At 36.5% G+C, this 58,687-nt stretch overlaps 1 protein-coding gene across 1 annotated transcript; it reads right to left on the reverse strand.

The window, feature by feature from the left end:
- Positions 1–1,929: 1,929 nt before the first annotated feature.
- LOC145242356 (uncharacterized) lies at positions 1,930–42,496 on the reverse strand. Its single transcript, XM_080105362.1, has 5 exons — positions 42,204–42,496; positions 26,840–26,919; positions 20,127–20,205; positions 4,244–4,314; positions 1,930–2,257 (listed from the first exon to the last, which is right to left on the reverse strand). Exons 2-5 carry the CDS (start codon positions 26,898–26,900, stop codon positions 2,094–2,096), a joined length of 375 nt encoding a protein of 124 aa, XP_079961488.1. The 5' UTR covers positions 26,901–26,919; positions 42,204–42,496; the 3' UTR covers positions 1,930–2,093.
- Positions 42,497–58,687: the final 16,191 nt, after the last annotated feature.

Below are 58,687 nucleotides of genomic sequence, written 5' to 3' on the forward strand. Positions count from 1 at the left end.
AAATCATATATAAGAACCAGATAAAAAATAATAAACGTAAACAGGGGGGGATGCACCATTATTGGTACAAAAAAATTCCAACACTATTAATCGATTCAAAGTTTTTCAATATCTTGACTAAATAATTTCCCTTGTATATATTATTTTAATTGGAATTCATTATTGAGATGAGTATTATTTATATTAATTTATTTATTACAGGCTATAATTCAACGTCTCTATCAACTGCTCCGAAGGGCTGAGGAAGTAGGGGCCCATGGTGCAGTTGATAAAGATGTTGAATCTCTACGGTTTCAGATGAGCATTGTCTGAAGATAGCAGTTTCAATCCTACCCAAAGCCGGCCAGAGACGTACTTGGCCCAAAACATGGTGAGACGACAACAACTACGGATAGCAGTGATTGCTGAGAATGCAGTTAGAGGATTCGAAGTTCCTATCCGTCGCGGTAACCACCTGACTAAGGCCAGAGGAATAGTTGTCCGAAACGTCGTAAAACAACCTCTAATAAAGATGAGAATAATAGTCCGCAATAAATAAATTAAATTTCCCTTGTGCAACAAAAATCCTAAAAAAATATTCAGCAACATTCTATGTTTTTCCTATTCCATTTTAAACCTATGTAAAATGTGTATTTTGTGAATATATGCCTTCTTAACTCATTATTTTGTTTGGTTTATTCTAGAACGTGTATTTTGTTTTTCTTTTTCTTTTTGATTATAAAACCCGTAAAACTTTTTCACTGAGAAAATTTCTCTGAATCCAGCTCATCCCCAAAATACTTATTCCATTACAAAACACCCTGAAAAAAACCCTGAAAAGCTGGTGATTGTCATCCTTAAAGATGATGATCACAGCGAATATGTTGTCACGTCTTGCAGGAAATGCTTGGCAAAGCCTTGTAATCATGAAATCACAAGCAAGTTGAGAATCAGGAGAACCAAGCATAAGTATTTTAAAAGATGGATGATAGGATGGAATTAATTTTACGTAATTAGATTTGAGTATAGATGGAGAAATTATTTCGCTTTAGAAATTCATTCAAACGATTGAGTCAATAACTTTAAAATTATACATTTAGTTGTCCTTAAAATTCAAAAGGTTGCCGACTGGTGATCTATTCCCTTCACTCCCTCTTATTTGAGAGTCGTCTATCTTGTTTTAATAACGCCACCTTTTTGTAAATTCATAATTTATGATGTCAGATAGGAATCTCTTAATGTAGTTCTCCTGTTGTACCTATTAACAATGCCTCCCCACGGGACAGAGTTAGACACCAGGGTCGTTTTTTAACGTGGATAAAAGGTACAAAAATAAAAAAAAATTGTCTCAGTCGTGAAGGACTGCTCTTCCACCGAAAGAGAACAAGAAATGGAAGTGCAGCATCTGAAGAACAGATACTGCACTTTGATCTTGACCAAAAAGGTAGGTGACATTGGAGATATCATACATTTGTTACGTCATAAAGAATCTTCCCAAAAATATACATATATACAGTACACAATATAGAATTGCCAAGACTGCTGCAAAGAATGCGGGATCCCTCTGCTGTGCTAGAAACTATTCACGCCTGAGAGTATCCTGTAACTTTACAAAATCACGATTCATATTATTGCCACATCTCGGCTGGTGCATTTACTCCCACTAGGTTCCAAAAAGAGTCTCAAATCTAATAAGTTCAGCATTATTGGCCAAACTCCAACGTCTGTCTCATCGCCGCAATGTTGCGCCCCTGCCTATATTTTACAAGTACTTCTTTAATGGAATGAGTTATAATGAACTCATAGCACTTGTGTCGTACTCGACGTGCAATACTCTCGCTTAACCCGACAGGCAGTAAAATCTCACTCCTTCACTTTTGAGGTTTCTAGATGCCGGAGAACCTTCTACTCTAATAAATAATAATATAATCATTATAAGAAACGCAATAATTCTCAATTATGAAATTTATTCCATGAAAAATTAAGAATAACATTTTTATTTTTAATTTCATAACTGGCTTCTCTTAGTTTGTTTGTTTGTTTGTTTGTTTGTTTTGTTTTGTTTTGTTTTTTTCGTTATGCCAGTTCTAGTGTTTTGCATAACATTATCTGATTTAAATGGTATGTTCAAGGTCTGTAACACCTGGACTGTGGTCATTCAAGAACCTTGTATTTTCTGAATCTGAGCGGTATTCTCCTTCTTGGTAGTCGATGACAGTTCTCCTATTTCGTCTTCTTGCACCAGGACGACGATAACTGAAGCGAGATATTCTCCCTTCTACAATTAAAAAGAAAAAAGTAATCTTCGTTAGGAAGTGTTTAAAACATAATGGGAAGCTACAGAATAAATAAAGATATTAAAATTGGGATAATTGGCAATTAGAGGGAAAGGTTAAGAGCAAGAGAGAGAGAGAGAGAGAGAGAGAGAGAGAGAGAGACACACACACAGAGACAGAGACAGAGAGGGAGAGAGAGACGAACACATAGCTATGGGATAATCTTTGTTGAAAGAATTAGGAATATGATATTAAGAAGATTGAGAGAAACGGTTCAAAATATGTACAAATAAAAATAATGGAGACTCCTATTAGAAGCAATATGAGACTGAGAAAGTCCAGGTAAATTAGGAGAGGCGGATAAAGACACGCTTAACGTTAATAATCTTATGAACTAATGAATATTCTTTGTTCTCCCGAACCAGGAAATATCCACGCATCTTGTTGGGGTAAAAAATATTAATGATTACCTCCTAAAACTTATGAATAAATAAACATTCTTACTGTTAATAATTATTCAAAAATATTTTTTAAAAAAATAATAAATAATAATCGATGCCGTTTTTGAATATTGAATAATTAAAAAATATATTTAGAAATCGAACAGGAATATTTTTTCTACGGAACGCCAATGACACAGTAAATCTGTTCGCACGTCACTGATAAAAATCGTAGCGTTACTCGTTGCTTTTGTCAGAACAAAATTATAATTTCTAAATCAAGTAACTGAAACAATTATGATTTAAGAGTTAATCAAATTTATTTGTGCACAGCATGTTTTACAATCTGTTTATATTAAATAAAAATGTGATTTCTGTTGCATACAAAAATTTTGTAATAAAAATAAGTTTCCCATAAAGTTAAATTAGTTAAGATTAAAAAAAAGGGGGGGGGAACAGCTTAGTTTTAGGAATTAAAAATTGATATTTCTTAGAATAAAGAGGAATTTAATGAAAAATAATTTAAAATTACTTTTTCCGGCTACAAATTGATATTGATTAAAGGAAATTCTGTCAGTTAACGGGTTCCATAACAAACCGAAATTTAATTGTTGTCTAGTTAAAATGGGACTTTTTTTCTGGATATAATAATCTATATGTCTTTTTCATAATATTTCAAGCCAAAGGTAAAACTTTTGCTGTTACATTTCACTTGAATAATGATTGAATAAAAACTTTTAAAAGATATAATATATATTTGTACTACATTTTATCCCTGTATTTTTTAAAATGTTTTATAAGACCTATTCTTCATATATCTGCGAGTGCGACTGCGACGCCATATTAACTTTTCGCTTTTTAAAAATGTTTTGGTCATTTTGTTACGTTCAAATCAAGTTTCGTGCGTTTTATTCGGTGTAAAATAAATGTTTGTATGCGATTTAAATCCTGATACTTCTTTTCAGTATAGAGTAAAAATTACGTTAAATTAATTTTATTTTACTATTTACTAGTTTTACTTGTATTTTTCATGGGTGTCGAAAATTAGTGTCATACCTACTCCATTGCCAAGTGCTTATCGCGACCAACAGCAATAGAGCGATGTATGTACCTGTTATCTTTTTGGGCTGTCGTGCAGTCGTGCACTCGTGCAGCTATCAAAGAAGCCGTGTGATATTCTCCAGTCGAACTTGTATATGGAGTATCTTTATCGTTGCGGGCTACGATGTTGACTCCGATAGATTTAATGGGGAGGATAACTGTTAGTCGACCGGAGGCATCCCCAAAACTGTTGCCTGACACATACGTGCAAAGAACTTTCTGATCTTCATTTTTTCAGTCCAACTTTTGACCGCTAAAATAAGCCCTCCATTGTTTTGTTTTAAAAGAGGTTTTGTTGTTTATTCCGTGCTGTTTCCGATTATCAATTTATTATTTTATATGAGTACAAACACGCATTCCCATAATATGTGTTTTGGGAATCGTCTGTTCTCGGCATAGTTATACAGCATGTTTATTGAGCATACAAAAAATATTAACTGTACTTACTGTATTTACAGTTTTGTCTTCGACCGAATCTACTGAAACATCTGGCTGTGCAAACACCGCAATATGATTCTCTAAAGAAAATAAAATAAATAACCGTCAAACGATTTCAATTCGAAGTGCAAAAGATACAGGGAAATACCAATCAAATTGAAGGCTGGCAGACAAAACAAAACAAAAAACAAAACAAACTCTATTTTGAATTGAAGGCTGCCAAAGCAATAAAAATGCAATTTCAAATTGAAGGTTGGCAGACAAAAAAAAAAAAAAAAAATGCCATTTCGAATTAAATTTTGATAGAAAAATGAAAATGCTATTTCGAATTGAAGACTGACAGAGTAACAATAATGATATTTCAAATTGAAGACTGGCAGAGCAATAATACTATTTTGAATTGAAGGCTGACAGAGCAACAAAAATGCTATTTTAAATTGAAGGCTGAAAAATCAACAACAAAAAAAGGTTTATTTCTCTTCCACTGCAAGAACTTAGATAACAAGGTTGGAAAGTGAGACTGAGATGTAAACACTCCTAAGAAGGGCACTCTGGCCTGCCTCGGCAACTCCGTCAGCATTTCTGGTAGGGCCGCCTCACGAAACCGTTCTCATAGAGAGAAGGTAAAGCCTGGGAGGGTGGATCTCCTATAATTGTACTGAACTAAACTCCCGCCACAAAATTAACATGGACAGGATCATTACAGAAATATTTAAATCTCTGTTGATTTGGGGGCCCAGGATTAAAAAATTTTAATTTAAGGCTGACCGACAAAAAAAAAAATTATATTTCAAATTGAGGGCTGACAAACCAACATTTTATTTCGATTTGAAGTATGATGAACCGTCCAAACTCGCGCCTGACATAGAAATGATCTTATTGAGATGGTTGGGTGCTTCATATTCTTTCAACTAAACATACCTTTTTCTCTAGTAAAGAAATCACGAAAAGTGAAACTAAATTTTCTATGATGCATAGTTTAAGAATTTTGTGTTAATATTTTCCTAAATCTGTTTTATATTTTGAGGGCTTTCCTCAAACCACTGTCATCATTGTTGAAAATAAATTAGTAGTATCCATACTCTAAAAACGCTGAACTATCACATCGGAATAGTTAAGAGTTAATCAAATTTCTTTGTGCGAGGCATGTTTTACAATTTCTTAATATTAAATAAAAATGTGACTTTTAGTCTTTTAAGTCAGTAAATATCTATCACGTGTAACTATGATTACATGTGATAGATAGTTATGCATGTATATAATTTGATAACAGACCGGTTTTTCACATTCTAATCGAACTCGAAAATCTTCGAAACTTATATCACCCCATATATATATATATATATATATATATATATATATATATATATATATATATATATATATATATATATATATATATCACACATCGACACAGTCCTGTTTCGTTGTATCACAACTCATCAGTGCCGCTAGACTAGCATCTCTCCCAAGCCAAGGATTAAACCTAGAACCGCCGTGTTGACAGTCGGCAGTATGTATGTATGACCACAATTTTAACTGTAAATTATAATTTACAAGAATATTTTGATTATATATATATATATATATATATATATATATATATATATATATATATATACACTCATGAGCAAAAAAAGTGGGGAAAACAAATTTTATACATTTTATTGCACTAAAAACTATATTGAACAATGCACAATTGAACAAGGAAACTTAAAGGAGACTAATAACACAGAACAAAGATGGAATCGCATTCCCTTTTGATTTCTTGAAAAGATCAATTCTTTTAGACATGCTCTCAACCAAAATGAAACACTCCGAAGAGGAGATGCTATTCCATTCGCTTTGCACAGCTTCCCACAGTTTGTCATTATTCGATAAAGTTCTTCCAGCCAATGCACGAGATATTATGGACCAAATATTCTCGATTGGGTTTAAATCGGGGCTTTGACCTGGCCAAAATATCACATTAATTGAATTATCAGAAAACCATTTTCTTGTGACTTTAGCAGTGTGTGCAGGGGCATTATCATGTTGAAAAATAATGTTCTGGGATATTCTCAGCTTCTGGATACTTGGAAACAATCCTGCTTCTAATATTCGAATGCATTCCTTTGCATTTATTGATTTCTCACATCTAATAAGTTCCCTAACTCCTGCTGCAGTAAACGTTCCCCATACCATTATCCCTGCATTCCCGAATTTAACTGTCGTTTTTATGCAACTTGACGAAAATCTTTCTCTAGTTCTTCGACTGCACCGTTCGGGAGAATCGGGAGCATCGTTAACAAAACAAAATCTTGATTAATCTAACCAGAAAACATTCCTGAACCAGTCTGCATCTTTCTTGCCATAACATGAGAAAAATCTCTTTCTATCATTGATGTTCTTTTTAGATAAAAATGTCTTCTTTGTACACCTTTTAGAAGAAAATCATTTCTTTCATTCATCTAGATATTGTATACCTAGAAAGAGAATTTTCAGCCCTTGTTGTAATTATTTGCTATGGTCAACATAAGTTTTATTTCAATCCTTCAAAATAGTTAATTTAAGCCTGTGGTCGTCCTTCAAAGTCAATGCTCTAGGGCGACCAGATCCAGATTTCCTTTTTACCAAGCGTTCGACTTTGAAACTTTCGACCAATTCGTTTCACTACAGAAAGAGATGTCTTTACATTTTCTTGTCTTAATCAAAAGCTGCTTGTAAATCATTTTCAACTGCCTTAACTCTGCAATTCGGTTTTTTATATCCTCGCCAAGATGCGGTCTTTCATGCTTTTAGGATGAATTTTTCCACATATATGCTATAATAATAATGATCTGCAAAATAGAAAATTTCAGTTAAAATTAAGAAAAATCCATGGAAAAATATTGAAAAATCGATTTCTTCCTTCTTTCACCCTTGGCCCATTTTTTTTTTTTTTTTTGCTCATGAGTATATATATATATATATATATATATATATATATATATATATATATATATATATATATATATATATATATATATATATATATATATATAATTATTTTACCTACCGACATTAACATTTCATTTTTTTCACAATCATCAGTGAAGAAAGTAATGATAGCAAGGGATTCCGATCCAATTACAAAATCACCTTTGACTCCCTTAGCTAGAAAGTTATTCCTTGGCTAGCATCAATTCACACGAGAATTAAGAGAAATTAAACCCTTATAAATGTCAAATGCAGTAAAGCGTGTAAGGAACTCAGAGAGTGTTTTCATGACCGGAAGTCCTGAACGTTGCATATCTCTAGTTGACTGACATTTTGTTTTACTTCCCAGTAACTTTGTAGCAGACGAAAATTGCAACAAGCACAGTAACAGGGGCGAATTCTCATGGCTGGAGATTTTGAATTCACTTTATTCCTGGCTTATCCAATCGGAAGCTAGCTCTGAGTCGTGTGACCGAGTGTATAAAACGTGAAACCGGCAACAGGCCCTCACTCTTTCTTCCCGGCTCTTGCTGACAGCAGATCTCGCCCGGGCCCATTTGATCCTGGGCTAGCGTAAGTACATACAAACAACATGGCTATCTTCAACACATGTATCTACTGAACTCTTGTCTCTTTCTTTCTCATTAAACCGGCTTGTCTAATCTAAGTCTCAACATTAGAAACTCCTCCTCCTCCAACGACTACTATAGATACGAGCATGCATGAACATTGTTCTCATGCAACAAGCCTAATATTAATCTACGTTTTCACACAAGAACATTTTTAGCTACTAACTCGTTTCTTTCTTTTATTCTTACTAACGAAGATAACCAATAAAAGTGCTTTAAAAAAATTTAAAGAATTTAGAAAAAATTCTTGCCTTCATTATTAACTAAAACTTTAATAATCTTAATATGGCATAATTAAAAAATATTATTAATTACAAACACTAGTGTTTCATACTAATATTCACTAGTATGCAGCACAATCACATTGACACACCGGTTCTCGCCAGATCACCGAAGTCAAGCAACGTTGAGCCTGGCCAGTGCCAGATGGATGACAATTTGGGAAGGCGAGGTGCTGTGTGTACCCCGAGGTAAAATACCAGGTTGCGAAACTGGAGCCGTCTATCCTTTTCTCAAGGGCAGATGAGGCTCCGTGGTAGGCACTCTCTCTAGTGATGGCGTCATGATAAAAAATATCCTTGAAAGCCCTGGTGAAGCATCAAGTATTCAGCTACTGACAAGATTTGAATTACACTACAAACTCGTGTAGTGAGTTTAATCTCGGCTACGGCCGCACTGAAGTGTTTCATGCTTTCGCAATTATCAGTGTAAGAATTGATAAAACAGGAAAATTTGTTGATGAAAAAATGAAATAAATTACAACATTTATTAGTTCAATATTTCAAACAAGATTTCTTAATTATCTATCTAGAATATTGAGTTTTCTATTATCCCGATAGGTTCTATAAAAAAAATAATAGCTATCTTTGTAATTTTATATATATATATATATATATATATATATATATATATATATATATATATATATATATATATATATATATATATGGTATTATCCACTGGAGAGCCATGTACTTAACAGCTGTCCTGTTTTTAAATCTCCGAAACAGCTACATGGTAAGCAGCTGATGATCCCCGTTATCTAATTACAAAATTTTAGTTAAGGTTTTCTCCTTTCATCCTTATGTAGTTAAATTCTGTTTTAAAATTGAAAACTTTTGCGAAATCGGCTTATGCAAGTGCTAAGTCTATTTCTATTTAACAACTTTAGCTAATGCTTTTTTTTTTCTCGTCATTATATAAATGAATTCTCTTTTGTCATTATAAACGTTTTAGAAGTCGGATTATGTAGGTGCTAAGTCTGAGATAGGTTAAAGTTAATTTTTTTTTCCTTCCGGGAATTTAAACTGCATTCTTTATTTTTATTTTTGCATTTTTTATTCAAAGCGTCTTTAGACTATATATATATATATATATATATATATATATATATATATATATATATATATATATATATATATATATATATATACAGAAAGAGAGAAAGAGAGAAAGACAGAGAGACAGAGACAGAGACAGAGGCAGAGACAGACAGACGAACAGACAGGCAGACAGACAGATGGACGGACGGATCAACAAACAGACAGACAGACTGAATATAAAACTATATTTATTGCAATTAACCCATACAGGAGCGTTTTCATATTTCATACATTCCTACTTAGTGAAATTGTCTTTCTTCAATGGCGAGCACTGGTGGTCATTAATGTTCTGAGACCGTTACTTGCGTTTACTGGCGGCCACTGGCTTTCTCTGTAAATATCAGTCATTGTCGGTCACTATCGATCATGGACAACCATGATCGATAGTGACCGACGGTGGCGTGGCTTAAAAAAGTGGATGTTGGTAACAGGCACTGATGGTCACTGGCGGACATTGATTGTCACTGGTAGTCAGTTCTGTTTCGAAGCAGTTACTTGTATTTATTCGTGGGCACTAGTCATCTTTAAACTGTCACTGTCGGTTTCTTATGTTAACTGTCAATCACTGGCGCTCATGATTAGTATAAGACTCTATTAGATTGCTCAAAAATGAAATTTTCTGTTTTCATTTGCGAGCGATTTCAGGCGCTACTTGCTTTTACTGGCGGGCACTGACTTCTTCTGCAACATTGTCAATTTTGACTAGTGTGTGCCTCCATTGGACTGATATGATATGAAAGTCCTTGTCTTCAATTGTCGAAACCTATCATCTAGTGGCGAGTACTACTGGGCACTGGCAGTTATGACGGTGATTGACGGTCAGTGCTATTTTAAGATGGTTAATTTAATTTCTTGACAGGAGCGGACATTAGTGGGTACTAGCGGGCCCTAACAGAGAAATCGCCTGTTTTCAATTGTCGGCCAGTGGTGGACTGGTGGGCACTGTTGACTTCTGTCGGTTATGAAAGTGATTGTCGGTAATCAGTGTTCGTTACTCTTTTAAGATGGTTAGCATTACTTCGTAGCACCGGCGGGCATCATTGGGTACTGACGGATATTAGCACTGGTGGTTATTACTGTTTTGAGGCGGTTATTTGCAAGTATTGACGTTTATTCGCGATGACTGCTGAGCATTAGCTGACTAATGTGGGAACATGCCAACCGGATGCTAACGTCTCCAGCATAAGAGACAAAATAAAAAAAATCGTCACTTGCACATGGCTCCACGCATCGCTTCCGTTTGGAAAAAGAAAAATAAGAAACCATAAAAGAATTATCAACCAATTGCAGAGCTCCGCGCCGAAAATAAAGGCCTAAAATATCACAGCCGCTGGGAGTCGGTTTACGACTATAAAATGAGGGGACCAGAAAGAAAAGAAAGGAGATTCGCCCAGCTTCGTCAGTGAACGCACGGACATTCTTCCACCCGACCTAAAGAAATGAAGAAGAAAAAGAAAAGAAAGAGGAGATTCGCCCAGCTGCGTCAGTGAACGCACGGACATTCTCCCACCCGACCTAAAGAGATGAAGAAGAAAAAGAAATAAGGCACCAGTGAACTGAAACCGACGACGCTCTCAAGTTATGGGCCAAGACGCCTTCAATTCTAACAATGCCTGTTTCACACAAACCAAAGAAAAAGAAGGAGAAAAACACAGGAGGCGAAGACGCCGCGCTGCTAGTCGTTGATAAAAGTAGTCGCCGCTTTCAAGTTAAAAGCCTGGACACATATCACCGAAGTAGCACGACCGGCCACCCACTTACCACCCCCGTCGTCTGAAAAGGTAAGTACGCTTTGTTTAATTATACAAACCTACAAAAGTTCATTCCTTATCAATGCATACACACGCTGGACTACCATTCTCAATTTTCCTACAACATTTATTTCTCTTCTCACGCGCGAACAAACAATAGTGACCCGAACTTAAGATGAAAACACATTTCCTTTTCTTGCTACAACACCAGTCCTGCAACGAACATTGGTTACATACGCGCGGACATGTTATAACTAAAACGTTCATTTCTTTCAACAGCAAATAAACGACGTTTACCTTATCCCTTAATTGAGTCTTTGTTTCCTTCAATTCCCATTCGTTTCATCATTCTTTTGTAACGGGATTGGGGTATTTATATATCCTAGTCCCCTATACTAAACAACTGTTAGTCACTGGCGTTGTCGCCCAAAGCCGATCATGACATACTTCGTTTTTACTCCACGATCCCCACGTGGCCACAATTGATATGAATGGCCGAGAAGCTCCCTGCTAAAAGCTTTTGAAATGGAAGCGTTTCATCAAATCTGTTGTTGACGTCGCTGGAAAATTGGTTGCTTTATTCTACCGCTCCAGAAAGGAATCCTACTTACCACGCAACCACTACCTGTATTAGAGCCAAATACGTTCTAAAATACATGAAGCTGCTCATAGCACTCTATCTTGTTTTGACAGAGTTCAAAACTGGGTTCGAAACCTAGTAAGTGAAGCCTTTCTCTCTTTCTCTCAGAAAAGACGTTTCGAGCATCTATTCTATCGTTATATTCACAGCAAGTGCTCATCTAAACTTCAATTTATGACCCCCCCCCGTCAAACATTTGCAAGAAAGCAATCTATCTACAAACACTATTAACAATTTACCCCCATTATCTATATGTGTCTAAATCTAAACGCAAATTCCATGAGCGAAGCTTCTTTCTTAGACCTGTGATCTTAGACCACCTGTGACCTGCTCCACCTGATTGAATATGGTCGTCTTTAAGTTTAATGGAAAATGTTCTTGTTGAACCTTCCCTTTAAATAATCAAATTCTATTGAATTTCCACCACTAAGTTGTTGTCTTAGTGATCACCGTACATTCATTAATCCTTATCCTTGAGTGGCTTACGCACCATGCTATTTTTTGTACTTACGCACCATGCTATTTTTTGTACTTACATACCATGCTATTTTTTGTACTTAAGTAACATGCTATTTTTTGTACTTACGTACTGTGGTTAGAAGCAAGAAAGAGAAGTCTTACCGTGGGTGCTCAGCGAGTGAGTACAGGCGAAGAAAAGGAAGAACAAACATGGCGGCCAGCATTTTTATTTCGTCCGTTCTCGCATAATCTCGTGTGTGCGTGAAGATGGAACCTATAAAACGATGTTCATTTCTGGGTGCTGGGAGATGATTCCCGGCCAGCCAAGAGAGAAGAGACAGAGGACTGTAGCGATAATCTTTCTTGAACATTCCGTTTGTGTATTTGAGGTGAACCCCCCCCCCATTTTACGTCAAGCTATTTCGGCCATGGCCAATGCAGGTTTAAGTATTATGATTAAGCCTTTTAATGGCGACGGTGATGTGGTGGCGTGGCTTAAAAAAGTGGACCTTGTAGCAAGGATTCAGAAGCTGGATGATGTGGCCGCAGTAATACCACTGTTTCTGGAAGGGGACGCACTGGCCCTCTATTTGGAGCTCAGCGAGCGGGAACAGGGTGATGCAGACGCCATCAAGGGTCGACTGATCGAAGCTTTCGCAGAGGGGCCTTTCGAGGCCTTTAATAAGTTGAAAGAGAAGAGGTGGACTGGTGAATCTGTGGATGTCTATGCGAATGAGATAAGGAGATTGGTTGAGTTGTCGGGCATCAGAGGACATGCCACAAGTCACATAGTCAAGATGACTTTTGTTACCGGGTTCCCGGAAGAAATATCGAAAAGGTTGCAGCAGGTACCGGGGGTGGAGACGCTGGATGTGAGTGAGCTGCTTAGAACTGCGAAAATTTTAGTGAGCACCCAGCCCACGGAGCCTGGAGGAACGACAGCAACGGTACAGCAGGATGTGGGCAGGAATCTGCCAAACCCGAGGATCGCATGCTTCGAATGCGGGGGAACACACATGAGAAGAGACTGCAGGAAGTTCTTGCAACGGACAGTGTGTTACAAATGCAATCGAAGAGGCCATTTAGCGGTAAAATGCACAAGTTCGGGAAACTGGCGAGGGGAGGCCGACGTGCCAGCGGCCGCCCCGATTCGAGAATAGAGCCGCACCCGCAGCAGATGCCCAAACAGAAGATTGCAGTGGAAGGACGGGAAATTATGGCCCTGATTGACACTGGCTGCACCACTACCATGGTGCACACTACCCTGGTCGGAAGATGGAAAAGGAAGGGTGAAGTAGTGGCATTCGATGGGTCGCGAGTGAAGTGTCGAGGGAAGAAGACCGTCACTATTGATATTGCTGAACGTCGGATGAGGGTCCATGCAATTGTCACTGATCGCCTGGTGCCTGGCGTTCAAGCCATCATTGGAATGGATGTTATATGCCGCCTTGGAGGTGTTACCATCACATGTGACAATGTGAGGTTCGGACTAGCTGAGTGCGCGGTGACAGAGAACGCCCCCAGAGGGATCAAAAAGGCTGGGGAGGAAAGAAAATTGTCGATCAAAGATCAGGACTTCCGAGCCGAATTCGACGGAGAGCGGTGGACGGTGGAGTGGGCATGGAAACATCAAGCGCCATCGCTGACAAACAGGGTGGCGTGCTACACAAATTCGCTTAGAGGAGGGACGAGAAAGGAGTTTGAGCAGGAAGTCGACCGATGGATTGAGGAAGGGATACTGATGCCTTGGACGGATGATGTGGAGTCGGGCATTTTGCCGTTGATGGCCGTTCTGCAAACAACTAAAGGGAAACTAAGACCGGTCCTGGATTTCCGAGAGCTGAACGGCCATGTTAAGTGCCATACGGGAGGCGACACCGTAGATGTTTGCAGTGAGACCATTAGGGAATGGAGGCAGATGAATGGCGCATCTACATTGGTAGATCTAAAATCTGCCTATTTGCAACTCCATGTTGCCAAGAAGCTCTGGAAATATCAGTTAGTCAAGTACAAAAGCAAAACCTACTGCCTTACACGAGTAGGGTTCGGGTTAAATTCGGCACCCAAGATTATGTCAACAATCCTCAGGAAGATTCTGGAGACAATGGGAAAGGGAGATGGGGTAGTGAGCTCATACATAGACGACATTCTGGTGAATGAGACTGTGGTAACTGCCAAGGAGGTGGTAGCTCATTTGAAGAAGTTCGGGTTGGTCGCCAAAGAGCCGGAAAAATTAGATGGAGGGGCTGCTTTGGGCCTAAAACTGAAACGAGGTGCGTCAGGCGGCCTAGAGTTTCGCAGGGGAAACGAAATCCCACAACTGAAGCAGGAGCTCAACAGACGTGAACTTTTTTCCATATGCGGAAAGTTGATCGGACATTACCCCATTGCTAGCTGGCTTAGACCAGCATGCAGCTACATAAAGAGACACGCCGAAGGACAAGGATGGAATGATAAGGTGGGAGAAAGAACGGTCGCCATGATGGAAGAGCTCCTGAAAGAAGCAGAACGGCAAGACCCAGTCCGCGGAACCTGGAACATACCGCGAACATTGGATGGAGTCATGTGGTGCGATGCGAGCAGCATTGCAACAGGGGTCGTTTTGGAAATTGGAGGAGTAGTTGCAGAAGATGCAGCCTGGTTGAGGAAAAAAGAATGACGTCAGCCACATCAATGTGGCGGAATTAGACGCGACAATAAAAGGAGTCAATCTGGCCTTGAAATGGGGACTACGTGACATCTGCATCAAAACAGACTCCGCCACGGTGTTTGCTTGGCTAAAGTCTCTCATTTCAAGCGAAAAAAGGATAAAAACGAGAGGAGCTGCTGAGATGTTAGTGAAGCGCAGGCTTGGGGTGCTGGCTGAGCTGATGCAAGAGTTTTGTTTGAAGCTTCGCGTAGACATGGTGGCTTCTGAAAAGAACCGAGCAGATGCGCTCACGAGAGTGAAGAAGAGTTGGCTGTTGCCAAAGAAAGATGTTGTTGCTGCATCGAATCTAGATGATGTTGGTGTGCGAGAACTGCACAATTTGCACCATATGGGGGTAGAGAGGACTTGGTACTTAGTGAAAAAAGTCGACCCAAGGATCACCAAGGAGCAGGTGAGGCAAGTGGTCAGGACATGCGACAGATGTCAGTCGATTAATCCTGCTCCAAGCACGCATGAAGCTGGCCAATTGGAGGTGAGTGGGACCTGGGACAGACTGGCATGCGATGTCACCCATTACAGGGGTGGACTTTACCTTACCATGATTGACTGTGGGCCCGGGCGATTTGCCCTATGGAAGAAGCTACGTGGAGGAACAGGCAATGAAATAGCGGCAATCTTTGATGAGGTGTTTTTGGAGCGAGGCCCCGTGAAAGAGTTGTTAACCGACAACGGGACTGCGTTCAAGTCAGTAGCAGTGACAGAAGTACTGAAGAAATGGAAGATCCAACAATTTTTCAGAGCTGCCTACAGACCCAGTGGCAACAGGATCGTGGAGAGAAACCACCGCACCATAAAGGCAGTTGCGGAAAGAGGAGGCACCTCACCTGAGCAAGCCGTCTTCTGGTATAACATGTCGCCTAAACTGGGACAAGTACCAGAGACGGTCCCGCAACTGTCAATGTTTGCATATTCCTAGAGGCATCCCAGGGTGGAGCCGGCAAGCCGAGAAGTAGAGGCCACAGGGACAATTAAACTCGGGGACGAGGTATGGGTGAAGCCACCGGGGGCGCGCTGCACCACACAATGGAGTAGGGGTCGCGTGACTGGGAGGAACACTAGTAACAACATTGTGGTGGGAGGAGTCCCGAGGCACATTCTTGACGTCAGACAAGTTGAGGGCGAAGCAGTGGAGGGGAGTGTGCAGCCACAGGAAGAGGACGAGACACCTCAGAGGCCAAGTAGAGAGAGGCGACCGCCACAGTGGATGAGAGACTATGAAATGTGATCTTGAGATCAGGGAGGCATGTGGTTAGAAGCAAGAAAGAGAAGTCTTACCGTGGGTGCTCAGCGAGTGAGTACAGGCGAAGAAAAGGAAGAACAAACATGGCGGCCAGCATTTTTATTTCGTCCGTTCTCGCATAATCTCGTGTGTGCGTGAAGATGGAACCTATAAAACGATGTTCATTTCTGGGTGCTGGGAGATGATTCCCGGCCAGCCAAGAGAGAAGAGACAGAGGACTGTAGCGATAATCTTTCTTGAACATTCCGTTTGTGTATTTGAGGTGAGCCCCCATTTTAGGTCACGTACCATGCTATTTTTTCTGCTTACGTACCGTGCTATTTTTTGTACTTAAGTAACATGCTATTTTTTTGTACTTACGTAACATGCTATTTTTTTTGTACTTACGTAACATGCTATTTTTTGTGCTTACGTACCATGCTATTTTTTTTGTACTTACGTAACATGCTATTTTTTGTGCTTACGTACCATGCTATTTTTTTTGTACTTACCCTAACCCTGCTACTTTTTTAGCTGCGATGTTCAATTAAAATGTAACAGTATACTGTTTGTGCATAAAAATGTTTGGTAAAAGTACAGAATAATTACTAAATGTTGTAATCTGTCTACGTCTAGTGACGAGTCTGTGTACTCGGTGAAATTTACACCATCAATTAAGACACCAAAAGTTACCGCCCTTGTCAATAATTCCCCAGTAATTTTTGTGGTAGACACGGGTGCTAGTGTCAATATAATTGCTGGACACATATATGATGGTTTAAAACACAAACCACGTATAAACAAAACAACGACCCGGATATTTGCGTACAGATCTAAACATGCCATACCCATACCCATCCGAGGATTTATTAATGCGAGCATAAAATTTCGTAATAAATCCTGTAAGGCTAAGATATTTGTGGTCGGCAGCGACAATCCTTTAGTTGAACTGCAGAACCTCTTGCGCGGTCATTCTGCTGACGCACTGGGAATGATAACGTTTAACTTCACGTGCCATGTGACGGTTCCAATTCAAGATGAGTTCCCCACACTGTTTGATGGAAAGATGGGAAAAATTTCAGGAGTTACCATTAATCTCCACATTGACTCATCGGTCTTCCCCATAACTCAGCAACACCGCAGGATACCGTTCCATGTGAGAAAAGACGTGGAGACGGAGCTCAAACGTCTCAGAGAAATGGATTTGATTGAAGACGTCACTGGACCTACCCCTTAGGTTAGCCCAGTTGTGGTAGTTCCCAAGAAAAAATGGTAGCGTACGAATTTGCGTCGACGTGAGAAAGGCAAATGAAGCCATACAATGGATAAAACATCCAATACCAACCGTAGATGACCTAATAGCAGACTTAAATGGGTGTACAGTTTTCAGCAAACTAGACCTCTCCAATGCTGATCATCAACTAGAACTGGAAAAGTCCAGCAGATATATAACGACATTTGCCACACATGCAGGTTTATTTCGTTACAAGCGTCTAAGTTTTGGCGTGAATGCAGCCTCTGAACTATTTCAAAAAGCTATATCAGACCTCCTCAGAGACATCCCAGGACTGAAAAACCTATCAGACGACATAATAATTTATGCACGTGAACAGCCATCACATGACGTCAGCTTGAGGAACACCCTGAAACGTTTACAAGAAGTAGGATCCAAGCTGAACAAAGAAAAATGCCTTTTTTCTGTACGGAAACTGACAGACCCAAGGCACATGAGCCGCGAAGCCACACACTCCTCACCACTACCAGTTGCACCATGGACTGAAATCTCAGTCGATTTTGTAGGTCCGTTCCTATCAGGTGACTATGTGTTAGTCATAATCGACGATTACAGCCGATTCCCTGAAGTGGAGGTAATACCCTCAATATCTGTATGTACAGTCATTCCCCGTCTAAACATAATCTTTGCTAGACAAGGATATCCGACCGTTCTAAAATCCGATACCGGTCCGCCATTTCAAGGATAAGACTTTAGAGACTTAGTGACACAAGCAGGTTTCAAACATAGACGCATTACACCTCTATGGCCTGAGGCAAATGGTGAAGTAGAGCGTTTATGCGCACCCTAAAAAAATACGTTCTTGCAGCCACGGTGGAAGGCCACAACTGGAAGACCCAGTTACCACATTTCCTAAGGCAATATAGAGCCACCCCTCATATCACCACAAAAATATCTCTATTTGAAGCTTGTACGGGCCGAAAAATGAACATCGGCATACCAAATGGTATAGAAAGCTCAGTAACAGGACCGATGCATGAAAAAATAAAAGAAAATGACTCCAAAAGAAAGGAGAAGATGAAGGGGTACGCCGATAAAAAGACAAAAACAACAGCTCTCAGCCTGGGTGATAAGGTATTGATCAGACAGAAGAGGCAAAACAAACTGTCACCATCATACAATCCTAAACCATATACCGTTACAAAAATGAAGGGAAATATGATAACGGTTCAGAGAGGAAATCACCAAGTGACTAGAAACTCTTCTTTGCTAAAACGCATAACAGGGATGAAAACCCTAACTCCAATTCTGACTCTGAAGGTGAGTACAATCCACACACCCCAGAAGACCTGGAAATGCACAAAACACAAATAGCTGACCAAGTACCGAGACAAAATCCATTTTGGAAAAGACTGCCCCCAGCCAGACTCAAAGACTTCATAATGTAAGTTAAAAAAATAAATAAATAAAATAAAATAAATAATAAAAAGTAAAATAAGACAGGTCGTTCCACCAAGGTGGGGAGAGATGTGATGTCCACAAGTAAAGGGACATAACCCTAAGAGTTATCTACTTTTAGGCATGCGCGCTCTCTAATAAAAAGTAAGCTCGGCTGGCAGTTCTCTGATGACCGAGCCGTTGTTAACACCAATGTCTACGTTATCTTCCTTTCATGCTATTTGATTCCTGCCAAACGGGAGTCCCGAACATAATAGTGATCCTTAAACTTAAGCATCATTTTGCACGACATGAAATACCAGATCAGGTAGTTTCTGATAATGGACCCCAGTTCAGTTGCCAGGAATTTTTCAACCTTTGCAAGAAAATAGTGTTTTATACTCGCACCTGTCAGTCCTTACAATAGCAAGGCAAATAGAAAAGTTGAATCTGCGGTAAAGATGGCAAAGAAACTCTTCCGGAAAGCAATGGGTAATACGGCTGATCCATACCCAGCGATGCTGGATCACAGAAATACGCCAGCTAAAGGTCTGTTATCACCAGCACAGAAACCGATGTCCAGGAGAACAAAAACAGTTCTTCCAACCAGAGAGAATCTACTCCGACCAGAATTACCGAAAAATTTACACAAGATGATTAAGTGGGAGAGCAAGAAGCAAGAAGAATACTTCAATCACAAAGTAAAACCACTCCAACCTTTGCATCCTGGATTGTGCTACGGATGAAAGCACAAATAAAAAGTCAGAGGGAATAGAAGAAAGCCATTGCATGGCGGGGACTATGTCAAAGTTAATGGAGGCATGTATCGACGGAATAGAGTAGATTTGAAGAAAAAAAAAAAAAAAAAAAAAACAATAGAAGAAACCCCATTACCATCACCGGTCTAGCAGCCACACCAACTGCAGTGAGGTACCAGTGAATGTGGGACCAGATACAGAAGAGGCGTTTGACCCTCAGACATCTCAACAACAAAATGATGAAAGAGAAAGATCTAGCCCAACACTATCTCCATCAAAACCAAACTGGCTTGGTTAATCGTGAATTGAGTCCAAAGTAAAAAGGGTATAATAATCCCTGTAAGGCAAGAGGATAGTCAAGTTGAATGAATGCCGAGGTCACTATTTTAGTTTTGTGTGTTACTTTTTATTAGATCATTTTTTATTCTTTTGTTTTGGGGTTTTTTTTTTGGGGGGGGTTCAGAAAAGGGAAGATACTGTATGAGGAACTAATTATGGTTTATACCGCGTTGAACAGTGTCTCTGTAGTTTGCCCTGAATAAAAGAAGCAATGATCCCACACGTGTTTATTGTATTTTATCGACTACGATCAACATATAAATAATAATGAAACACCAGTTACCTCGGCTCTATCGCACGAGTCTAGTACTATTGCGCCAATTTCAAATTCAACAAAGCGTATCAGTTTGGATTGCTTCCTGTGCTTTCTACTTACACGCAAATTATATTGAGAACACCTTTACAAGGATGGAAATCACATTTCACAATCGGTACACCACGAGGACACGGTTTATCTGAAAGCAAATCAAATCAATATTATACAGTTGGATTAAAAGTTATTATAATAACTAAACAATATTGAATTACAAGTAAAACAGATAGCCAGGTTTCAAATAGTAACATATTCAAAAATTACGAAAAACGATAAAGTAGAAAAATAATTATTCATGAAAAACAGTTCTTATAAGGTTAAAAACAGTTCGATAAAAGTATATGCTGTGTCGGACATATTGAGTCACGTGACATAATCAAAAAAGGGAAGTAACAGTTGAAACAATTTATAGCAGACAGAATTTATTCAGAAAACAAAAATAAACATAACATATATACATAATTTGTGAATTTAAATAAAAAAAACTTTAAAAAACTGTTTTCAAAACTTATTGAAATGGCTTTTCGAAATTGACATCAGATAATCGAGAAATTGAAAACTTAATTACCTCCATCGATAAGTTCCCTCATTCAAACAGGTAGATTTTGAAACCAAATTGCTAGATTTTACAAATGTCTTTTTTCATGATTAAATATTTTTTTACCCTATCTTTTTTTCGTAACTTTTGGATATGTTACTATTTGAGACCTGGCAATTATGTAGGTACCATTTGTTTTACTTGAAATGCATTGTTTCGGTTATTTTAATATAGAAACATCTTAAAGTTCCTTTTTGTTAGAACCACTTAATGAACATTTTAGAAAATGATATATTATTGTGATTAATACATTTTTGTCACATATATGTTGTCATATTATTGTAGATAACTAATCATTAGAATAGTTTTGATAACTTGATAATTAACCCTTTTTATCGGTTTGCCCTACCTTTTATTTGCTGCGGGATTGACTCAAACAGAAAATAGTATAAAGGGACAACGTGTTCTAACTACTGCTAGCAGAGACGACATGGTAATTATAACTTCCTCCCTTTTTTTAATTTATACATTTCAGAAGTCTACTTTCCCATTAAAATGTTTTGTCTTGTCATTTTTTTTTAAAATATTATCTTTTTCTTCCTTTATAGGTGCTTGTACACGACAGTAGATTTTGAGACAACCGATTTTTTTTTACATAGGCATAACCACTTATCAAGGCCCAGAGACCACTCAAGGATAAGGGTTAAGAGTGTACAGTAGTCAATTGGACAATATAGTACTCGTTAGTAATGGAAATTCGGTAAATTTGTTAACTTAAGTGGAACGGATCATCACGAACTTGTTTACATTGGACTTGAAGACAACCATATTGTAGTCATCTAGAAAGCAGGAAAACGGAAGACAATTCTACAGGCATGCAGTTCTAAGAAAGAAGAATCTACGTTTAGGTTTAGGCACGGATAAAGAGTGGGAGGAATTATTGATAGTGTTTTCAGCTAGACGAATGTTTCTTGTGGAAGTTTTGCGAGAGTGGACCATAGATTGAAGCTCAGTCGAACACTTGCAATGAAAATAACGATAAAGGAGAGACAAACTCACAACATCTCTTCTGTGAGATAGGGGTTGCAGGGAAGCGAAAAGGACATCTCCTACGAGGATACGAATTCTATTTTGAACTCTATCAAGGCAGGGCAAATCTTTTCTAGCAGCTCTTGCCCAGATGTGGCAACAGTATTCCATCCTTGGACGTACCTGGCTTTTATATAGATAGAGAATTGTATCAGCAATGAGATATCTACTGGATCGATAGAAGGCTACCACCATTTTTTCGAACGACCTTGGCAACAGATTTGATGTATGTGTTTCCTTTAAGATCAGGAGTAAAGGTCAGGCCCAGAAGCTTGTCAAAACACGAGGCCTCCCCAAGACGAGAGCCATTCATTTCAATTGATGCCAGATGGGGATCAGAACGTTGATGATAAAAAGATAGAAGCTTGGTTTTAGATGCATTAAAAGTAACCAGAAACTCATTTCCCCATTTTACCACATGCTCAAAATCAGAGAAGAGAGAATCGGAGAGAACTTGGTCGATTACGGTCTTAGATAGTAGTGTCATCAGCATTAATGTCTACGAATGATGTAAGGATGTGATTTGGAAGATCATTAATGTAGATCAGGAAAAGAGTTGGGCCCAGGATGGACCCCTGGAGGACTCCAGCATTAATACTGTGAGCTTCTGATTTTTGTCCCATCAACTTATGACCCTATCAGAGAGAAATGATTTAATAATTGAGAAGACATTTCCAGCTATACCATAGCTGGAGATCTTATGAAGTAAAACTTAATGCCATACCCTATCAAAGGCCTTTGATATGCCAAGAGCAATTGCCCTAGAAAGGTGTCCCCCGTCGAGAGATTCGCTAATCCTATGATATATAACTTTAAGCACATCTGCTGTAGATCTAGCAGAACGGAAACCATATTGTGTGTCACTAAGAAGGTTATTTTTGCTGAGATGGATTATTACTTTTGTATTTAACACAAATTCCAGCAACTTACTCATGTCGCACAGGAGACTTATTGGCCTCTTCTTAGAGGGGGATGAGCGATCACCTGAATTCTTAAATACAAGGCATACTGATGAGATTTTCCAGGGTGATGGGAAGCAATTCTCCTTAAGACAACATTTAAACAGTTTTGTAAGTATGGGCAGTAGTTCTAGTTGAAGTTTTTTTAGTACTATAATTGGAATACCGTCAGGGCCTGTTGCTTTACTGGAATCAAGGTTTATTGATTAGCTTGGCAACATCACGTACAAATATTTATATATCGCATAGCGTGTTTTCTGATACAGGAGGAAATATTGGGGGTTGACGGCCTTGGTCGCAAAGGGTAGAATTAGCTGCAAAATTCTTGGCAAAGAGTTTGGCTTTCTGTTTGCTATTTGCCAAAACTGGTGGGAACCAAGCCGCTGCTCAGCTACTTTGGACTTGACGGACTGAGCATACAACTCTCTTGCATTCTTTATTACTTTCTTACAATGGTTGATGGCAGTCCTAAAAGCGGCTTTAGTCTCCATGCATCTATTACGTTGGAAGCAATGGAAAAAGTGATTTCTGTGCGCAATGGCAGAAGCGCATTCTGGAGAGAACTATGGCTGGCTGGCAGGTTTTTGCTGGAACTTTTCTGAGAGTATCAAACGATCTATACTTACAATTAACCATTCTGTCAGGTCTGATACTATAGAGGACACATCTTTTTTAAACATGGAATGCAGAGCTAGATCTGGTATAAGTATATGGAATCTATCCCAACCAGCCTTAGTGTATAGCTATACTGTACGATGGAGAGGTACATCTGAGGACTTATTAAATTTAATTTTTATCTTAATTGATACAATAGAGTAGTCGGAAGATCCAAGAGGAGACAGAACGGAAACTGAACATAGTTTGGGACAAGTTGTGAGAAAAAGGTCTAGGAGACTCGCATACTGGCCGTCAGTGTCAGGCACACGAGTGGGTTCGGGAACAATCTGAGTGAGGTCATAAGCAATGGAGAAATCATGACAGAACCTCTCCTCATCATCGGTCTTGTTTGAGTGGGTCAACCATTCCACATTGTGAACATTGAAGTCTCCACATACGTGAATATTAGCTGAAGGATACGCAGATAGGACGTTGTCAATTTTCTCATACATGCGTTGTTGTGGGGGCGATAGAGAGTAAATATAAATGCAGTAGTGTGAGCAAGTGCAACCGGGAAGCATATATAGGGTAAGTTAGGATCTTCTCTGGAGATGTACCTACTACATGGAAAGCTATCTTTAATATAGGCACATACTCCATGCCCGTGGGTCAGATTTGGAAGTTAAGTTAGAGTATCTTTTAATTACGAACTCATCTGGCGAAATAGTCTGCCCAATGCCAGTTTCGCTTAGAAATAATAGGTCTGGTTTAGTCTCTTGTAATTGGGTTTCAACCTCTGGAAGGTTAGAACGTAGACCCCTGATGTTGGAGAAGGAGACATGGTAATGTCTACGTTGGAAGTTGGAGATCCGGGTTTAATCGTGTATTTTTCTTGAAACTTGTCATGGTGGAGTTTTGGAATTTGTGGACTAGGTCGTCAGATTTGCTTAGAGCAGGACAGAGAGGGAAACTAAGAGAGAAAAAGAAACAAAGAAATTTTTGTAGAACATGATAAAGTTGAGTCGTAACAATTACCCACTAATATGGCATCGAGAGGCCCCACCAGAAGCTACTGCATGGTCCAGAATCCGTTCACCAAATGGCAATACAGCAGCCCCAGTACTTTGCACCTACTGATAGGACAGCCTCTTTAGTGGTTAATCCAAGGTTCGGGTCCCTGACTATCAGGCGGATAACGTCAGCCCAGATAAAACGTTTACCTCCAGCGCCCTTACTAGTGACATGACTACAAGGATAGACATAGAAACAGAAAATTTCCGACATCTCTGACGACTGTTCGCGCAAAATACTGCCAACCTAGAATACAGCCTTTTCTTCTCCTTTTGTCAGAAAAATCACTCATTAAAAAATGAGGATTGAAGGACAAATAAAGAGAAGCGAAAGTAACGGGAGCAGCTGATAACGCATCCACAATGCGTTCTCTACTCTCCATTAGAAAAATATTCTATTAAGTATTGTACTTAATAAAAGTCCAATTGGCGTGTTTAAGGGAAAGTATGGTGATAGATTCCCCTCTCAAGAACTGAAAATGAATACAATTGCCTAATGTATTTATGAAATCAACGAGGTAGGTACAATAAACATTTATGGACGAGAAGCGCTAATATTAAATAAAACAATCAGAAAATAAAATAAAATGAAATCCAAGTTGGACTATATTAAAAATATATTACATAAATATATATTTTTATGGACTATACTAAAAATATCTTGCAAAAATACCGTTTTTTATGGACTATATTAAAAATATTTTGCATAAATATATATTTTTATGGACTATACTAAAAATATCTTGCAAAAATACCGTTTTTTATGGACTATATTAAAAATATTTTACATAAATATATATTTTTATGGACTATACTAAAAATATCTTGCAAAAATACCGTTTTTTATGAACTATATTAAAAATATTTTGCATAAATATATATTTTTATGGGCTATACTAAAAATATCTTGCGAAAATACCGTTTTTTATGGACTATATTAAAAATATTTTGCATAAATATATATTTTTATGGACTATACTAAAATATCTTGCAAAAATACCGTTTCTATTTACTATATTAAAAAATATTGCATTAACATATTTTTCATTGATTGTCCTTTTTTATTCTGAACATTTACAAATCATCATCATCTTATGTTGAAAATGAGTGGAAGTCATTTAATAAAAATGTGGGGACACATACCTCATCACCGGAGCCTGCGACATGTCCTGTATTTCCTTAGTAAAGAAAACTTTCTTTCTTGGAGGGTTCGACTTAAAATTCTTTGTTTCAAGTAAACGGCAGTCACGTTTAATATGTCCATTTTTTCCACAGTGAAAACATTTAGGTCCCCGTTTGTTTACATGATGTTTTGATGTCATGGCTTTCAATTCCGTACTGTTAATTTCCCTCTCTTTAATTATGCTTTCTTCATGCAACAATCCTTCAGTCACTAACACCCATTTAGGAACGTCCTGACTTGCTTCAAGTGCTGTTACCAACATATTATAATCGTCTTGGAGAGTAGCCAGAAGGTGAACAACTCTATCCTCCTCGTCAATGGAATCGCATATGACAGCCAATTCGTCAAATAATTCCATCATAGTCTTTATGTGTTCATGGACAGAGTCGCCGTCTTTTAATCTAAGGGAGTATAATTTTCTTCTCAGCGCTAGTTTATTTGCCCATGTTTTCTTTTGAAATTGGTCTGCCAATTTCTTCCACACAACTGCAGGGTCGTCAGGGTCTCCAATTAAATACAGTAGTGAGGTTTCTACTGAGAGCACAATAGTCGCTAAAGCCCGGTCTCTTCTCGAAAAATATTTCACGTGGGATGCTGGCTCATTTCGTTTGTCCGGAACAATTTCTGTTTCATTAACTATATTCCATAGTCCATCCTTAATTAATGCCATTTTGCATTGGACCTTCCAGGTATTATAGTTTGAACCATTTAGTGGAACCAAATTGCTTAGTTTTGTTTCCATTGTTAAGTTAAATCTTAAAAGAAAAAAAGCAATACAAAACTTCGACGACAAGAAAAAAAAATCCAAGATGGCGAAATTTACCACACGTGTTTGCTTCACTATTATTTTCAAGACGTTATCACGTAGACTGGGCCCATAACCAATGTTGAAAATGAGTGGAAGTCATTTAATAAAAATGTGGGGACACATACCTCATCACCGGAGCCTGCGACATCCAGAAAGGTTTTAAAAATTACTATGAACACATTTTGTTTGACGAAATACTAAGACGCACACAATGTGTGTGTATTTTATTTACAACATGGAGAACTGAAGAGTTACAATAAAAGGAGAGAGAATCCCCACAGTAAAAGGGTTTTGAAAAGGGGCAGATAACCCTATAGCAATTGAATATATATCAACATGTTATACCTTTCTTTTTCATAATCTGATAAATCTTTTTTCCAATCTTTTCAAAGCACTTTTTAAGATCAACATAACTACATACAATAGAAATATGAGAAATATTAATAATATAATGTCGATAACATTAACCGATTGCTGACATTATTCATGATTATAAAAAGTGGATTTCGTAAGAAATAAAACTTGCACTTACTCGGAAAGTGACGTGCCGTGGCTAAAAGAAAGAGTGCGACAAGAATGGCCAGTTTAAGCATCGTGTTTCTTGAGGGTTTGCTGCAAGTTGAAAAGAAACAATAACAAATATTAAGGAAACAATTTTTTTTTAATCGAGGGGGGGGGGCTTAAGATATGCCATCACCAGTAAATAAGGATTATTAATCGAAACCGTTTTTAGATATGAAGAGACTTTTTCCCCGAGAATACAAACATAAACAAACGTAAAAAAAAAGAACATGAAAGAAGAAAAAAAAATTATTTGCTTCCCCACCTGAGCAAATTAGGCACAAGGACGTATTTTAATGTGGAGAGATTGGGGGGACAAGGGGGCCAGCTCTCCAGGGAGTAGGGAAACTGGATAGTGACAATTGGTAAGAACGGTTTCCCCTACATTGACCAATAACTGATTGCTACAAGAGCAATGGTCTTATATGTGGGGCTGCCCCCACATATGGTCTTGGATTGTAGCATCTGCCGGAACGGACAAACCCTCCTCAAAGGCCAAAATAAAAAAATGAAAGAAGGTCAACCAAGCAGATGACAAGGGCAAGTAACTCTGTTACGTTGTCGTATCATAAAATGAGCATTTGTTGTATTGTCTATTTATAAAGGATTGAGTGTTTAATTATCAGAGTTAATGTCATGTTGTGTGTGTGTGTGTGTGTGTGTGTGTGTGTGTGATCGTCTAGTGGTCTTTCTATTACATATGTTCATATGCTGTTAAGTGTGAATATGTGTGTGACATGTCATGTATCTTCAACATACCTTCTGCCATTTCGTTGGTTCATCTGGAAATTCTCGTCTGGGAGGGAGACTTGATACCTGTTTTTGGGGACGAAGATTTATTTCACTCCAAGACAAGAAATTGGTTCTATAGTTTTTTTATTCACCTTCCAGTTTGTTCGCAGCAGATTTGAAAGTGAATTTGGCCTGTGTTGTTTTTTTCTTCTAGGTCTTATTTCTACCACGTCAGCGTTCGTTCCCCACCCCAGCTAACCTGATCATATGACTCACACGCAATCAAATCAGCTGATCTTGACTTCCGGTCAACGTGTCTACACTATGATTCACACTCTCCCCCTCTCTCTCTCTATCTCTCTATTCATTCTCTAACAACTCTATCACACTCAATTATCCCTCTTTTGTTGGAATTGTTTTTGTACCAATGATAGTGCATCCCCCTGTTTACATTTATTATTTATATTCTGGTTCTTATATTTGATTTTCTGTATTTCGTATCCTTTATGATTCTTAGTTTCGTATATTTTGGATTTGTACAAAACTCCCTTTAATTTGAAAAAAAGGGAAATGCTAGCTCCTTGATGACGTCACGAGCCCAGTGCGAAATTCCACCTCTTTTGAAATTCCGGCGACGAGGATATTGGACGTGGATTCATTGCCTGGCATAGACAAGGAATTTTGACGAGCCTCCTCCAAAGAAGTATTAACCCGACAAGAATACCCGGACGTGCTGAAAGTGAACTTCTGAAGACTTTATTTTACGATGCTACGGTTTGCACGTATTTGGAAGAAGTGTAATTTTTTAAAAAGACTATTTTACGTGGCTACGGTTTGCACGTAAATGGAAGGCGAGAAATTTTTAAAGGACTTTTAAATGAGAAAAAGAGAAAAAGAGAAAAAGGCACAAGCCTGACGGTCATCAATTTGTGAGTACGTTCCTGTAATTTATTGCTTATGAGAGAGAGATTAGGAACTACTTTTTGAATTATATTGTATTCGTTCATGGATACGACATCTTCATTATAAGAACCAGCATTATTTTTTTCATTATATGTTACCTTGGCATTCTTTGAATTTAATGCAAATGGGAAAATTTGCAACTAATTTTATTGTAAATAAAATCTCTTCTTCGTTTTGAAACAAGACCTTTATATTTCATTCTTTACCCCCACTCCTTTTTATTTCATGCTTTTATTTTTTTCCAGGTCGTTATTTTCGCGTCGAGTTTATCTGGAAGAGGATACATTTCCTACACTTTCTCAGATAAGTATATTCACAACTCAACACGACAAATTAAAACGAAACAGACTGATTGTCAGACGACGGAGGGTAATAGAAATATATGCCAAACTGAAAATGCTATTTCAAACTTGCGCGTGACACACGAAAAAAAAAATGCTATTTCAAAATTATGTGTGTCAAACCACAAAAACTTCTCTTAATAACTTAAGTGTGACAAACCAATGTTTAATGTTTAAACTTACGTGTGGCAACCAAATGTTGTTTCAAAATTAAGTGTGTACGATGTTATTTTAGACTGAAGTGTGACTGAATCCCTAAGTATGACACTAATTTTCGACATCCATAACAAAAATATAAGTAAAAACTAGTAAACTGAAAGTAATTCATCATAATTTTTTAGCATATATTGAAGAAGGATCAGAGTTAAAATCCCATATAAATATTATTTATTTTACACTTCATAAACCCGCGATATTTGATTTGAACATCGCAAAATAACAAAAGCTTAAAAAATGAGAAAAATATTAATGGCGGCAGACTTTTGTAAATATAAGAAGAATCAGGCCACATTAAAATTAAAAAAATGTAGGAAAAAACTTTTGGTTCAGTTATTAGTCAAGTGAAACATAACAGTCATATTTTTGGTTTAAAATATGATTTTAAAAAAAGACATATATATGTAGATGTGTATATCCAGAAAAAAGTGTCACGTTGAGCAGACAACAAATAAAACAATTATCTTCCGGTTTCTATAGATGGTTCTAAGTGATAAACTTTCTTTGTTGATAGCAATTTATTAATTTTCAATATCGTAATATCAATTTGTAGCCCGAAAAAATAATATTTAAAATATTTTTATTAAATTCGTCTATTTTTTTTTTATTACATCAAGCCCCATGTATCCACAATTATTAAGTAAGCATTATTTAAATTTTAACTAAATCTTAAATAAACTTTATCGGAAACATATTTTCAATCCAAATTTTTGCATGGAATTATAAACTGAAAGTAACTCTTTTATTTAATACTAGCTGTACCCGCCCGGCTACGCGTTGCCGTGCCTGATAATGGTTTATGCAAGTATTAGATTAATTTGTATCTCAGAGAGAGAGAGAGAGAGAGAGAGAGAGAGAGAGAGAGAGAGAGAGAGAGATGCAGAGAAAGAAACACACACACGCACACACAAAAACACATACACGCGCACACACACACACGCTAACACAAAAAACACGCACATATACACACACGCACACACGCAAACACACACGGTAGCACAAGCAAAAACTCTCACGCAGGAAAAGAACATACACCCACACACAAAAAATACACACAAAAAAACACACACATAAACACAAACGCAGACACACAGGGAGCACACACCAAAAAATACACACACGCATAAAAAACACACATGCACACCCACACGGACGCACACACACACACACACATGCATGAGCATATACACGCACACATGCATGAGCACACGCACACACACAAACAAACACGCACAAAAATGCGCATTGAACACAAATGTACAAAAGCACACACGCGCAAACAATACACACATGTGCAAAGAGCACACACATGCACACACAAAAAGACACAAACACGCACACACAAACACACACAAGCGTAAAAACACACAGGCGCGCATGCACACAGAGAAAAAAACTCATGCGCACAGAAAAAAAACGCACCCATGCAATCATGCATACACAAAAATAAACACAAGGATGCACACACATACACAGAAACACACGGATGCATATACGCACGCACTTTGCAAATAGTAAGGAATAGAGGGTTTAAAGGCTTCAAAATAACACATAAGGAGAATTTGAAGTACATAAAATGTCAATTTACGGTTATGATTGAATGTTAGAGTCAAGCAATATAGTTAACTGTGTATAGAAAAAGAAAAGAAAATAGCATTGTTGATTGTCTGGTATGGAGAATCGAAGTAGGAAAAAAATAAACAATGCTAACAGTAAATTGTTATGGTATTGTTTTCAGGGATTGTCTTTTTTAGGCTGGGTACGGGAAAGAATGCCAAGTAAAAAAAAAAATTAACATGGAAAAGTGGACGATCTGTTACAAAACAAAGTAAAAAAAAAATAAACAGAAAAAAATAGCATCTTTGACTGTTTGGTACAGAGAGTCAAAGTAAAAAAGAAAACAATACTAACCGTAAATATAATTTTGTATCAGGGGTGTTTTTTTTTTTTTAAAGAGGGTTAGTTTCGTGGTGACACCGTCTGTGTAGGTAACGGTAAGGGTATTATTAGGTAAATTTACGAATATGAGAGGTTAATATTTGTTGGTGTTGGTTTAATATTTGTAAAACGATGGTTTCGTGTATAGAGAGGCGCCATGTTTATAAAGGTCTGACACATTCGTTTTTTATTTAGTCGTGAAATCCTGATTAATGGATCTGTCAGTTTTCAGTCAATGAGAAAAGCCGGATATTTCGGATAGAGAATATATTATTTTGTAATCGGTAACTGGAAAGGTAATGGTATACATATGTGTATAAACCAGGCTGGAAGGGTGCCAAAGAAAAATAGTTATAAGATGCGTATATAGTCCCGGTGATGAATGGGGCCAGTAAAAGATTTGGAGGGAAAAATAGGAACTATCACTCAAAAGATGTTGCGGTTGTGATGATGTTGCTCCTAGGATGAAATGTAGGATTTTATTATAACGATCAAATGTGCTTAAAATGGCATTCCAAACTTACATTAGGTAATGGCTAATAATATTGACATAATAAATGTGTATTTGGCATATGGTGTTGTAAACCTACGGTATTTTGGTCCAGAGCAGAATTTCTGCAATCATTTTTATTATATAGTAGATTAAATGATTGTAAAATCAGCCATGAATAAAGAAATTTAATTAATTCTGAACTCATAATTGTTTCAGTTACTTCGTTTAGAAATTACAGTTTTGTGTTAACAATGAAAAAAAAACCAAGTAATATAGGTTACGCAACGATTTTTATTAGTGAAGAAATACGAAGAATAACAAATTCATTTACAATAGAAAAATTATTCACGTTCGATTTCTAAATATATTTTTTACTTACTCATTGCCATAAAATGGAATCGATTTTATTAATTTATTATTAGCAATAAGGTTGTCTGTTTATTCATAATAATGCAATCTTCCACGTTTTTTTTTTTTATTAAAAAAAAACAACACACACACACACACACACACACACACACAAATGTGTGTGTGTGTGTGTGTGTGTGTGTGTGTGTGTGTGTGTGTGTGTGTGTGTGTGTGTGTGTGTTTTGTTTTGTTTTCACGGACTCTAAAAACTTCAGTCTTTAAAAGTAAGAAATTATTTCGGAAATATTTCACATACGAAAATTTTAAAATGTAAATCATAAATAATGTTTTTCGTAAAACTTTAATAATTTGAATATATTTTCTAAAAAAAATTTCCGAAAAGTCGACAAAAATCGAATAAATCGGTAATGATAAGAACCCAAAATTAAATATATAATTTAGTTCATTATTCCAGTATATTTTAATATGTAAAAAAAACTAAGATGGAAATCTCCTCCCAAAATAATTCATAAGATCACATACGGGGGGGGGAGGGGGGATGAGATTTTTTTTTGTATATTATTTTGATTCAGTTTATATATTATTCAGCTTTTTTAAAAGAAGTCTTTAAAAATTAACGAAATTGATTTTTGAGACAATTTTAAAAATCGCGTTGCTTTCATCGTTAAATCTTATTTCTACGTATTTACGTAGAAATAACATTAGGTTTCATTTTCACCGGTTTTAGCGTTTTGGGATACTTTTTGAAAATTCACCAGTTTTTTGGGGGGGGGTTTACACAGGCATCACCACATTATCAAGGCCAAGAGGCCACTCGAGGATAAGGGTTAAAGAGTTACAGTAGAAATTGGACAATATTGTAATCAATTCGGTAAATTTGTTAACTTATATGGAACGGCTCATCAAGAACTTTTTTACATTAGACTTGAAGACAACCATATTGTAGTCAGCCGGAAAGCAGGAAAACAGAAGACAATTCCACAGGCGTGCAGTTCTAAGAAAGAAGCTTTGTTCATGGACTCCACGTTTAGGTTTAGGCACAGATAAAGAGTGGGGGGGAATTATTGATAGTGTTTTCAGCTAGACGAGTGTTTCTTGTGAAAGTTTGGCGAGGGGGGACCATAGACTGAAGCTCAGTCGAGCACTTTCCATGAAAATAACGATACATCAGAGACAAGCTCGCAACATCTCTTCTGTAAGATAGAGGTTGCAGAGAAGAGAAAAAGACATCTCCTACGAGGCTACGAAATCTATTTTGAACTTTATAAAGGCAGGACAAGTCCTTTCTAGCAGCTCTTGCCCAGATGTGGCAACAGTATTCCATCCTTGGATGTACCTGGCTCTTATATAGATAGAGAATTGCATCGGTAGTGAGATATCTACTGGATCGATAGAAAGACCCATCATTTTTCCAGCGGTCTTGGCAACAGATTTGATATACGTGTTCCATTTAAGATCAGGAGTAAAGGTCAAGCCCAGAAGCTTGTCAAAACTTGAGGCCTCCTGAAGACAAGAGCCATTCATTTCAATTGATGCCAGATGTGGATCAGAGTGCTGATTATATAAAGAGAGAAGATTGGTTTTAGATGCATTAAAAGTAACCAACCACTCCTTTCCCCATTGTGCCACGTGCTCAAGATCAGAGGAGAGATAATCGGAGAGAACTTGGTCGTTTACTGTCTTAGATGTGCTACCATAAATGGTAGTGTCATCAGCATAAATGTCTACGAATGATGTAAGGGTGTGATTTAGAATATCATTAATGTAGATCAGGAAAAGAGTTGGGCCCAGGATGGACCCCTGGAGGACTCCAGCATTAATACTGTGAGCTTCTGATTTTTGCCCCTCAACTACTACTCTTATGAACCTATCAGAAAGAAATGATTTAATAATTGAGAAGACATTTCCAGCTATACCATAGCTAGAGATCTTATGAAGTAAACCTTTATGCCATACCCTATCAAAGGCCTTTAATATGTCAAGAGCAATAGCCCTAAAAAGGTTGCCTCCGTCGAGAGATTTGCTAATTCTATGAGATATAACTGTAAGCACATCTGCTGTAGATCTAGCAGAACGGAAACCATATTGACTATCACTAAGAAGGTTATTTTTGTTTAGATGGTTGATTACTTCTGTATTTAACACAGATTCCAGCAACTCACTCATGACGCACAGGAGACTTATTGGCCTGTACTGGGAGGGGGGATGAGCGATCACCTGAATTCTTACATACAAGGCATACTGATGAGATTTTCCAGGGTGATAGGAAGCAATTCTCCTTAAGACAATATTTAAACAGTTTTGTAAGTATGGGCGCTAGTTCTGGTTTAAGTTTTTTTGAGTACTATAATTGGAATACCGTCAGGGCCTGTTGCTTTACTGGAATCAAGGTTTTTGATTATCTTGGCAACATCACGTACAAATATTTGTATATCACATAGCGTGTTTTCTGATACAGGAGGAAATATTGGGGGTTGGTGGCGGTTTGACGAAAAGTTAAAAAAAGACGAAATTTTTTAAAAAATCTAATTCTTGAGAATACAGCAAAGATTACAATGAATCAATTTTATTTTACAAGTTTTATGTGTTATTATTTGTTATAGGCGTCGAAAATTCCGCCTTTATTAGTTTCATACCTACTGTACTTCTTACTCCTCCTTGTGACATCACTAACTTTGGCCATTCCTGAATTTCATGTGGTCAGTTGGTACCAGTTCACAAAAAGGTCGCAGCTCTGATGAAAAGACCGTAGATATCAAAGGATCACGCCCCATTAAATTACCATTCAGTTCACGTTGTCAATGATTATGAGGGCAATCGTTCGGCACTGGTCATCAAACTGAGAAGTTGAGGTCAATTTCAAGCACAAAAATTATATTAAACAAATAAAGCATGCATGGTTCACGTGAGTGCACAGTGAACTAGTCATAAAAAAATGACTAAGTTCAGCGTTCGTCCTCCCCCCGCCATTTAGCCCCAAAAGTCCCCAGGAGACATCAAGGCCTTAACATATGTAGATTTGAATTCTGCACCATGCAAAAAAACAAATGACTAATTTCATCATTTGCCCCCCCCCCCATTTTGCCCCAAAAGTCCCTAAGGTCTTAACATATTTAAAGTTGAGTTCAGTACCATGCAAAACTGCTAAATAGACACACACAGAAAATGTTGGACAAATATGGTAAAATAGTCTCCAAAATGGAGTATTTTTTATTAGCCCTAAAAGAGATTCTGGGGCACATCCAAGAGTTAATGTGAAGTATAGACAAACAAAATTTTATAGAAATCAGTTAGTTACAACTTATCAAAAAGTTTTATAAAATGCAAGGCATCAATTGTTTTTAATAAGCACAAAAGTGTCAATTCTAGCCATTTAAACCAGAAAAACACTCCTAGGATGACAACCGGAGTTTTTCCCGGAAAATTCGTTCTGTTATTTTTTTTTACTCATATCATGTTTAATGTTTATGCAAAATTTCCAAAAATTCCAAGGTGTAGTTATTGCGAAAAGTGCGGACAGGCTAACGGAGGAACGGACGAGGGGGGGGGGGCAAAATAATTATTCTGAGTAGATCTTGCATAAAAAAATTTCTACTCGAAGTGTTTTTTCATTGGCTCGATTAAAAAGTCCGGACGATTTTTCTTTTGACAGTTTAACCCTTAAGTCTAGGGGTTGTCTCTTAACGAAGTGGAGTCCGATGACAAGCAGAAATGAGCAGTAATGAGTCTGTAACAGTCACAAATAATTGTCTATTTTCTCTTGTGAATCAATACCCCCCTCTCCCGCTGAATGATTCGGCCACACACTAATTCATCTGTCCGTTAAGGGACATTTTAGGTCCTTTTGGAAACGACAGTCAGCGAGCAGAAGTAATTTAACCAGCAACGAAGCCAGACACGTCTCTCTTTTTCTTTCGTGCCTATCCAGTCAACATTTCAACATCGACCATTTTCACTGAAGATAACTGCTGCCAAGTGCCAACCTGAGACTAACTACACAAGCTGACCCAAAAAACTTGCTATTCCTTCTTTCTTTACTCGGACATGCTCGTCACTTTCTGCTGCCTAAATAAATATTTTCGTTAATTTGTTTAAAAAAGTTTTAGTTATTTATTCCGTGCTTTTATGTTCAACAATTAATTATTTTATTAGGGGTGCTATTATGCAATCTCCTAAAAGTCTCTTGGCTACAAAATGCAGCTAATTATATTGTGTCGAGAATCTAGCAAGACAATCCGGTACTCTTCAAACTCACCCTCTCTGTTACCTCAGGAGGAGTGGGTTCTCCCTTACCACTGTATCAACTTATTACATCTTCTGTCTCTTTCTCTTACTGCCATCTCAGGAGAGGAGAGAGCTTTCCTCTCTCACTGTATCAGATTATTACATCATATTGTTTTATATTTGAAACTCTACGCCAGAAAGTAGCGATTAAGTTAACTGGTATGAATATTGGCGAAGGTTACATTAGTAGACTTCAGGATAATCTGGCGGCAAATGGAAATGTATCTAGCGACAGGTGACGTGATTGGAGCGGAGACCAAAGATCTACTTCCCCAAAAAAACGTGTTAGAAATGAACGCATCGAATGAGATAATAATGTTATATCACATATCCATCCATATCTCCATGAATAAACCGAAAACCAGCAATGGCGACGCTAGGACAAATCTGTTCGTCGGTACAACGTAAATGAACACAATAAAAACACATGACAACTTCAAATCCCATTTCTTTAGATACACACATCATTAAAATAACTCGCATCTTACTTCAACAAAGAAAACCGTCAGAGAAAGCCGCACAGCAAAAAAAAAAAAGAAGAAAAATACAAAACGCAAACATCACAGTAAACGTAACTCCTAAGCATATAAACACCAATATATAATTCACAAAACATTGCAACCTCACAACATCGACTAGATTATATTCACAATTTTATCAGCTTCAAATCGATATAACACATGGATGCATACACCAAACAGACGGTTCAATACAACACATTATAGCATAAAAAACAAACACAATCAAAAAGCAAACTCAAGCCAGCAATTAAAAAAACTTTCTTTGCTCCTTACTACGTCCGCTCCATGACTATGAAACTACCAGCCTTTTTGACAACCGACAAATCGGCTCTAGCGTGGCGCGCTGTGAACTCGTTCCGTCTTCAAACAGCATCCGACCCCTCGCCAACGACATCAGACGCGGAGCTTACTATGCACAGCCAGCATCGCCCACCACTACCATCTCACCCGCGATCCTGATACAAGCCCTTTCCTTCTTCGGCTGATACTAAATCATCACCTCTCACCAACCCTGCGCTAAGTGACATCAGCTAACAAGGATCGCCACACACGCTAAGCCACATTTCTGCCATCACCGCTCCGCACCCAACCGAACCTAAAGAAATTTTGATGTTGACGAGTTCATCTCAACGCCCGACCAGCCATCATAACGACGACGCCTTAAATCTCTGATTTGGTGAGAAATAAAAAAATATATATATATTTAACCTTACTCGGTCGTCTGTATTTTTCTTGCAACCATACGCTTGTTCATTTCAATAATAGAAATGACCTAAAGTGTTCGAGCGAGCGAACAAGGACTTACTAGTCAGTCGCAAGAAGAAAAAAAATTACATTGGGTGTTACAGACACCTCTGGTTATCTGCTCCTTATCTCAATTCTCAATTTAGAAAATAACATCTCTTTCTCTTCCACACACACACACACACACACACACACACATACACATACACACATACACACACACAAACCGAATTTATACCTGTTTTTTGTTTTTGTTTTTTTAATTCCCGTTTTATTTTTCTGAAATTCTGCAGAAAAGGTCAGTCAACAACGTTTAATCAGCTCATCTCGGGTGACAAGCGACGGCACAAAGCCAGCACATGACGAGAGAAACAATGTTTTTCTTCTCATTCAATTTCGTTTTTCAATAATTAAATTACATATCTCTGCTTTTTTCTTTTCTTTTTTAAAATCATTTTAGAAAACACGATTCCACATCAGCTCTTTTAGGATCTAATTATATTCTCTCACATGACAAACCAAAGGAATGCAATTTCAAAATTACGCATGACAGACGAAAGAAAATGCTAACTTCTGTGTGAACAGACCCAAGAAATTGCAATTTAGTTAAATGACCCAAACACTATCGAAATTCAGGTATTGCCCGGATAATTTCACGAAAATATTATCTCGGCTATTAAATACAATTTCGCTCGCATTTTCTGGGAACTACTGTTGATAGAAGTGCCGGACCAGTAGAAAATGGCATAATAAATAAATAAAAACAAAGATTGTACATTTATTGGTGAAGGATATTTCTACAGTATTAATGCTGGTGCCCCGGAAGGGTTCATCCTGGGCCCAACTCTCTTCCTGATCTACATCAATGATCTCCCAAAACATATACTTAAATCATTCGTTGACATTTATGCTGATGACACGAACATCTATGGCAACACATCAAAGGCCGTAAATGACAAAGTTCTCTCTGTTTCTCTTTCCTCTGATCTTGAGTGCGTGGTACAATGAGGGAAGAGGTGGCTGGTTACTTTTAATGAATCTAAAACCAAGCTTCTATCTTTACATCACCAACACTCTGACATCATCTGGCATCAATTGAAATGGATGGCTCTCGTCTTTGGGAGACTCCATGTTTTGACAAGTTTCTGGGCTTGACCTTTACTCCTGATCTGAAATGGAACACGTTCATCAAATCTATTGCCAAGGTCGCTGAGAAAATGGTGGGATCCTTCTACCGTTCCAGAAGATATCTCACTGCTGATGCAATTCTCTATCTATATAAAAGCCAAGTACATCCAAGGATGGAGTACTGCTACTATATCTGAACAGGAGCTGCTAAAGACAGCCTATCCCGCCTTAACATAGTATAAAATAGACTTCATAGCCTTGTGGGAGATGCCCTTTTCTCTTCCCTGCAACCTCTCTCCCACAGAAGGGACGTTGCGAGCCTGTCGTTGTTTTATCGTAATTTCTATGGCAGGTGCTCGTCTAAGCTCCAATCTCTGGTCCCCCCTAACCAATCTTTCACGAAAAACACCCGTCTAGCTGAAACCACTGTCAGTTATTTTCCTCACTCTTTATCTGTGCCTTAATCAAAACGTAGATTCCATGAACAAAGCTTCTTTCTTAGAATTGCACGCCTGTGAAACTCTCTTCCGTTTGCCTGTTTCTCACCTGACTACAACTTAGATGTCTTCAAGTCCAACATAAACAAGTTCCTGATGAACCGCCCCCTTAAGTAAAACATTTTATCAGATCTCCATTACTAACGATTACTACGATATTGTCCCATTGATTACTGTACACGCAATAAACTTGATCCCCGAATGGCCTCAGGGCCTTGATAAGTGGTGACTTCAATGTAACAAAAAAAAGAAAAAACAAAAACAAAAAAAATAATAAATCAGATATCTGACCGTGAACGCCTGAGCGCCGTAGAAACTGTCAAAACGTAGAACTATTATAGGTGAAACAGTGGAACACGTGTGTAATATTTTCATCAATGAAAAATCAACGAAATAAATGTCGGTTTATACACACACATGCGGCGTATTTCATACGTGCTAGCCATTTACACGTTTTCCTTTTCTTTTTATGATCGTTGTCTCGTCCAGTGTTCGTAGCATGATTCGCTTCTTGCTTTATTCTTTTCTTCTGCCTGTGATTCGTCATCAATGTTGTTAGACGAATAAAATTTATTTCATACAGGAAAGACACAAAGTGACGTTAGCTGGGAGTTAACATATATGGTTTATTAGGAGAGAACTAATTCTGGATAGAAAGAGTAATGCTTGTTACAAACCCGGTTACAATAAGCACAACAACAATACAGTCTCGACACCTCGCAGTTTAACACTTTGAATCTGCGTTTGATTTATAAGCTCAGTGCTGATTATTTGCAAGCATTCACCCTCTTCTTGCTTGCCCAATCAGAAGTCATCTCTCAGACAATTTGAGCACGTGATAGAGTTAATGAAAAGACTGAACGCAACTACTTCCCCTTTCCTAGGTCCTGACATGCTACCGACAACTCCACATGGCTCCAACCAACCCCATATTTCTCTCTTGAGCTACAACAGAACCACGCCGGGTCTTTGGCTTAAACAAGAAGCTATGTACTTCATCATGGCTACCACTATACCCTGACTTCAACATCTACACATTAATTTTCTTCTAAATGGAACTTCCTAACCTTTTTGTCTTCGTTCATACTCATGTGCTTCTATTGCCAACACTCTCCTCGTTTCTATTCCTCTTTTACTTAACGATGGTAATCAATAAAATTGTTATAAATGTTAGAATGAGACTTCGTCTTTCTATTCTACATGTTATCTTAATAATTATTCACTTCTCAAAGTTAACTTTCTAACTTAATAAATGAGTGACATCGAAGTGACATTCGCTGAGACTATCAGTTTTCTACATCATGGGCCGTGTCTCGTATGTGTGGCTTCCAATGAGAGACTGATATGGAAACCTTAGTTTTCTTTAGCTCGAAAATGTGGTGTCATTTCTGATCGTTTAACACTGTCATGTCTACCGTTTAACCTCTTGCTCCTTACTTGTCACCCATCTTTCATTCAACTGTGGGAACGATTCTGTTTTACAAATATGTTATCATCATGGAGTTAATGTGACTTTTATTCAAATACACACTAGCTAACTTAATCGATGCTGACGTCGGGTCCCTAATATGTAACAAGTCCACCCACCTGGAAGGAGACAAAGACACGATTTCGAATCTCACCATATGTACGTGATACTCGTTTTTATACTTTAACATTGAAATGTTCATTCTCCAATATTGCAACTAATAATTCAGCGAAGATAACTTAAATATCTTTAAAGAGAAATAACTGAACATACTTTGTCAACAGTTTCATATTATGAGTATCCAATTATTTTATATCATGAGTATGTAGGGGACTAGGATATATAAATACCCCAATCCCGTTACAAAAGAATAATGAAACGAATGGGAATTGAAGGAAACAAAGACTCAATTAATGGATAAGATAAACGTTGTTTATTTGCTGTTGAAAGAAATGAACGTTTTAGTTATAACATGTCCGCGCGTATGTAACCAATGTTCGTTGCAGGACTGGTGTTGTAGCAAGAAAAGGAAATGTGTTTTCATCTCAAGTTCAGGTCACTATTGTTTGTTCACGCGTGGGAAGAGAAATAAATGTTGTAGGAAAATTGAGAATGGTAGTCCAGCGTGTAGACAAAGAAGAGGATATAAGAGTTGTCATCAGTTAGTAGTCAGCTACGCGAAGGTGTTCTTAGTGACCAGTAGTAGATGGAGAGAGAAAGAGTGAGAATGTATACATACAGTTTGTTAACTCGTGCCCCATACATAGTCGCAGGGGTGTTGACGCGCGCGAGCGTGCGCCTCCCAAAAGGGAGGCGGTTGGTTAGCCCAACCTCTCTGGCCGAGAGCTAGTCCTAAAAGGAGGATTAGAAACAGCTTGTCTCCTTGTTTTATACTCGTTTCCAGAGTGTATTTTGCGCATGTGTATTTCCTTAGAAAACGGAAGTGACGTCGTCCATGTGTGCGTTCGTGTTCGCGTGTGTGAGTACATGTGTATACGTAAGCGTGTGTGTATATACACGTGAATGTGAGTATATGTACGCGAACGTGAATATGTGTACATGTGTGGACGTGGGCGCGTATGTTTGTGTGCGCGTATGTATATGACAGCTTGAAATATGAATGTGTTTTTGTGTGAGACTTGAAAAAGGCTCGTACAAGTATCCAATTATTGTTAAAACTGTGTTTCCTTAACTATCGAATTGAAAAGCAACTTCTTGTTGTTATTATTATAATATAATCCGACGGCATTGACCTTGACTGAGTTGAACCATATTCCTCCAAAGGATGAAGTGTCATGAGAATATTAAATTAACAAACAATCACATGCATATCGTTATCAGGGAAAATAAAGACGTTAGGTTTTTGCAGGGAAGTCTCAAATTCTCCTACATACAATGACTGTATTCCCAAATTATCACCCATACCCATCTGGTACCGACCAGATTCAACGGTGTTTTACTTCGATGGTCTAACGAGAACTATTATGTCAACGTGATTATGAATATGTTGGCTAGAAGGAAAGTTTTTTTTTTTTTTTTTTTTTTTTTTTTTGTCAAGAAGAAGAACGGATATTTAGACTGCGCTACTATTTCAAATTTGAACCAGAATTATTTTTTTAAAAAAATACACCTTATACTTACATTAAAATCTGTGCTTCCTCATGGAATTGGTTGATCCGATTGGATGCTGTGTCGTATCGTACCGTCAATTTAATGATGCTTTTCTGAAAAAACTGTCTTTTAAATTATCAATTTCGTTGTTTGTGTGTGGGGGGGGGGCATATGTCGTTTAAATGAAGAAAGAAAGAAAAAAGCTTCAGCCCTTTTATTATTTCAACCAATTAAAATTACTTGCGTCTCTCTCTTATTCCCACCCAACAACTAAACTGCTTTCAACACTTTTATTTTCCCCTTCTTTTACAATATTGTCTTCCTTTTTATTTAATCATGTAAACCAGAATCTGTGTCACTTAAAAATCAAATAAATAAATAAATAAAATAAAATAATAATAATAATAATAATAATAATAATAATAATAATAATAATAATAACGGAATAAGTGCAAAAACGTAATTCTTACTGTTGATTGATAAGATACTCGAGTAAAACAGATCTGAGTTGAATTCGTGAGGTAGCGTGATATGAATAATAATTTTTAAAAAAAACGATAAAATAGAAAAATGTTTAACTCACTGTTTCGTTGATTAATCTCTTCCTTACTTTTGTTTGTTAGTTCCTCAACAAAAGGAGGGTGGACCTGTAAATTCACCCTTGTCCGTTCGTCTGTTCGTCTGTCTTCACTTTTCTCACGCCTTGGATTTTTTTGAAATTTTGTACAAACATTAAACATGATATGAGTAAAAACAAGTGACAGAACGGATTTTCCGGGAAAACTCCGGTTGCCCCCCCCCCACCAAAGTGGTGCTTTTCGGGTTAAAATGGCTAAAATTGACACTTTTGTGCTTATTTCAAAACATTGATGCCTTGGGTTTTTATAAAATTTCCGAAAAGTTGTAACTAACTGATTTCTATAAAATTTTGTTTGTCTGTACTTTGCGCTAACTCTTGGGTGTGGCCCAGGGTCTATTTTAGGGCTAATAAAAACACTCCGTTTTAGGGACTTTTTTTACATAGACATAACCACTTATCAAGGCTCAGAGACCACTTGAGGATAAGGGTTAAGAGTGTGCAGTAGTCAACTGGATAATATAGTAATCGTTAGTAATGAAAATTCGGTAAATTTGTTAAGTGGAACAGCTCATACCATATTTGTCCAACATTTTCTATGTATGTCTATTTAGCAGTTTTGCATGGTGCAGAACTCAAATTTATATATGTTAAGGCCTTGGGGACTTTTGGGACTAAATGGAGGGAGGCAAATGATGAACTTAGTCATTTTTTTTTTTTTTTGCATGGTGCAGAACTCAAATTTACATATGTTAAGGTAAATAATTACACGGTTTGTTAATTTTAACCATGAGTTGATGTTCCCTGGGGACTTTAGAGGCTAAATAGCGGGGGGGGGGGGAAGTGGAGAGCAAACATTGAACTTAATCATTTTTTTATGCCTAGTTCACTGTGAACTCACGGGAGACCATACATGTTTGACTTATTTCACATTTTGAAACCATGGAGTATTGAAGATTTTTCTGTGAAACGTTTTTTGTGTGTATTGTTAGCAATGGTTTAATCTACCAAGGCTTTCGGCTAACACGCTATTAATAAGTGCTAAAAGAATTGTATCATCTCATGAGATACGATGAACAGTGGTTGTAACGATACCAACAATGTATTTAATGAAAGACGTGATATTTAGGAAAAGTGTTCAAACGTTTGTTGAGAGTTGTCTGTTTCCTAAGGCAATACTGGTAACTTATATCGTCCTCAACAGTTTGTTGGTAATATTGACATGTTCCGTCGATATAAACAACATTGATGCACGGTAAAGTTTTATATAGAAACGTAAACTGACTAAAACTAAGACTATATACGAAACCAATAAATTGAATGACGGAGAAATGAAAACAAATAAAAAAACAAACAATAAATTGAATGACGGGGAAACAAAATGAAAACAAATAAAAAAAGGTAATTATTAAAGAACCTATTCTATTTAAAAGAAATGTATTTTATTTTATTTTTTATTAAAAATAAGTTGGGTTTATGTATTAAAGCTGTACAAAGTTGTAGCCTGCCAAATTCATCTTTTAAATTGGTACCGCCCAATATATTAGCAATATATCAGGTTGACAAGAAAGTTCTTGCGGTTTTTAACTTTTAAATTCAGATAAACATATCAGTGCTGAAACAAAAATTCATTGATCAAAATAAGCACCATCAGAATCAACACATTTTTGCCAACGCAAAACAAGTGCATTTATGTCAATAACGTAAAAGTCTTGCGGTTTGGTAGGGATGAAGTCGGTGAAGGCGTCTTTGATATCACTTTGGATTTTGAAGCATTTCTCACGCAGGCAGTGGTCGAGATGCTTGAAAAAGTGGTAGCCGGTAGGTGAGATCTCTGAAGAGCATGGCGGGTGAGGCAGAGTTTTGTAAGCCAATTCGTTCTCCTTCTTCAGGGTCGGTTTAGCAACGTGCGGTCAGGTATTGTTGCGGAGGAGAATTGGGTCTTTTCTGTTAACTAATGCTGGGTGTTGTTGTCGAAGTTTCTGATACACTTCATCCATTTGTTGACAGTAATTCTCCGCCGTAATGGTTTCGCCTGCATTAAAAAAACTGTAATGGACGAGACGGGTCGAAACCACCAAACAGTCAGCAAGACCTTCATTTGGTGCAACTCTGGCTTCGGCAAGTGTCGTGGAGCTTCGTCAGCATCTAACCATTGAACTGAGCGTCGCCGGTTGTCATAAAGAACCCACTTTTCATTGCACATCACAACCCGGTCGAGAAACCGATCGTTCTTGTTGCATAAAAGAAGGAATGTGACACTTTATAACGGCGTTTCTTTTGGTTGTCGTTCAATTCGTTAGACATCCATTTATCAAGATTTTTGTCTTTTCAATTTCTTTCAAGTGGTTTAAATTCCTCGCATACGTTATGTCTAATTCAGAAGCAAGGTCTCGAACAGTTGTGCATGCATTGACTTCAACTAAGGCTCTTAATCGAACGCTATCAACATCCAATAGTCAACCACTATACTCAGCATTTTCAAGACTCCCGTCGCCGCCACGAAATTACTTAAACCACCACTGTGCTGTGCGTACAATAGTGGTTCATGGGTCAAATGCCTCATTGATATCGTGAGCTGTTTCAGCAGCTTTTCGGCCTAGCTTGAATTGAAATAAGAAAATTGTGCGAATTTGTTTTTTCCATCATGTATTGAAAGTTCTGAAAAGAAGACAATTGTTTTAAACAATTGTAACGACAATTGTGTTAAACAATTGTAATGATAAGTGTGTTAAACAATTGTAACGATAATTGTGTTAAACGATTGTAACGATAATTGTGTTAAACGATTGTAACGATAATTGTGTTAAACAATTGTAACGATAATTGTATCAAACAATTGTAACGATAATTGTGTTAAACGATTGTAACGATAATTGTATTAAACGATTGTAACGATAATTGTGTTAAACAATTGTAACGATAACTGTATTAAACGTTTGTAACGATAATTGTATTAAACGATTGTAACGATAATTGTATTAAACGTTTGTAACGATGATTGTTTTAAACAATTGTAACGATAATTGTGTTAAACAATTGTGACGATAATTGTGTTAAACGATTGTAACGATAATTGTGTTAAACGATTGTAACGATAATTGTGTTAAACGATTGTAACGATAATTGTGTTAAACAATTGTAACGATAATTGTATTAAACGATTGTAACGATAATTGTGTTAAACGATTGTAACGATAATTGTGTTAAACGGTTGTAACGATAATTGTGTTAAACAATTGTAACGATAATTGTATTAAACGTTTGTAACGATAATTGTGTTAAACAATTGTAACGACAATTGTGTTAAACGATTGTAACGATAATTGTTTTAAACAATTGTAACGATAATTGTGTTAAACAATTGTAACGATAAGTGTGTTAAACAATTGTAACGATTAGATTGAGTGAAAATGTGCTTTAAAATTATAACGGTATTATAACGAAAACTTATTTGAAAATGCATTATTTGAAATCAAAATTAAAAATTCCACAAGAACTTTTGCGTCAACCAAATATATTTGAATAATAATTACACAAGACATTTTATTTTAATAAAACCTTTATTTTTAATAAAATAGCTTATTTCATTTCAGTTTCGTGCAGTTTAATAAGTAGTGTGCTGGTTTCGTATTTCCATTATTTTCAGTTAGTTTACATTTTTACATAAAACTCTTTTCATGCTTATATTTTGTTTCCACCGACGGGACATGTCAGTATTGCCTCAACTTTATTTATCAGAATTATAGCATGTAAGTAATAACTGAAGAAAACAACGGGTCAAAACATCACTACAGTTAGGTGTGTCAGAAATTTCGTGAAAATAGTGAATAATTCCACCCCGTCTTTCCAAGCTTATAACTCATCGAAAAATGTAATTAAAGCCCTAATTTATTTTTTTTCAATTATGAAGCAAGGACCAAGGTTTCATTAAAAAAAAAAATAAAATAAAACGTGTTTTTTCTAAAAAATTCAAGCCCTAATTTTTTTTTCAATTAAAGGAGCAAGGACCAAGGTTCCATTAAAAAAAAAAGAAAAAACAAATAACGTGGTTTAAAAAAAAAGGTTTTAAACTTCAAACTTTACAGGTAAAATTCTAAAAAACACTACGTTTTTTTTTGTTTTAAATTTGAATATATTATTTATTGACCTTTTCTCTTCAATTTGTGAGTAAATTAATTATTTACTTTTCGGTGAGTAAATTAATTATTTACTTTTTAATAGAAACTTGAAAATGGGGGCGGGCGTGAATTAAAAAAAACGTTTGTCTAAAATATTACATTCGGTTTGTTGGAAAGAACATAAAATTTCACATTGACCCTAAAAATATTGTAAAAATAGAATCAATAGAAAAATTTGGATAGATATTTTAAGTTTAAAAATTGAAAAATATTGAGTTCGGAAAATTCATTACTGTTTTTAAAAATAAAAATATTTCTATTACTTTTAAAACAACTTTAATAGTTTATTTTGGAAGTATAATCCATAAAGAAAATAAGTAACCCACTTTTAAAAGAGAAATTACGAGTTTTTTCTATATTTTATTCGCAGTTTCGTGTTAGGGGTGTCAAAAATTCCTACAAAAATCCTGATACACCTACACCACAGTACATTAAAAAAAAATAACTTTATTCAATAATGCAGATAACTTTATATAATGATGTAAATAACTTTATTCAACAAGGCCAAATACGTAATCCACAATGACAACGCCAGTAAATAAAGGTATATAACACGAAACCGTTTGAAGGGACGAAGAGACTACATTTTCGAGCGTACAAAACGAAACTAAAAACAAAACTGAAAATATAAACACAAAAATGGAAGAGGCAGATATAGAATAAAGACAAGAAAGGAAGTCTCATTCTAATACTTAAAAACGACTTTATTTGTCATCTTCGTTAGTAGCGTGTATAAAAGAGAAACGGGTTAGTAGGTTGAAGTGTTCTTGTGTGTAAAGATAGATTTAATATTATGCCGGCTTGTTGAAGGATAGAATAGTTCTTTTTACACTTGTTGTAGCCAGTAGTTGTAGGGGCGAGAGAGGCCGGTTAGAGGAGAAAGAAAAAACAAAGTCTTCAGTGTATTTATATGTTGTAGTGTGTACTAGAGGTGTGTCGGTGTATCGACCAGAGCAGTTTTGTAGCATGATAAACAAAGTTCGTGTGGTAGCGCACATAGAAATAAATGGGTATTTAAAGATAGCTATGTTGGCTTGTTGTACCCACGTTAGCCTAGGGCCAAAGGCCCAGGCAAATGTCTGCTGCCAGCGAAAGGCAGGGAGAAAGAGAGTAAGAGTTACCGATTTCGTCTTTTATTTACTCGCTCATGTGATTGAGAACTAGCTTGTGAGTAGATAGGCCAGGGAGGCGGTTGATTTAAATCTCGAGCCGAGAGATTTCACCCATGCCTGCTATTATAGCAGTTTCGACTGCTACATAGACGACAACTGAAAATAACACTGTCATGCTGAGTTATCTCCCTTAAACGTTTTAACTTTCTCATTAGTTTTATGGCCTTTCTAACGTAAGGAGTAGTGCATATTTGTAAAATAAAACGTAAATTCATAAGCATGGAACCAATTTTGACTGATTGTTGCTGACATTAGTGTCCCAGTTTTTTTTCTCATTAAAAACTAACCGGGTTACTCAGCGTTACTCGGTCCTGGATATGACCTAAAACTATATCCGATGGTGAGGCCCCACCTTGCGGGCCTTGGGGTGTGTGGAGCCACCCTTTAATCGCCATTGCTCCCAGGTCCACTCTGACCCGGAGTGGTAGTACCTGTTAGGGTCCCAACTATGGGTTAAATAGAATCCGACTTAAAAAAACAAATATACTCCATTAAAAATCGTCCCTCAAAATAACTAGATTCGGCATTAAATAACCTGAAAAAGGTTGATATGCCGTAAAACAAAAAACAAACAACCAACCAACCATCAGCGTTACTCGGGGCAAAAGTATAAAATGTTTCTATTAAAACTCTACCCTTTCTCTCTTTCCCTTTTCCTCCCTCTTCGCCCCCATCTTTCTTTGTCTAGCCCATTTCTCTTTCTGGATATATGCATAAACATGCACGCAGACAAAACCAAACAAACAAAAAACAAACAAACACACATACACGTTTTTATAGATTCTTCGAAGAATTCATCTGCATAATGGAAGTAACTCCTTACAAAAACAAACAAACAAACAAACACACATACACACATACAAACAGACACCTTCCCTTTATATTATGGATCATTATGCTGTAGTCATTTGTTACGCGTCATTGAAACATGCGGTAATTATCCGTTTCGTCGTTTTAAGGAATTTACTTAATTTTCGCAATGAAGATAAAAAATATTATTTTCACTTGACATCGCGACTATTTTTATGTTTTTATTATTGTTGTTTTTAAATCATCTTACTCATTCCATTTTCTTATAAATACTATCGCAACAGTAGCAGTTGTGAAGTGAGCAGGTGCATTAAATTGGTTTAAAAAAAATAAAAGTAAATTATTATGAACTGTGGCTCGCCTCCCATGGTGAGGTTAAGCAACTGACCTCTGGTCTTCTTCGAAACAGTGGCTCGTGATGTCTACTCTGCCGAGAGCTCTCCACATTGGATCCTAAACACCTCGGTGTAGAATTCTCTGGAAGCGAAAAGCGAAAGCTGCATACACCAGAAAGAAAAGACAGACAATTGGAGTTTATCTATTAAAAATTAATTTCACAAAAATTACAGTATTTTTACAGATATGTACACGTTCAGTTTTTAGCACATTTTTAAACTCACAAATCTCTCTAGGCTGATGGAGAGGAGGGGTCAGGCTTTGGAGCTGATTCCTCTTGAGGTTGGCGCAAATCTCTCTCCAATCTGTCAAAAAAAAAAAAAACTGCGCGCTTGTTTTTATATTCAGGAACGGGTTGGGGTGCAGTGATTCATTCAACCAATCAGAGCCAGCTAAGTATCTGGAGAAACCCCAGATACATTTTTTTTTTGTGTGTGTGTGTGTGTGTGTGTGTGTGTGTGTGTGTGTGTGTGTGTGTGTGTGTGTGTGTGTGTGTGTGTGTGTGTGTGTGTGTGTGTGTGTGTGTGTGTGTGTGTGTGTGTGTGTGTGTGTGTGTGTGTGTGTGTGTGTGTGTGTGTGTGTGTGTGTGTGTGTGTGTGTGTGTGTGTGTGTGTGTGTGTGTGTGTGTGTGTGTGTGTGTGTGTGTGTGTGTGTGTGTGTGTGTGTGTGTGTGTGTGTGTGTGTGTGTGTGTGTGTGTGTGTGTGTGTGTGTGTGTGTGTGTGTGTGTGTGTGTGTGTGTGTGTGTGTGTGTGTGTGTGTGTGTGTGTGTGTGTGTGTGTGTGTGTGTGTGTGTGTGTGTGTGTGTGTGTGTGTGTGTGTGTGTGTGTGTGTGTGTGTGTGTGTGTGTGTGTGTGTGTGTGTGTGTGTGTGTGTGTGTGTGTGTGTGTGTGTGTGTGTGTGTGTGTGTGTGTGTGTGTGTGTGTGTGTGTGTGTGTGTGTGTGTGTGCACTTTACCAATATTACCAGTTTTGTAATCTGGGACCAAGAATGATATCCGTTCACATGACCCCAGGAGTTAATCCCTGTCATTCAGAAAGCTATAGGCTGAAGGTGTTCTCCAGGCCAACAAGTACAATCTCGTTTCTACATTATTCTAACGTTTCCTGATATTGGAGTTTTTAAACAACAAAATATATATCTGGATTTTCAAACAATAAAATATATACCTGACTTTGACAATAAAACAAAATATATACCTATATCTTCTAATTCGAGTATTTTCTATATTTGCTGTAGTCCGGGATTAATTTAAACAATTTTAGTATATTTACCCGGACTTTCTCGGGTCTCATGGGGTCTCAACCTCCCCAATGGGGAGCAAATCGCTCCCTTAAGTTGATCACGTTATAAACCAACATAGCTAATACTGTTTACAGGCTCGTTTTTGTTTTTTGTATTGGTTTCCTCGGTTTTTAATAGCATCATGTACATGCATTGGGGAACAGTGCATATCATAAATACTGAAAATAATGCGATGAAACTATAGTGATTTGAGAAGAGAGCGGATCAGTTGTCGCTTGCCGAAGTTAAATAAATTATGATAAAGAAACGGTACAGGCGACATACAAGACAGGGATAAAGGATAATGTGTTTATACAATTAAATAATAATAAAGAATAGTTTGTTCAACTAATTGCGATTGCGACTTTAACAAGTCCAACTACAACTAAAAAGAAAGTTCTTTAACGTCCAAGAAAATAGATTGCTATGTGAATGTTAGACTCAGGTAATCACATTGAAATTCAGAATATGCCTTACTTGTCGACTGGTTGCTCTCCCATTTTTTTTTAAAGACAGAGAAATAATATATATATATATATATATATATATATATATATATATATATATATATATATATATATATATATATATATATAATAAAATGGAAAAATGCGAGCATGAAAAGAAATATGGTTAAGCTAAACATGGAAAAGTAAAGAACTAGTTATTAAAACTGGAAAAGAAAAGGGCAAGATATTCTAGTAAAAAATATATTTTTAACTTAAAATATTCCAGCATTAAAAATTGATTATATAATGTTATAAATTTAATTAAAAGAAAAATTCTTAATGCTGCAATATTTTAAGTTATAAATTTATTATATTTTTTACTAGAATATCTTGTCCTTTTCTTTTACAGTTTTGACAACTAGTCCTTTACTTTTCCATGTTTAAACTTAACCATGTTACTTTTCATGCTCGCATTTTTTATTTTAATCCATGATTTTTCCAGGCTTTCACAAATTCACTTGTTCTCTGCTTAATTTCAGTCTTATTTTTTGCCCCTATATGTAATAACAATGTGCGGCATTCGTCTGCTTCCAATAAAATCCCTCAATTATCGTCCTTTAATGCTTTCATTCTCTATGTTTCACTTGTTATATCTCTTTTCCCGACAGCAGTGAATTAGTAGCATCAGTAGTCGCTGAAGCGACGTGGTTACTATGAAAATCAGTCATAAAAGCGTCGCCCACCTCCTTACATATTTTTACGATTTTGAACATCAGAAAATTCATTATAATTTTTGTTTTACTGAACGAAAATTGAAAAAAAAAAATTCACAATATAGCTGAGAAGGTGATGTATAAACTGTAATAATTGTTTGAAATTTGGTCGAAAAATGAGAGCGGTGAAGCTTTGAAGCAGTTCTAAATGACTAAAACTGCTACTTAACCATATATTCAAACACTCCCGTCAAAATTGGGTATCTGTTGATTATCCAAAAAGAAAGATCTTGACCAACCAAATAAAGTTTCTTTTTTTAATGTGAGCATTGGGCAAAAATAGAATTATTTTCTGGGAGAAAAAGAAGAAAGCCTCATTTTTATAGAACCGACAGGATTAGAACTTGGAAAGCAAAGGCCGTCAATCAACGCTGGTATTCACTTCATCACGGCAACCTGTCGTCCATTCGTAATTTTCTCTTGTAAAATGGATTACATATTTACACAATTCTTCAACTAATCAACGTCATGACCTAGGTAAGATTGATTACGTCTTACCTGTTCTTATTACATAACCATAGTGATGAATGATGCTTTTTGATAAAGGTCGAAAGTATTGTTTTTCTTGTGTTGAGAACAAAAGTAATATAACACTTTGCCTTGAGACGTGTTCAATCAATCACTATCACCATCCAGATGTTACGGACACATCTTCGGCGTTCTTATTGCGTGACTTTAATTATGAATAATGTTTGGCTGTTGACAACAGTTAAAGGCGCGACAAGGGCCGATGATATTGATCAATCACGAGTAGAGATACAAGTCAAATACGACAACAGAGAAAAAAAATGACAAACACAAAAGTTTAATGTTATGAAAAAGTAACGGGTTATTGCGCCATAAAAGTTCGCGTAACGTGTTTTTTTTTTTTTTTTTTTTTTTTTTTTGTTGTTTTTTTGCTTTTGCCGTAGACGTCAATTGAAAAGAAAGACGAGCAGTGTGAATCTTCAAATGTGGACGTCTCCAGGTTTCGATGCGACAGCCCGAAAAGCTGGTCGGTTGCTCGTCTCTGGGTTTAGAGGCTGCCAAAAATCGATGAATTTAGTTTTAAATGGAAGTGACAGCATTCGACACCATGCTAATTTAATCAAAAAGAAAACCTTCTTCACTATCTGAACCCTAAGTGATCGTGTTGCAGTTGCCGTCTATTTACATTCCGTGATCGTCTGTGTTGCGTGCGTGTGTGTCAGCCATAACATAAACACATGTATTTGGACATACCTCATCACTTTTTTAATTGCGTCGTTGGTCTTTTGGTCCAGCTGGGAATTTCATCCGTTTTTGGATGGAACCTGTGGACGAATGCATTTCAACTCCAAGACGGTGGTTGATTTTATATAGTTTTTTTTTATTATTATTATTACTTCCCAGGAGTGGATTGCAAAAGAATGGGAAGTGAATATCTTTGCTTGGGTGGTTAATTCTAGTCTCCATTCTGAGACATGTCAGTTCCCTCCCTGTTAAAATGTCCGCTCTGTTTGACGTCCTCTTTCCAACTCATCTATTTTCTCAGCACACCAGAACAGGTGACAATAGACATGCACTCCCGATGCTGGTCAACTCTCTTCCGGTGCAGCCATCCGGCCTACACCTCAACATGTTTTGACAACTTTTATGAAAACATAGTTTCAACTCTCATCTCTTGTTTACTTCTAATTACATAGACAGATCGATCGATAGATAGATCGATAGCTAGATAAAAAGATAAAGATAGATATACTGATAAATAGATACAATGTCTCTTATGCTCCACAACTATATAACAAACGGTTCTGTATATAAAATTTAAACAAAAACTTACACTTATTTGACTAAAGATAACGTTATAATTGTTCAAATATCGTTAAACACAAAAAAAAAAAGACATTTATATAATTGACACGTGATGACGTTATAAATAGTGTTGGGACGATTAATCGGAATGGGAAAATATTTGGGGGCATCGGAATTGGCATCGAAATCGGAATAATTTATGCCTATTTTCCGATGCCAAAACGATTCTTTTAATTTTCTTTTTTTTATTTGATTTTGTTTTAATCCAAATCTTCCATTGCTGGTAATAATGATAAAATAATAAATATTTATTGATTTTAAAATACCAGAAAAGAAAATCGAAAGATCATCCTCCACAAGTGTATTTTGACGTTTAGGAAAAATTCTGCATATTTAACACGTGGTTTTACGAAAATCAGGGGAAATAACAATCTTATAGTTAAATAATTAGAATTTATAAAGAATCGGAATCAGAATCGATAGTTGTATCGGAATCAGGTAAAACATTGGAATCGTCCCATCACTAGTTATAATGATTGAATATCCACTAAAAAAAGACACACTTACAATTTATGCATGACACTAATAAAGGCGAAATTTTTGAACACCATAAAAATAATAACAAAAATTGTAGAATAAAATTGATTCATTGTAATTTTTGCTGTATACTGAAGAAGAAAGATTATTCAACAAAATTCATTTCTTTTACTTTCCGTAAAACGATTGAATTTTCATAAAATCCCCCAAAAAGCTAAACATGGGAAAATAGAACCAAATGTTAATTTCTACATATTTTCACGTAAACAATGAAAACAACGCGATTTTTAAAATTATCTCAAAATCAAATAATTAATTAATTTCGTTAATTTTTTAGACTTATTTTTTTTTTTAAAAGTTGAACTGAAATAAAATAATATTAAAAACAAATGCTCATATTTTGTGCCCCCTCCCCAACACGATCTTATCAGAAATGTTTTTTTGTTTTTTTTTTAGAGTGAATTCACATCTTGGTTTTATTTTACATATTAAAATATACTGAAATGATGAAATAAAATATATTTAATTTGGAGTCACAAACCTTGCCGATTTATACGATTTTTCTCGATTTTCGAAAAAAAAAAAAAAAAGAAGTTGGAAAATGTATTAAAATTATTTAATTTTTTTACGAAATTAAAAAAGAAAAGTTATTCATTATTTACATTTGACAAATTTTGTGTAATTTCAAAGGTTCCCGAAATTATTATTTTTTTCAATGATTGAAGTTTTCAAGGTTCTTGAAAAATGTGGAAGATTTGCTCTTAAAACTTATTATGGATAAATAGACGATCTTACTGTTAATAATTTAATATTTTAAAAGTCGATGTCGTGTTTGTTAATAAATAAATAAAAAAAACATGCTTAAAATCAAATGTGAAGAATTTTTTATGGTAAAAATCAGCGCGTTTTCTTTAAAGGTCAGGTGAGTGCGTTATCTTTTTATTTGTCTTTTTTATTCCAAAATGTTCAATTTTCACACCTCGCTATAAGTTTTTTGAATTCAGTGAAGATGTCACTATGTCTACTTAGCAAAAAGGTGTAAAATGAACTAATGGCTTTTCGGTGTGAATTCGTGGACTTTAAAATGACTCAGTGGTAATAAAAAAAACAAGTTTGCACGAGGAAGGTGTTTTGCTTGTGGAAAAGAAAAAAAAAAGTAGAATAAGAATAAATAAAGAAATATTTATTATTTCGCTTTTTCTCGAACACGACGGACCTTTTCTTCAGAGTTCACACCAAAATTGTTTCCCATCGTTTGCTCTGAAAACTATACATGCCAACACGGTAAATAAATGCGCTTTTATTTTTTTTAATTATGTTAATTTAATTCAATTATTTCCACTCTTATATGAAAGTCACTGTGTGTGTGTGTGTGAGAGAGAGAGAGAGAGAGAGAGAGAGAGAGAGAGAGTGTGTGTGTGTGTGTGTGTGTGTGTGTGTGTGTGTGTGTGTGTGTGTGAGAGAGAGAGAGAGAGAGTTCCTTCTTCATAGCTTCCGAAAGAGCTAAGCCCATCTGATGCAAATTTCACACAACGGTAATTTATATGACTGGCAGTATTCTTAGATATGTTTTGTACAGAAATTCATTCGATAAGTATCGAAAATCGAAAAAATCCGCTCTTAAAATAGTTAAAATAGTTATTTTTCTCTCTTATAGATAAAAAGACAAATTTTTACAAGGGAATATTTTACGGTCCACCGGCCACGGGAAATAATAAAATCTCAGCAAATCATTTTCGAAAATCGAAAAAATCCGATCTTAAAAAATAGTATTTCTCTCTCATAGATTAAAAAAATTACAGGGGAATATTTTACGTTACACCGGCCAAGAGAAATAATAAAATCTCAGCAAATCATTTCTTCTTTTAAGAAAAAAGCATTGTCCGGATGTACCTCACCGTTTTATTTTATTTCATTTCTTATTAATGAGTTCAATGTACGTTAAAAGAAGAGGTACCATTTAAAATCATCGCTAATCATTTCTTTGTTTACATATTTTCAAACTAAACATTAATCAGAAGTGACTTTTCCAGGGCATTCATCGTCAAGCCAAAATATCAGCTGACGTGATATTGTAAACAAACGCAAACGGAATTTGGTGAACGACACTATCATTGTTATGTTTTTGTTTCTTTTTTATTACGAATTAGTCCACTGGGCAAATGATTCTTGTAATATATAATGGTCAATAGATGATTGATTATCTAATAACATACACAATCTGCATACATTGAAATATCGTGTTTAAGCGTATTGTACGACCGGGCGTCCAGTTATTTAAGTATAATATATAGAAACTAAATCGAAATCCCTAAAAAATCATTTAATAAATTGTTTTTTTTTTTTTTTTTTTCAAGATTAAGAATAAGTTTAAATGTTAGCTTACAGTTTGAATCTCGAATAACAAGTAGAATTGATTCCTCTTAAGTTTTGACAAAGTTTTAAAAAATCTTTTGTCAACTGCTGGTTACAAATTATTTTCTTTAACATGTGAAAAATCAAAGTGTTATTTTAACACTTTCATTGTTTCTTGAACTACATAATTAGTTAAATAAAGTCAGAATTTATTAATGAAATACTTTGTAAATTTATTGATGAAACCTATATTACTTGTTTCTGCATTGTTAGAGCAAAAATTAAATTTCTAAATCAAGTAACTGAAAGAATTGAGTTCAGAGTTAATAAAATTCCTTTGTGCACGGGTGGGTGCACTGCACTGCACGCGGCTGGTCGTACAATCTGTTAATATATATATATATATATATATATATATATATATATATATATATATATATATATATATATATATATATATATATATATATATATTAAGTTACTTTGAGTTTATAATTCAATACCAAAACTTTGAATTTAAAATAGGTTTCCAATAAAGATTTAGTAGTTAAATTAACTGTTAAATCTTTATTACACACAGTAAAACAGGGTGACCCCAAAAAACGGGCCCCAACTCTAATTAGGCCCCATTTCTTAGTGTTTTGTCCGAATGAAATTAAACTTTGGTCATAACTAGTTTATTATATTCAAAACATCACATCAAAACACTAGGGTCTTTGGCCTTTTTTCTCCGTTGACTGTAAAATGCTCAAAAAAAAAATAAAAATAATTGAATGTCCCCTGTTTTTTTTGGGGGGGGGTCACCCTGTATGAGTGGTAATTTTACAGTATAACCAACAAATCGAAAAAGTAGTACCCTCCCCCCCCCAAAAAAAAAACAGAAAACAAAATAAAACAAATATATAACAAATGTAACCAAAAGCAAAATCCTTCATGTATTTTAACTTATTTTATAGTGTTTATTTAACTTGAAATACAAGAAGAGCGCCAAGTAATTGTGACATTTATTGGGTGTGGGTTTTTACTAGTATTTGTTTAATTTTTGCTTTTAAAACGGTTTATTGAGACTGCTCAGATGACCGTATAATAGGTGAAAGTAGAAAATAACTATAATACAGTGAAACACCCTCCAATGTTAAGAATGGATTTCTAAATAATGACATTATTCTAACGAGGTACCTTAATTCAAGGATTTAAAATTTAAATAATGCTTAGTTATATGAATTAATAAGTGATATTTCCTAGAATAAAGAGGAATTTGATAAAAAATGATTTAAATATTAGTTTTTTTCGGACTACAAATTACGATATTGAAAAATATTTTTATTAATTTTTATTTCGTCAAATGCAAAATATTTTCTATAAACAAAAATATAAATGTGTTATTTTGTAATCTTATAATATAGGTGATCCTGCGGTGGGTGGCCGTACAAGGAAAATAAATGGATAAAGAGGTTATGAAGTAATAAAGAAATAAAGAAGTTTATTGAGAATATTTACAGAGACAGCATGTTACGTTTTTTTAAGTGTTCCCGCCCAGGGAAGGCTCTCACAACCGGTGACCGGTGAAAACGTTCTTTCGATAAAAAGTTCCGGCGGTGAATTGCTCATCTCGCCATAACACCTCCCCCAAGACAATTTATCACAAGAGAATTTGGCTTAATATCGTTTGCTTTTTGGCTTGGGGCTCAACCGGTTAACTTTTCTTTTCACCCTTGTACTTTTTCTCCTCAATATCGTTTGAGTGGGTGGAGAAGCTGGAACTCTCAAATCTGGAGTAAGTTCTGTTAAGGGTTGGGGGATATTAAAAGAATCATACAAAACCTCTAGTGGCAGGTCATTTTCTTCTGCCTGTTTGTAGTCATCAGTGTGTCGAGGTCTTAGCTGATTTATATGCCTGCGACAGTCGAATTTATTACTTCTTACAGAATATAGCATGTGTCCGATTCTTTTCATGATAATCCCCTCCTCCCAAAAATTTTTTCCACTTCTGTAATTCAGGAAGAATATTCTGTCACCAGGTTTGTAAAACCTTGTTGGAAAATTTTCTTTTGTTGTTGTTGTTATTCTGGTTGCACTTGGTAAAATTCTGTCAAATACAGATCTGATTTTCCGTGCAAACATCAGTTCGGCTGGTGATGAACCGGTATCAGTGTTTGGGTTCGGAGTTATCCTGTACACCGATAAAAATTGTTCAAGACTCTTCTCG

Source organism: Euprymna scolopes, chromosome 21 (assembly GCF_053919585.1).
Source record: "Euprymna scolopes isolate OS-2025 chromosome 21, ASM5391958v1, whole genome shotgun sequence".
Taxonomy (NCBI): Eukaryota; Metazoa; Mollusca; class Cephalopoda; order Sepiida; family Sepiolidae; genus Euprymna; species Euprymna scolopes.

Bases quoted from the DNA above. Each gene is read 5' to 3' on its own strand.
- LOC145242356 (XM_080105362.1), bottom strand. From the start codon at position 26,900: ATGCTTAAACTGGCCATTCTTGTCGCACTCTTTCTTTTAGCCACGGCA. The intron at 20,206-26,839 runs GTAAGTGCAAGT...ATTTGCTTTCAG, and splicing joins CACGGCACGTCACTTTCCGA to ATAAACCGTGTCCTCGTGGT. The intron at 4,315-20,126 runs GTAAGTAGAAAG...TATTTTCTTTAG, and splicing joins GTTCTCAATATAATTTGCGT to AGAATCATATTGCGGTGTTT.